The sequence below is a fragment of the Paramormyrops kingsleyae genome, chromosome 20 (assembly GCF_048594095.1).
Source record: "Paramormyrops kingsleyae isolate MSU_618 chromosome 20, PKINGS_0.4, whole genome shotgun sequence".
NCBI classification, from domain to species: Eukaryota; Metazoa; Chordata; class Actinopteri; order Osteoglossiformes; family Mormyridae; genus Paramormyrops; species Paramormyrops kingsleyae.
The window spans coordinates 6,323,776-6,395,864 of record NC_132816.1 but is presented as its reverse complement, the minus strand read 5'-3'; the positions used below and the strand labels follow the sequence as shown (position 1 = coordinate 6,395,864).

The 72,089-nt window shown below is 41.4% G+C and overlaps 1 protein-coding gene, 1 long non-coding RNA gene and 1 other non-coding gene across 3 annotated transcripts; 1 reads left to right on the top strand and 2 right to left on the bottom strand.

Moving 5' to 3' along the window:
• Positions 1-29,392: 29,392 nt before the first annotated feature.
• On the top strand, positions 29,393-36,035 carry etaa1a (ETAA1 activator of ATR kinase a). The gene is made up of 6 exons (XM_023825113.2): positions 29,393-29,738; positions 30,370-30,492; positions 30,692-30,762; positions 30,884-30,993; positions 32,257-33,929; positions 34,938-36,035. The coding sequence occupies exons 1-6, from the start codon at positions 29,564-29,566 to the stop codon at positions 35,060-35,062; spliced, it is 2,277 nt and encodes a 758-aa protein (XP_023680881.2). The 5' UTR covers positions 29,393-29,563; the 3' UTR covers positions 35,063-36,035.
• Positions 36,036-38,500: 2,465 nt separating this feature from the next.
• On the bottom strand, positions 38,501-44,274 carry LOC111850815 (uncharacterized). Its single transcript, XR_002839884.2, has 2 exons — positions 43,948-44,274; positions 38,501-39,614 (listed from the first exon to the last, which is right to left on the bottom strand). It is a non-coding gene; the product is annotated as an uncharacterized lncRNA (long non-coding RNA).
• A 5,267-nt stretch (positions 44,275-49,541) lies between these two features.
• trnat-cgu (transfer RNA threonine (anticodon CGU)) lies at positions 49,542-49,615 on the bottom strand. The gene has a single exon. It is a non-coding gene; the product is annotated as a tRNA-Thr (tRNA).
• Positions 49,616-72,089: the final 22,474 nt, after the last annotated feature.

The following is a 72,089-nucleotide window of genomic DNA, read 5'->3' as shown; positions in this document are numbered from 1 at the left end:
TTTAATTCAGTGGACCCTATTTCATTCCTTCTGCAAACTTTAAAAAATCACCCTTTTTTCCTTTTAATAGTTTGTAAAATATGGCTCCAGGACAACTCAGCAGAAAGGGTAATATCAAATAAGCTCAAGGAAATGAAGGAATATTGGATTAACTGTAGCGTTTTTGTAGTGAACAGAACACTGAACATATTTTAATAAGTAGTAGCCGTTAAATACCTCAGTTACTAATGTCACCATTTTTTTTTTTATTGGGACACCGACTCTAGTGACGGAAGTTGAAAGGCACCATGTTGACCAACCAGCAGATTAAGAAGCGCCATTAATCCTGAGAATGTCTCACTCTCACCTCCGATTGTGGAATGACTGATTCTGTGAGGGCCGACCAGCAGCTGGAATGGGTTACTCGAACCCCAGTGCCTGCAGCCTGGAGTCGTCTCGCGTGAGGCCTCGCGGATGGTGCCTGAGAGCAGAGCAGCAACTGTGAAAGGAGAGCATGTCATTTTCACCCCCCTTCTGATGTTAAAAACAGGTAGGCTCCTTTTTTTAACCTCTGAAGGAAAAGTGATGGATTATTTTTTGCTCCTCAGAAACATATTGTTTTCCTTAGAGCAGCAGGATATTCTATTTACAGAGACTTCCCTTGAAATATTACGCATATCAATCTTTGGTGGGATGCCAGCAGCATGGACTTCCCAACATGGGGGAATGTTTAAGCATTTTCTCCCATTTTATAGATGCTGAAACATTTACTAAACAGTCCCAAAAAGCAGATGTTATACTGTATTAACGCAAAACATGTTTACACTGGAGTGAGAAAAGGTGCTCTTTTTTTACTGTGTAAAACTTTTACAATGGTTTTACTTACAGTAAATGGACCATCCAAGGATGTGAGAAAGCAAAATAAAATGTTATATACAATTTTAAAGGAAAATATTTCTAAGGTATGATGTATTCATTTGATTACAAGTCATAATACTGGAATTGTACCAAGTGTTTAATTTTTAGCATTGATATGCTATTATATAAGCGGTAACAATATGGAGGATCTCAAGAAAACCATTGCGTGTGCGTGTGTGTGTGTGTGTATGGCCATGTATATATTATATTGTGGGGACCAGATTTCCCCAGATGTGATTAAAACGTGTTATTTTGACCTTTTTCAGTCCCCACAAGGGAAAACTCAATTTTATAAAAATTTGTGACTGCAACCAAAGAACTAAAAATGATGAAAAGTCTCGTATTTTGTTTGGTTACTTATGGTCAAGGATAGGGCTGGGTGGGGTTAAGGGTTCTTGAGGTTTGGGTTTTACCCATAGAAATGAATGCCAGGTCCCCACATTCTGTAGATATAAATATAAATGTCTTAACGTCTGCCTGTGTTTATGTGTGTGTGGCGGGGGGGGGGGTTATTTAGCCCACTGAAGCCAAGCAGGACAGCGTTAACAGGGGATGGCATTGGCGAGGCACGGGTGAACGTATAAATCAAGTCAGAGTCACGAGGATGGCCATAAAATCGGAGAAATATAAAAAACAGCCAATGAAATAATATCCAGGAATTAGTGGCAGAGATGGGCAGAAGCGGCACAGTGTCAGGGCTGAGATCAGCACACCTGCCAACAGGGCTTAATGAGTGGAACGTCCCTCACTGGGCCCGGTGGAGGTGGAGGTGCGAGGGAAAGGCCTCATACCTGCACCTCCGGCTCCCATATGCAGTTTAACACCTGAGCTCTCCAGCCGCGACGGCTCACCTGCCAGTGCCGTGATTAAGGGCCTAATGGCTGAAAGCTGATGGGTCTGGAGAGAGCGCCTACCTCCAGCTGCAGGGAGGACAGCAGGGGGCGGAGCCTCCGCGCTTAACGAGGGAGCCGGCAGCCCCTCAAGGAAGGAATCTTCCTGAACCGCTCAAAATCCACAAAAAAAGGTACAGTGCATATATAGCACAAAGAAAACAGCTCTCCAATATCAGAAAATGACAAGAATGATTATGAGCACAATAAAATTTAATGAATAAAAGGGAAATACCATCTTGTATTAAGCAGGAGAAACTATACGTATCTAACATTTCACAATGTTATTCTAAATAACAAAGGACATAACAGATGAGAGTTACCCTTAATGCATCTGGGATTTATTTCATTATGTCACGGACAAATGGTCTAGAACTGTCTGTGTTCTTCCTGACCTGTGATGGACTGGCCTCCCCTCTCCTGTTGGGAGATGGATGGATTGATTTTTACAAAGGTAGTCGTGTTTCTGAAATTCATTTGAGCTCTGTTGACTAATTGCCTTGTAAAATAAGTAAGCAAAGCTATCATTTATTGCAGGTAAAACCATTCGTTGGAAAAAAAAAATGAGTCTGAAAGATGCAGATGATCTAAGACGCCTCTAGAGAAAAGAAGTAGGAAATATACACAGGTTTTGGTATGTTTTACACGCCTTTGTCGGTGGAATAAAAAATGTAAACCTCGGTCGGCTGAATTGTGATACTACTTGTTGCTTTTCCCGAAATAAATCAGAGACAATCTGAAGTACGGTTATGACAGATGACCCGCAGAGCAAAAGTAAGACCATCCTTTCCAGGAAACTTTCATTTTTGAGTTGAGAGAACCTGAATCCTCATCTGAGTCCTCCTCCTACCTAGTGTGAAATACAACATTCTATATAATTCATATAATAATACATTTAATAAAATTATAATAATTTTATCATGTCTGCTCTATTCTTTTTATTAAAACGTAGTGTTGACTTTGCTTTCCATGTAAGGAAACGTATGAAACACTGCTATGATTATATATCTGTCCTATAATTTAAGTTTATGAATTTGCAGATACATTATTTGTAACTGATATGTAACTAAGCTGACAAAAATCCTCCATATTAATGTGCCTCCTATATATAATTAAAATGTGTATTGCATGTATTTTTGCAGATATTTAGTTGTAATAACAAATGCTCATTTAAAAAAAGACAACTTTTTAAGAGGCTTAAAAGGATTAGTTTGCTATGGAGGATATTTTTTTAAAACAGGCTATTCATCTTTAAAAGAGGATTACACAAACTGGCTATATCATACGATTCTCACTGAGCATTTCACCGTTACTGAGAATAGTCTGTACTGTTTCGTAGTCTCAAGAGTTAATGGGAAAGATTAGACTTTAGAAATCAGTAGAGGGTCTATGTCTTGTAATCTATATATCACATATTTGGATGTATTATTTTAAGCAGTCTAACATATTGTTTGACACGATGCAATTCGACAAGTGGACAGAATATAGTGGCCATGGCTTTAACTGTGTTTAAACATAAATGCAAAAATGCATTATTTGTGTTACGGGAAGCTGACTTATTTTAGAAAACAAAAAGCTCGTTCTTTGTTTGAGGAGAACGAAATACTGTCTACTTTCAATATGTAGCTCGTTGTCTGTTAATTCCCCAAATTAACCTAATGCCATTAGAACCTGACACCACTCCCAGTCAGATATGCCTGAGCCCAGTACAGATTTCACCACCATCCTTTTGACTCCGGATGACACCATATCTGAATAATTTAAACGGGTCTCTGTGTTAGTCCCGGCTCCTTTGTGTACGCGTCCCGCACGTGGGCCAGCTGACCCACGGTTCTGGTGCACTGCATAAGAGACAAGGATCTTAACTGCTCCCTGCGTGCCAGGGCCCATGCTCTACCGGCAAGCTAGAACCCCCAAATGCTAACGTCGCCCCTGCCTCACTACACGTCGGCAAGCAGGATCAAACTACCCGGTGCTTAGCCCCTCCCACCGCTGGACACCTCCTTCCTAAACTGGATGCCACAAGCTTGCTGACTTTTGGCTGCTCTGCATTCACACTACTAAATTCACATACAAGTAGTTCTTTATAAACATGCAGATCCCAAGTAGGCCTTATCAGCAGGCAGAACATGCTATTCTTTCATCCCACGATTATTTATTTTGGAGTCAAAAAGCCACTGCTGATTTGAGGTATTTAACAGCGTTTAATATATGTACCACTGTGGCGAAAAGAGCCGCTAGGACCTGCATCTATCTGCTGAGACGTGTGCTAGGTCTCGCTGAGGAGCTGGATCTGTGTGTCTCCACCAAAACAGAGGAGAAGGTCCTGGAAGGGAGAGAAGAGCAGCGGCTGGCCAGAGTGTCAGCACCCCCTGCTGGCTTTGTCGGCCTGAGGCCTCAGATACCTGCTCCTCCTGACCTCTCCCCTTTGTATGTATGAGATTTCCAGAAACTTCTCATGAGTACAAAGCACCGCGGAGCAGTTTTCTTGCTTATTTGCAACGCACATCTTTCACTGGGCTCCCAGATACGGCAGATATCGCTTTGCATCGATTACTGGGTCCCCTGGGGTAGAAAGAGAGTGATACCAGACCACAGAAACACTCGTCAGTAGGATTCGCCGATTCTGACATCGCTGAGGTTTTCTTTTCTAGTCTGCTGTCATCATCCACCTGTTTTAATGAGCCTATGCTGTCACAAAGGTCAAGCAATTAGCATAAAATATGGCACGCCAAGAAGGGCTGGTGCGACACTAACATGAAATTAATTTCGCAGAAATCTTTCAGCATGTAGCTTATTGATTCTTGCGTATAAAGTGGGCATTTCTGCGCCTATTGTGTTACTTTTAGTCTGTGCTGAGACACTGCCAGTTCTCATTAAAAGGTTACAAATCAGCCGACCTTTTCCTCATGTCATCCTTGCATTATTTACGTTCGCAATGCGCAATCTGGGCTGGGTCTTCGTGAAACTGAACAGCCCTAAAAACTTCAGCTGAAACCTGTAACCATCGAGCTCAGAAGCACGAGCCTTCAGCAATTTTGTTAATTTATTTACCCAAAGTGACAAAGCAGGGTCATCCAGTCCCAATGGTGAAAACTTTCTGTTGACCAGGGGATTTGAACCAGCAACCTTCCAATCATGGGCATAGTGTCCTAACCCAGTGAGGCACACACCACCTCAGCATTAGTTTGCATTAACGTTGCCATGCTGGCATATTTGTATTTTCATTACCTCACTTCCTGTCTGCCCCGGAATTTTGTCGCTGGTACCACAAATTAGCAGGGGCCAGGGGTATATGCTCTCACTTTCTCGACACATTTCTCTCCTGGCCTGTATAGGTCAGGTACACATCCATGACCTGTCGCACCTGTGGAACGCATGTTTCAAACTGAACCACGACGTGAAAAGGAGAAGCCCGACTATTCGACAGACACTGGCCCGTTTCATACGTTTCCTATCTCTGGGACGTTTGCAGAAGGAGACGACTGTCCCTCCGATAAGAAGAATCGCCAGAATCCCCACCCTTTCAAGAAAACCAAAGCTAACATTCATTAGCATTGTCAAAGACATATTCAATATAAAAGTGCGAAAACATGTGATGTTTTACGAAACATTAAATTCCAGGCAGAAGGGCAGAAAATCAGGGGGAGTCTCCGGAGTGCTGGAGTCTGGGGAAGAGGGCAGAGCGACAGGCACACGTCATTTATAAAGGCGCTGGATACACACAGACAGCTTTATGCCGCGCGTATCGCCCCGCCTAATGGTTACTGTATTTTCACTGCGGGATTAATGGGGTAGCACACTGGGCAATAAATTGGAAATATAACTCCAGAGCGTACTTACTGGGACAATTAAGATAATACAGCTGGAAAAAGAAGACCCATGAATCCTGGGCTAAAGAGCGTGGATTTTCACACACTGCTTTCTGGTGCCGCCACACATGCCAGTCGGGGCTCCCACGAGAATTTAACAGCTACGTGTCCGTGATTAAAATCGCCACGGCGACTAGAAGGCCCCAGAGGTGCCTGGGAGGTGAAATAAGGCAAAGTTCAGGCCGGCCAAACTTAGTCCCAGGGATCTCCTTGATCATATGAAGCACCTCGGACCTCCTGTCTCCACTGCAGCAGCGTACCTTAGTGGCAAGCCAACCTCAGGCTCCGGGAAAGTTCTAAAGTCAAACCTCATTACTGGGGTTCTGTCTGCTTTGGGGCAAGCAGAGGTTTGTGTCATTCTCTGAATGTTACTCTAAATGTCACGTTTAATAGCTCATTGTGTGAGGACACTTTAAATCGCTGAATATTATAAGATCTCAATACCAGGTTCTTTCAAATGTTTTTTAATTGTATTACCATAAATCTGTATTACTGGTCAGTGAAATATACCACCAGTACTTCCAATGCTAACACTGTTGATGAAAGGCATTAAGTAATATATATAGTATCATAATATTTCCATATTACGAATTTTTGCATGATGTTAAAGTATTGAACTGGGAATAACCCTGGTCTCATTTAGGGCTAGTTATTGCGAGAATTAGCTTGCATTCTGTGGTTATGAGCATAAATAATTAGGGGTGTTTCTGCATAGCTTATGAAGGTGTCATAAAAAGGTATTACAAAGATCTAATTCAGAGCTCATTATGTAAAGTCTCTCCTTTCTTTGATTCATCACTCACCCTTCCTTAGCTGGTGGATAATTGGGTGCGAAACCTATTCGCCGCTGCGTCTGATCACTGGTTACGTATTTAATCATCGAACGTATGATATTTGTAAACATTCTTTGATTGTTTATAAACGTTACTGCCAATATTGTGTGGCAATTTTTAAAGCGCAATGCCAAAAATGCTAGGTGTTTCCACACTTTTGGCCACTAGTGTACATGGAGAATCCAGTCACACCGCTTCATGTTCGTGAAAGAGAAGAACAGTCGTTCGACTCTGATAGGAGGAATTCACTGGATATCACTGGCGGCTCGTTGAGGCTACTTTAATAACTAATCACTGCTGAAGTAGCACAAGTAGTTTTGCGGATTTTCTCATTTAAATTAGGAAATTTGGGCCCTTTCTCAATAAGGCACTAACAAGGAGGGAGAGTGATTTGGGAGATACTCAATGCCACCTTGTTTTTAAATCCTTAAACTGCCCCTTAGCCAAATTACTGATCCACTGGCAACCGCCGCACCTCTCTATCCCCGCTGCTCACAAAGCAATGGATGCGGGGAGACAAAGACGCGCAACAAGAAAGAGAAAGATCACATCGAAAGTCTATAATTAAGATTAAAGGACTCATTGATAATTCATGGTGATACATGCCCACATTTCTCAAACACAATGCTAATTATAGACTAAAATGCCATTAATCTTTCATGAATTATTAAACTGCATTAGCTTACAAAGGCTGCAAAAAGATTGCTGAGGCATTCTGGAACAGGTGAAAAAAGACAGGTAATTTATATAATTCCGTTGAGCTAAATTAAATTAAAATTTGCACACAGATTGTTCTCGGCTGCAAATAAAACCTTTCTTTGTGTCGGTATCGTTCTGGTTTATAAGGAAAATGCAGGTTTAATTCAAAAGAAGTTTATATTTGGTGGAGTTCAGACTAAACTCTCACTTAGCATTTAACTGCTAGACTCAAATCAGTTTTAGCACAATATGATTTTGAAAGCGTGGGTGAATAAAATAGAAGCCATTTTGAACGATGATACAAAACTGATATCTGGGTGCCATCAAAACTATTGAAAGCAAATATTTATTATTATAATAATTTTGCAAATCTTGATTATAATTAAGTTAAATTATACTTCTTTATAAACCTTTTTAATTTTTGGCATACATTTTGGGATTCAGGTTTGGGATTTGGCCTTTGATCTAGAAGAATTCAGATCAATTATAGGTGAGTGTTAGATGTTTTCCAGGTCAGCCTCACGTGTTGTTGTCTGTCCTAACAAAAATCTGTATATTTTTCTGAAATGTCCTCTGTCAGCTTGATGTGGTTCAGTAAACAGAAAAGCTATTACATGCCCTTTATGAGAGAGGGGGCCCATATTTTCTGAGAAATGCCAGGTGTTTGTATAGTGGGCACTCACTGGAGAATCTGTCTGCAAACCTCGCCTGAAACGGAGGACCTGGGTGTATGAGTGCTAATACCCCCATATACATCTCTGTTTTCAGCTTATTAAATACCCATCTAGAGATGGATATCATCCATATCACATTTAGTTTATATATATATATATATATATATATACGCACACACATGCATATTTACATAATACATACACACACACATAATAAAATAGTTGTTTAACAACAAATGCAAATATTTAACACAGAACAAATATTTTATCCATTTGGTCTATTACTTTATGATTTATGTCTCATAACATGTTAAACCACATTCTGATTAATCTGTTGTCGCGCAAACTCCGTCTGCAGAATATTACTATGAATAACTATTGTGACATAATGCATTTCTGCATGGCTTGTTATCCTGCAGCACCTGTGAATAGGTGGGAATGAAACATCTCCGGTAAGAGGAGATGTGGAAGCGACACTGTGCCGGGCTGCCCTGTGCTTCTCTGAGCAAACACAGAAAAGTGGTTCTGGGATTTATATGCTGGTGACCCCCCTACCCTTTCCAAAGTCCTGAAGGGATTACGCTGTGAATTAAAGATATCAATCATTAATGCATGGTTGGTAACGATCCTTTATTGGTAAATCATAATGGATGACGCTTTGCAAATGTGTCCTGCTCTGGCCGAGGCTCAAAACAAGCAAATTAAGGCTGAAAGTCTCGCTGACCAAGGCCGGAACAACCAGAGGATTGATTTTTTTTCCTCCGTCATGCCTGCTACAAAGAACCAGTTTTCATTTTGTTTTCATTTTATTAAGCTTCTTGTTTAAGTGCATGAAAAAGGAAGATGCGATAGAGCCTGGCGTTCCTGCTGAATGGCATGTGTCACGGTGTGATAAATGATCCCCTCTCACCTACAATCCTCTGCACTGTCAGTCAGATGGGGGTCGTCCATCTTCATCGCCGTCTTGTCAGGTCGAGCAGCTTGTGTAATATACAGAGCGGGAGAGATGGGGGAGCGGGGCATCTTGTGCCACTAGATGCACTCCAAACAATAAAATTATATTTTTATTGTCACCATAAGGTCGAATTTGCATAATTTATTGCAACCTGCAAAAAAAACAAGCTCCCCCCCCCTCCGAACTGACAGATGGGGAGGGGGCCGGGACCGGCAATCGCCGAAACCCCCCGACTTGCCTAATGAGGAGCGGAGCATCCCCGCAAACCAATCAAAACGCTGGCAGTTCAATTACGGAATAATAAAGGGACATTTATCATTCAATTAGGCATCTGTCATGGATCCACAAAAGGGAAAACTTATTTCCTGACAAACTCCAGAGCCCATAGGAGGGAGAGAGGTTTACAGAGAGCCAGAAAGCCTGGATATTATATATAGAAGGTGCTTATCCTGCAGCCAGTGGAGATACCTTTGTTGACTTAACCCCCCCCCCCGCATCTCCCCGGCCGGTTCCTTTCCTCTAATAGCCTTGATTACAATGGCTGAATGACATTTCGCAGACTTACGACTGCCTGAGAGCTAAGACTCAAGAGCACCTTTATCGGCTGACCCTCTCGGTAACCTAAGCCTATAACCCAATTCTCTTAGACCATTAATAACTTGCTCTGTATACAGTGACATGTCAGCAGCACTCTGTTCCCTAACCGGCCGGCCCCGCATGCCCTTCCCGCTTCACTTTCTGAGCGCTGCTGAGGAGAACAATCGGCCCTTAGCGTTGCATTTTGTTTTTTTTTTAAACTTCCTGAAAATTGCTGAATCAATTTTTTTTATATATATTTTTGGGTTAGCATATAACTTTGTTCTACGTGTAGGTCAGGGTTCTTCAAATGTGGACCTCGATTCCAAATCCAGGCCTTGTTTTCAGTTCTCCCAGGTAGTTAGTTTAATAATTACTGATTCTGATTGGCTGGAGGCTTCTCACCCGGCTCACAGGTAAAGGAAGGCTGGAAATTCAGCAGGGCTCGGACGTGGAGGACCGTGAGTTGAGTAACCCTGGTATAGGTCATATTGCCTGTATATTTTATGCATTCCTTTGTCTTCAAAATGTATCACTGAAAAAGCAAACGTACTTCTTAATGCATCACGGGCACAATATTTCGCAGAAATCTTTCAGCATGTAGCTTATTGATTCTTGCGTAAAAAGTGGGCATGATAGATTTGCGACTGTGAGTTGTGCTGCAATAGTAATTGCGAATTTTAATTTTTAGGGTAACATGTTACTTGATGGGGTGCAGTGGTTAGCACTGTTGCCTCGCACCTCTGGGACCTGGATTTGAGTCTTCGCCTGGGTCACGTTTGTGGAGTTTGCATGTTCTCCCCATGTCATCGTGGGGTTTCCTCCGGGTACTCCGGTTTCCCCCCACAGTCCAAAGACATGCTGAGGCTAATTGGCGTTGCTAAATTGCCCTTAGGTGTGCACGTGTGAGTGAATGGTGTGCGAGTGTGCCCTGCGATGGGCTGGCCCCCCATCCAGGGTTGTTCCCTGCCTCGTGCCCGTTGCTTCCGGGATAGGCTCCAGACCCTCCGCGACCCAGTAGGATAAGCGGGTTGGACAATGGATGGATGATGGATGGATGTAACTTGACAGGGCACAAATACTTAATATTTCAGTTACTACTGAAGTACGAATTATGAACAAATATAGTTGCTATTTGAGATAAAAGATGAGTCACGGTTCATTAATGATAAACAATCATGAGATCAGCATGTAACTAAGACTTATTTTGGGGTTGATTAATACAGTAATAGTATAATACTGTATTATTTGTTCCCTATCAAGTGAAATGTTACCAATATGGGATATTTATAATATTATTCTTAAGTAAATTCTGTTACCTCTGTGTTAAATTTTTAATATTCAAGGCAGAATTAATTTCACAAATATTAAAACTGAAGATACGTTAATATAGAAACTGAAGATAAACAAAAATACGAACATGACGATGTTTTTCACTGGCAGAGTAGCAGTTGACACCCCTTTTTAAAATAAATGTTTAAGAATTATTCAGTGACGTCACTTGCATTTTCAGTCAGCTTTGATGAATGATGTCGCGCTTTCCTAACGCACCAATCTGCATAATCCCATCGCATATTTTATAGCCTCGAATCAAAATGCCCATAAATATATGCACGTCTAGTCTGGCAAGGAAGTAGCTGCAGTTCTCACAACGCAATGAATGCAAATACCATAATGGAGGTTTTGCATATATCCTTGGATGTTTAAGTGCACTCAGCGGTAATTGTCAAACGTTAAACCTCCCTCAAATACGTAACTAATCCTAGCTACATTTAGGCCCCTGCTGGCTTATCGAGGGTCTGCACTATTAGTGTCCTTTTTCTTAACTTGGACCTAAGCTGCTGAAAATATCTCCCACAAACTGTGTTCACAGGCTGCACACAGATACATTTAAGCTCCTCTGAGCAACGAAAGTTCTATGTAGGTTAAGGAATCGGCACAGTATTAGTGTAATCAAGAGTGAGCCAAGAAATGGGGGCATCTACATTATTTTATTACAGTATGAAGTTCAGAAAACTGGAAATGAAACATCACAAAGGCTTGGAGAATCTGAAAGAGTAATATTTGTTCCCATTTTTGTTTGTCCAATTTAAAATTATTCATGTCATCAATCCATGGGCGTAATTTCCAGGCGGGTTAGGGGGGTCATGACCCCCCCAATAATCAGATCCAGCCAATATAACCCCCCCAATAATCATGTTTCCCCTGTAATGGGTGGAGACCTCGACCCCCCCAATGTTCCAGCCAAAGTTACGCCCTTGCATCAATCCATCCATACATTTTCCATGTCCACGTGTCCTATGTAGGGTCATTGGGGTCTGGAGTCTATCCTGGAAGCTACAGGCGCAAGGCACCAACCCATCACAGGGCGCGTGCGCACACACACACACACGCACACACACACACACACACACAAACACAGGTTTGTAATTATATCTTTGTGGGGACTCTCCATTCATTTCTATGGGGAAAACTCTAATCCCAACAACCTTAACTGACCTTAACCCCTACCCAGTCCTAACCTTAACCATAAGTAACCAGACAAAATACGAGACTTTTGGCATCTTATCTTTTTAGATTTTATTACCTGATTTGCATCATATTTAATTTCAGTGTTATTTATTTCAGCAGGTTATGCAAAGTCTTTTAAATTTATGGCCAAAGAAAACACAAACCTTTCAGAACATCAATTTGGCCTACCCAAGTGTCCCCCCCCCCCCCCCAACAACACCAAGCCGTCAACACCAGCTCTATTGTTATTGTGTGCAGGGACAATGAAATGCTGCAGTAGTTTCTCTTAGTGCAAAAACACAAATAAAAGAATAAAATAAATATCAAAGCATTTATATGTTACTGCCCTGCAAAAGTTTTCATACAGCGGTGTCCTTATCGTACCTTATAACTGTGGCACTGAAGCTGCCGCATGAAAGATCGCTCATCAAAAACACCCCCGCGAGCCTGGCACCAGAAGCCACACCCCCTTCACGGTGTCCGTCCGGCCTTCTTGCGGCAGGTTGCCACACGCGCCCCCGAGCCTGTCGGCTTCTGTCTGCCGCGACGCCTCACTTGCCCTCCCAGCTCGCGCGCCAGGCAGTGCAAACAGGCCCGAGATGAAAGAGGCGGCGGGACGGAGGTGAAATCGAGAGGGAGTGCCTTGCCGCCGAGAAAAAAGAAAAGCAAAACAAAACAGACAAACGAGTGAAACAAATGGACGAAGAAAGCAAACTATTGGGAGTGGAGACGAGTAAATAATAGATGAGCTCAGCGGCCTAGTAAAGGCTGCTCATTAATATGGTCGCGCGGATTAATTAAGACGCCAAAGCGTCCTTTTCTTCTCTTCAGCGTTTCGCAGGCAGTGTTTCTGATGTCAGGACCTTGTCAGACACGGCAGCTGTCTTCTGGAGGCTCAGAGGTCCGGGGAGAGCCCGTCTTGTGGGTCCTTGCCTCGACTCCCTCCCCGTGCCCGGGGTGCCCGTAAAGAGCGAGCAGTCTGGTGAATAAACCATAAAGGCGAGCGATCACTGCCGAGCCTCCGCTAGCTTTAATTTTGAATGCGTCTAATAAATTATATATAAATACAACTAAATGTCAGGATTATACCATTATGGGGGTGGGAATAAAAACGTCAGCTTTAATAAATCAGGTGTCACATGCAAAGGTTTTTGGTGTATTTATACCAGTAAAAAGACATTCAACTAAAATCAGCACAAGCGTATCCAGATAGGAAAAACAACTGCAGAGTGCATGTTGTTTTCTTAAGGAAGCAAGACGACAGAAATGAAATGTTGCATTTTCTTAATGTGTGGTAACTAGCAATACAAAAAATACCTTAATGATAAATGACACGCGGATAATTTGTGAAGAGAACAGCACCTGTAACTGTTTTCAATGTTAAGTTAGTTTCGGTTATGCTAAAATAAATGTTTGCTATTAACAAGTTCAATGGCTTCAGATCTATTCTAATAATCCAGGCATGAACTATGGTAAAAATGTTAATTAGCAAACGCTAATGCTACCTGTGATCCACAAGGACCGAAGGACCAAAGCTATTTGGAGACTGAGCCAAGGTCTTGAGTCATTATGGGTCTGATTCCCACAGTACTAATCCTTATGTCTGGCTCTTTGACAACTGTATGCTTGTTACAGTAGGTATTATCTGCCTGACGTTGGACAAAAGGGTCTGCCAAATAAATAAGTGTAACAGTAAAGATAGAGAGAGTAAGAGCTGTTCAAATTAGAATTCAGGCCAAAAGACAGATATATGGTGATTTTTAAATATAGTGTATTAATATTGCCACTGTTGTCACCATTGTTATTACAACCGGGCATACAATGACATGGGCAGAAATGAAAAACCATATGAAATGAAATTATATTGTAAGTAATATGCTGTTTCCTTTCTGGCTTATCTAGTGTCACTGCACAGTGACAGCGATGCCTTAATGTCCTCTCCTTTGAAGGTGAGCCTCTAATCACACTTGCTATAATATTATATGTGTAGGGCAGATGGTTATAGATTTATACGACAGACTGTTAGAGTGTGACCCTACAGAATGGCAAAACAACAGCCCTGAGCTAAATTTTGTGTTGCCATGGCGAATGATGGCAAGTCTTGTGTCAGCAAATGCCATTATTAATGAGGCCCAGCCGGCCCTAATTGTACTGGCTATATTGCTATGAATAAGATGAGCCAGTTGGATGGATTCTGGGAGCTGCCATTTAATATCGAACAGTATAGCAGCACAATCTGACAGACTATGGCTGAGGACCAGTGAGGTGTTAGCCATAGTGTACTGGGAGAGTTGATTCACTCGTGATGTACTGTGGTCACAATTTAGTCACCACTGTTTACTTTGTCCATTAAGCTGGTACGTTAATAAGTGATGACCTCGCTCAAAACATTGAGTCAATTAATTAACCAGAGTTCACACTTTCGCATTGTTAAAAATTGCTTTTTTTAAGGATTTTAAATGGATCTATTTTGAATGCAAAAAGCTTTTACCAATTGTTTCTGGGATATATACAACTGTGGCAGAAGAATCTATTTTTACTACACCATGATTTTCCCCAGACTATTAAATTGACATGTCTTAAAATAGAATTGGAAAACAATATTAATTTTGAGTCAAATAAAGGCTAGTGAAGCATTATAGTCCTATCGAATTAAATCCCTCTACTGGGCTTTTTTCTCAGCGGTCAGGGCATCCTAGCTAACGCTAGCCACTAGGCTGCATGTAGCTACACAGGAAAATCTCCGTTTATGAAAGCGACGCCGCACACTTCCGTTTCCAGGACAGCGAGCCAAGCGACGAGTGCCTCTGAAGATGAAGGAGTTGGATGACACAGGTCTGGCAGAGATTCCTTTTCAGGGACTCCACTGTCACCTCTCGCGATGAGGGCTCTAAGTAACTCCTTAACATTCTTCTCACGCTGCTTTCCTGTCACAGGCATTATCTGCCTGGCTTACAAGCCAGCCATGTTAGGGACATGATAAACAGGCCTGCCTATAAGGCTGTACTTCCAGGGCAGACCAGCAGTTATTCGGTATCAGCTATTATCAGACTGCTTAATTTACACTTTGGCAGATTCATTTAAAATGGCAATAAGGGAAAAAGTTTCAAAATCAACGTCTGCTTTATATGACTATATTTATACTATCACGGTGTTTACCTGTCCATACTTGATTGGCACCCTGTCAACCAATCATAATCAAAAACTGAACAAAAGCATAGCATGGGACTGGCTTCCTCCTCATCCTGTGGGGCGGGTCTGTGGCTTTTACACATCCACGGCCACAATGAATGGCTATTCAGATAATTCATATCATTTCAATCAAAGACTTTTCTTAGTTCTGAGAGTTTTCTGAGGGGGTCATTAAATAGGCACAAAAATAACTATTGATGATGCCCTCAAAATGATCTAGAAAACATCAATTTGATAATAATAATAATTCTTCCAGTTCTTGCAGTTATCTTGCAATAATAGGCTCACCTTTGGAAAACTCAGGCCAGTTCAGTGAATACAATGTATACGTAGCATAATATTAGTTATATTTGCAGGAATAGACATTGTTATCCAGGGAAATTTCATCGTTCCCTCCTCTTGCTGAGCAACAGCACTGCCGCTGCTTTTTCTGTTCCCTGGGCAGTAAAAATTACTTCAGCGTTTTAAATCAAACCATCCATAGCTAACTAAGACCTGCGTTCACTGTGCCAGATTTCCAAGGCTTTGTTCAGCATATTTCCTGACTCACAAAAACCAGACAAGGAAAAAAAAGGTAACACATCATAAATTATTCTGTTTATGCTAATTGGCACATTAACACATTATTTAATTATGGCTCATAGCTCTCAAAGGTATATATTTAAACTTGAGACCACGGCGCTGTACTGTGACCCTCGATTGACTCCGATCCCAAAGTCAAACTGGTTGTGTTAAATTTAAAATATGTTAAATGAGATAAAAAGAAAAAATGCTATTAAATACAAAACAATCAGTGGTGCTGACTAAATCACATGCCTGGTGAAATTGCAGCTTTAATGAAACTTCACAAGGTAAAATAAATACACACCTCGCAACTCTGCTTTAAGTGATAAATTTATGTGTTTATATATAACATGCTCAGTTATATATAAACGTCATAGCTGTAAAAATATGCCATTCATTTAAGATGCAGTACAGTTTGATAGACTAGACGTGGCCATACTTTGAGAGTTTGTATGCATATCTGTCTTCCAGGTTTTCAATTTCCGTATAAAGTCAACAGCGTGAGTTTCTATTACAGCTGTGATTTTATAAATGTTTTGAAATATTTTTATTAAAACAGAACATTTTTATATCATAATATAGAACAACTGAACACAAAAATTAATACTTTGCCTGTGAAATTGGAATATTTTTCCCCATAGCTTGTACATAACACATACAATATTCCTTATGTAAGTTGAGGAGATTAACCCTGAATGATTTAAATTAACGCCATCTTTTGCTGTGTACTGTGCGGGACAATTCTCCAGGCATTTTCATGGCTGGCTTTTGTTCATTCCTGCACAGTTACTTTGATTAACATCCAAGCAATTTCCCCAAAATGACTGTATTTAAACAGAATTAAAAGTATTATTCTCCTTTAAAATCAAGGGCTGATTGCATGTGTAAGCAGGTGAACACCGTTACTAAACTGTCACTGTTCCTATCAGACTTCAAAGAGCCTTTTGGACAAAGGCTCCAGGGACACAACTGACTGATTTTTGGCAAGAAGGACTAACCAGCTGTTCAAAACAAAAGACATCTGCATATATCAGATTTGTTTTTCATAAATTAAAAAAGAAAGAAACAACCTGCCAGAAGGTGAGTGAGGTGGAACAAGTCGGTAAATAATTAGACAAAGTTTGCCAGCTTTGAAACTTGGGGATTGTCGTAATATTTTAGGAGCAAGCTCTGTTACAGCACAAGAGCTCTTTAAATACATCTGTTAGGATTCAACAGCTCCGTAAAAAATGTCACTCACTAAAATAATTCACCTTTCACTTTGACATTAAAACCAAATCATAGCAAAACACAGTCATTTAAACTGCAGCTTAAGGTACAGCATGATGGTAACAAGAATTATATCACATTACATCATTATATATACAACCAGAAAAAACAATGGAGCGCTGGAGCCCATTTTTAGATGTAAGTGTACATGTAATTGGTAGTTTTGGGATGTTTTGATAATGCAATCATTACGTTAATGCTTTTTCTCAAAAGTACATTACTTCTCTGTTCGTTACTAGTAGCATCTGCTCCGCTATAGCGCAGTAAAATGCTTTGTGAGTTTGTGTTAGCATTTAGCATTAGTATCTGTCACATTCAGGCCTTTAGCTAAAGAACAGGCTGATAAATGACACAACAGACAATTAGCCGTAATGTCTGAAGTCTGACTGAGGTCACATGCAACCCAGTAGCAGGGCTATTTTAAGTTGGTTACAGTCAGATATTTCATGGTGGGTTTTTCAGTGTCGTGGTTTGCAGAAGCAGAGCTGCCTCGGCCTTTTGTCAGGGTTTCGTGTCACCCTCCAGGTCCTCACGCTGTCAGGGCTCGTGTCACCCTCCAGGTCCTCACGCTGTCAGGGTTTCGTGTCACCCTCCAGGTCCTCACGCTGTCAGGGCTCGTGTCACCCTCCAGGTCCTCACGCTGTCAGGGCTCGTGTCACCCTGCAGGTCCTCACGATGTCAGGGCTTGTGTCACCCTCCAGGTCCTCACGCTGTCAGGGTTTCGTGTCACCATCCAGGTCCTCACGCTGTCAGGGCTCATGTCACCCTGCAGGTCCTCACGATGTCAGGGCTTGTGTCACCCTTCAGGTCCTCACGCTGTCAGGGTTTCGTGTCACCCTCCAGGTCCTCACGATGTCAGGGCTCGTGTCACCCTGCAGGTCCTCACGCTGTCAGGGCTTGTGTCACCCTCCAGGTCCTCACGCTGTCGGGGTTCGTGTCACCCTCCAGGTCCTCAAGCTGGCAGGGCTCGTGTCACCCTGCAGGTCCTCACGATGTCAGGGCTTGTGTCCCCCTCCAGGTCCTCACGCTGTCAGGGTTTCGTGTCACCCTGCAGGTCCTCACGCTGTCAGGGTTTCGTGTCACCCTGCAGGTCCTCACACTGTCAGGGTTCGTGTCACCCTGCAGGTCCTCACGCTGTCAGGGTTTCGTGTCACCCTGCAGGTCCTCACGCTGTCAGGGTTCGTGTCACCCTGCAGGTCCTCACGCTGTCAGGGTTTCGTGTCACCCTGCAGGTCCTCATGCTTACTTTGTTAGACATCTTCTTACGCTAGACAGCATGAAAGTGCTGTTTCAGGCCAGAGGTATCACTGCTCCCAAGATTCAAGAGGTTTATTCGTCACGTGCACAGTTGTACACATACAACACGTAGTGGAATGTAACCCTGGTCACTCCGGGCAGCTGTGCATGATGACAAAATATAAGGAAAAATAATAATATAACATTTAAAAAATATATGAAATGTTCAGCTGTACATAATCCCTGCTCGCTTTGCATGATGTCATTGTCATCCTGTCCTTTCACTCACCTTCCTCACAAGTCTATCCTCCTGAGACCCAAGGAAAAAAGTGTCCTTCAATTTTAGGTTATTTGTCTTTGGGGGAAATAAGACATCTTACAATTTAGATTTTTTTCAAATTTATTTTTATTTTTAATTTCACAGCATGTCCTCTTTAGTGCACAACAGGAATAAATATGTTTACTTACATCAGTGAAAAGATAGATGCAAAAACAAAATGTCCACTACAATGGACATAAATGAATGGGTGGGGTCTCGGGAGGTTACGATACCCGGTGAAAAACCCAGCACTTCCAAAGCTACCTTTTTTAGAAGCTTTGATTGGGCAACTGTACCAGAACTTACCATGAGGCTTTTAACAACATGGCCAAACCACGAGAGGAACCCACCACATGCTTCACACCCTCACTGCATTTCTGCTGCATGCACTGGAAGAATAGTTTTTTAAAATCTGTGTAGAGTGACGGTGCAATTTTTTAAAAAAGTTTTTAAACATTTTCATCTAGTTTCTATTGTTTCAGAAAATTAAACAAATCCTTCTTGCAGAAAGTAACCATACACATGCTCGCCAATAACCTGGTGAGCAGTATTGCAATATCACAACGTATTAATTAATTTATTAATGTTATGGAGGGTTGGGATTATTTGTTTTATGTGTGCTCATCCAGAGAGGGTGTTTTGTGCCAATTCTTTTCCCTGGATTCAACACTGAGACTCTCATGGTAGAAGTCACTGTGTTTTTGCAGCCAAACACTTGTGACTCATGAAACTCATGGATTTGAAAACAAAATCCCATCCAGCCAGGAACTTGCCATTCAACTTAATAAATCTCAACACATATATTGCATATTCTGAAAAATAACACATGTATATAACTGCTGAATAAATGTGGATCATATACAGGCAATCTTCCAGACTTCCTGTTATGAATCATTGTTACAGTGTGGAGATTGCATGTACGATTTTGTAATTTATTAGTGTGTATTATGATTTATAAGCGCTGTTAAACGTGACTATGATTTAACTTCAAAGCAGCAGTTCTAGACAGGATATCCCATATCAGACTGCTTGCCCATATTAGAGACATCCGGAATACATCCACTCCCCTTGAATCTAAACATTCCTTCCTAATATAAAACTCTCACTCTTGCCCATGTCTGGGGTCAATCTCACTCATTTTGAAAAATTTAAATCATTCCATTAGAATTTCGCCTAAAAATCCCGACGGTTTCTGGAAATGTCCTCTGCCCTAGTATAAGTATGTGTTAAAATTTGGATTGAATGTGACTTTGAATGCCTACATTTAAACAATCCCTATTTCAACGGTTTCAAGCCTGCTGTCATTTAATAAAGTTGTCGTAGCTGCCATTCCTCCATAATTCTTCCATTTGCTATGTTTCTCTCTCTGGCAGACAACACCATAATATATTCTTCCTTCTGATGTCACACTTTTCCACTTCTAGGCATATGATGCTGAAACATCTTAAGTCATTTTCTTGCGTGTTGTTTGAAGTTGCATCTACAGTTTCTATGGCACCATTGGAATAAACATTCAGTTATTAGTCAGGGAATCATTATCAGATTTCCCAGTAATAGGATTGCTAATATTTTTTACTATTACAGATGACTGTAAATTACTGAAAGTGCTTTTTCACTTATTGCTGATTATTATGATAATTTGTTGTCATTATTAGAGTAGATTATTATGATTTTTTCTATTATTTTCAGCATATACATATTCATAATGGTGAAAGCTAGTTGCCCCAGTAATAAACATTAGGTGACACTTCACTAAAGGCAAATTTATAAACAAATTCATAACAAATAATAATGAATTTGTAAAGCATTATAAACATGGCTATAAATATTTATTAAAAGGCATATTACATGATAGCTATGTTTATCATGCATTATGAATGCTTTATGAAGCTTTCATCAATAATGCATTATAGATACCTTTATAATGCAGTATAAAAGCATCCTTAATGCTTATACTGACCATTATAATGCATTATAAAGGTATCTATAGTGCTTTATAGATGAGTTTCATAAAGCATTAATAATGCATAATCCACATGGCTATAATGTGTTATGCCTTTTGATATTTATAGCCATGTTTATAATGTTTTACGAATGCATTATTGTTAGGAATATGTTTATAAATTACTAAAAACATGACCATATTACCAAACATTACTCAAAATATTTTTTTAATAAACAATAAACTTCACATAGGCTATGTTTATGCTCTAGATTATTTTATCTCATTGTAGGAAAACTTACGGTGACGTTTTTGGTGTGCAAGTAATTTAAGAGGAACATGGTGACCTTTGCACCGAAGCTGAACACATGTTAGTACCAAATACTTTTATGAGATGGAGGACACAAGTCTGTTTGGCTGTTTTCCTCCAACATTCATTAAAAATCACCTACAGTTCATACAAAACGTGAGATAAGCACCTTGCTCAAGGGTAATAGGCCTGGCAAACATGAAACCTGTACAGCCAGAGTATATACCCATCAGTATGACGGTTTATGCCTTGTGTGCAAGAACAAGAATTAATTACATATCATTTAAAGCATAAGTCCTTCACTGGCCATTAAGATTTGGTTGGCATAGATAGCTGGACATGCTTAACATACTCTAAAGCAGACAGGAAGTGAACAAACATACTGCGAGGATCGTTACTGCACTGTACAGTGCTGAAGTCATGGACGTTTCCATACCTTGTGCTCTGTACTTCCTAGGACAGGCATGGGAAATTATTGCCTATTAAGGGCCAATAGATTTGTTTGATTTTACTATATCAATTCAAAATTAAGATTTGTGGACAAAAATCTGTTCATAGACTCAAACAGAAAAATCTTTTTTAATAATATAGACAGACAGATATAAGATATATCAGCTGGTTCAGGTATAACCCAGATCTGCTCTAGGCTGACCATGTCCTTGTACTGGATAAGTGAAAATGGAAGATAGATGGCTGATATATATTTTTTACTGTATGTTCTACAAGCAATGCCGTAAATGTCGGAGAGTGAAGGCTTTATCACAGAAGTATAATTGCATTATTGTACTGCTGTGCTATGTTGAGTAAGTATGTAAAGCAGAGGGGTCCTGTACGTTTCAACCGAACCACTAACCATGAACATACAATTTCCATATTTATGGAATTACCTAAAGCTCAGTGGACCTGAACTATTAAATAACTATACATATAAATCATTCCAGTACAGCAATTCCCTAAAACTGCAGTCTTTGTTATCTAAACCTTAAACTTATCTAAGAGTTTAACTGATTTTTTAAACACTGAAAAAAAGAGTTTATATCCAGTATTTTTGTTCAACATATCTCAAATGTGAAAATATAAAGAATTGCAAACAAAATTTGAAATACAAAAGTCATTTGTGATTTAAATCCAGGACTATATTTGCTCAAAATGGACCTAGGATGGCATTAAGAAGAATGATTATTAAAGGTCATGAATCTGAAAGTGGCAATTCATGAAATATGAAGGTCATGTGACCGCTGCCAACCAGTTGGAACAAGCCTGATGCATGAAGAAGGTTTGTCAGACATAATGAGATTAATCTGCACGTTTTATTCATTGCATGCAGCTTTCAGCAGAGGTATTATGCAGGCTATAGTCCAGTCTTATGTTTCAAAAATTGTCAAATCCTGCAAAATAAACATGATCACCGGTGAACTCCAGCAAGTCATGTGACCACGGAATATGTCGTGTTTAGGCGTGTGTTCCTGGATGCTGGCCAGTGAATGAAATACACACTAAACATAGTCAATGCCACGCATATGTCGATATGTTCTCAGTACAGTACAGACGCTTCCTGGGTTACGATGGTCCTTGTTATGGTATTTCGACTTTGCAATGGGTAAATGTTTTTAACTTTCAGCGCATTATTCAATAAATTACATGAGATATTCTACATTTTATTATAAAATAGGATTTGTGTTAATGATTTTGTCCACCTGCAGGCTAAAGTAAATGTTCTAAGCATGTTTAAGGCTAGGCTAGGCTAGGCTATTGTGTTTGTTAGGTTAGGTGTTTTGTATTAAAATACATTTTTGCCTTGTGAGAGGTTTATCGGAACGTAAGCCCATCATAACCTGGGGAGAGGCTGTATCCTCACGTCTGACTCAGTTTGATGGTTTACAGGCTGAAATGCTGGTAAAGAGCAGCTTGTCCTATGCAAGGTCGTGGGGGTCCAGAGTCTATCCTGCAGGACAAGGGTGCGAGGAAGGGAATAACCCAGGATGGGACACCAAGCCATTGTATTCAACAAAAAATCATTCATAGCTACATAATATCAATACAAGATGTTTATTTCACCCGACTCAAGGAATATCTTTACAAATCACTCTCGGAACGTAATCTTACTCTGAGATCAGATTATTCTTCTTTAAAAACCCAGTGGGTGACTTCATTAACTGACTGAGAGCTCCCACAACACAAAGAAAGGAGATGCAGGGTTATGTGAACGTCACGCTAGCCCATATGGAGAATGCAAAGCATGTATAAGCAAAAGAGAGGTGGGGGTTAGGGATGGGGATCGGCAGCATCCAGGGATTTGGAAGAACCACTGATGACAGGATGCCGCAATTGGAGTCACGTCCCTCCTGTTTTCGGTGCGTCCGGGGGGGGGTTGCGGGGTGGAGTTGTGTGCCATATGCTCATTGTTTCCAAGGGGAATGGAATCAGCACATAAAAGTAGAGGCTGAAAGCACTCCCCCCCCCCCCCCCCCACACCCCCATCGAACGTGTTCAAAGCACAGATGAAAATCGATGCACACAAGACTTCAGCAGAGGTAAAGTTTACATCAAAGTTTTTTTCTCTCTCTCTCTCTCTCTCTCTCTCTATCTTGAGGGGTGAAAATAGATAGGTGTGTAGTTTACGGAGAATGTGATGTTGCTGGCTCCTCTCCAGCAGTTGTCCACTTAGCTGGCTAAGAATATTCCTGGCAGAAAAAAAAAAATTCCACACTCCAAGGAAAACTAGAGTTAACGGAAGGTAAACATGACAAATACTCATTTCATGTGGTTCAGAGGCGATCTAACACTAACAGAGGAAGATCGAGCTCATGGTGCAACTATAAATGCAGGTATGAGTTTGCAGTTACCGTAGAAATCCACCGAAATGCAGCTCGTCAGCTTAAAAGGCGCAGAAGACGAAAGCCCAGCAGGGCTGTGATTGCGTGGGGGACCTCGTGCTGCTCAGGGCTGCGGTCCCACGAGGGCCGGGTGGGTCTCTGACTTCTGTGCGGCCATCTGGCCTCGCCTCCGCCGCAGCTCCTCCGGTCGGGGACGACCCCTGAAGGGCAGGGGGAACGGGGCCGACAGGAGTGGCAGCCACTCCCCACATTCCTGCTGGGACGCAAAGCAGACACTGGCTCCGGAGGCGAGTGACGGTGAGATGTTTCTCAAACCAACATTCTGTAAATTATCCTTTTCCCCAAACTGCAACTCTAAACCTCATCGGATTTGGCGCAAAACTTGTAAATTGTGTCGAATTATCTCGCATGTTATCTCTATTACCCAGACACACCCAGCAAGACAAATTCCTGGTCAATTTAACAGACTTGGTCAATAAGAATCCTTCCGATTCTGAAATCCATTAATCCTGAGCGCTGTACTCTTTTTGGCAGGACTTGCATAATGTCCTTGTTGAATGTGTAATCTTCTTCAGGGAAAGCAAAAGATCACGTGCTTCCTATGCAAGATGGTTTGACAGCATTCATAGACGGTTCCAATGCCCTGTTAAAATTACTGGCATAATGGGCCCAATTTGTTGAACTAAATAAAACCACAGAACTCCAGCATGTGCCTGCTCTAAATTTATCAATGATTGCTACTACAAACATGTCGTGTAAACAGCCTGTCAGAGTGCTTACATGTGCTATAGCAGTCAATGTACAAGATTTACCTTAAAATGACAATCCTTCCACAGGAATATTGCACATGATGTGTATAGAGATGTGAATCAAGGTAAAGGACTGACAGCCCTGTGCCTTCTGGGACAGATTCCAAAGCTAGATAAGCAGTCATGGAAAACGTATGGATGTTGTGGCCATCTTTATGGCTTTCAGAATCATCAACCTCATTTCCAAGCTACTGCCCGCCTCGATGATTATCATAGTTATGATTCATTTTATATATATATATATATATATTTTTTTTTTTTTAAGCAGCGTTAATGACATGTCACATGCTATTAAATGTGTGTGTTAAAATTCTCATCTAATAAACAACATTGTATACAGTCATCAAAGACAATATTTATTGAAAAAAATGTTTTGAAATATTTAAAGAAATAATGCAAGTGGAAAATACTGAGGAAGAATTAATATAATGTGAACCTATTGTCCATATATGGCTGACACAGAGCCTGCTCCAGCTGTGAACATGTCAAGCTGTTTGACGTGTGCTCCGGCCACTTTGGTGCAGCTGGTGTTATGTGTGTCTTTTTTACATCCTTTTAAAGTCATGTGACTATTGTTTTTCCTGTGCAGTAATGTCAGAACTTTACCTGATTTATACATGCATTTTTAACACGTAATGGTTTATTCTGGTTGCCTTATCTCCACCACTCTCTATTTGTGTGTGTATATATAATATATAAAATAACATGATGTGACTGGGTTTTAATTTATTGGTTTTCTCTTTTTACAAATGAAGAGTTTGAGCTGATGAATATTTCAGCACATGTGCATTCTGTGGGACATTTATCACCGAGTTTGCCATTATAAACAAAATAAATGAGCAGTCAAACCGCCACACGGCCATTTCGGCGGGCAGATTAATGAGCGCGGGCCAGTCGCGTCACCATGGCTGCTCCGTCTGCCTTGCTAGAACTACAGCATCACCAGCCGTGGCCCAGCGATGACGCCTCCACCCACCCTTAAACGCAGACTAAACAGCAGCACAGACAGAATGAGCCGAAGAGTCATCACCATGCCCCAGGTGTCAGAAGCTGGATGTGAGGGAATATTTGTCCCTCTTTCTCTCTCCTTCTTGCTAATGCCTGCCATGTGGTAAGAGAGTCTGTAGCGACAGGCAGCATCCCAGCACAGGAGGACCGTACTGCCACACAAAGGCCGAACGCAATGACTATGCTGATGCTGAAAGTGAAGAAATGGGCTTGAGAGTTTTTTATATAGTAGGTAGGTATATGACAGTGTTTTCTTCAAAACTGATATTCTGTCACACGATAAATGAGAGCTCAAGAGACCCATTTTAGGTCATAATTTAGTTTTTATAAAATGTGCAGTTACGAGGTTTTGCCTTTGTGGGGCAGTGTAGAGTTCTGCAGCGCGCCACCTGCCAGCGGAGGACGCCGTTCTGAGAATGCATTCTGCTTCACAGTATGGCAGACGCTGGGCGCTCGGGCACCCACGCGAGGCCGGGAGGGTGTTTTCGTTCTCCCTCGCAGCCAGACGCGCTGACAGCAAGGTGTTTTCTTTCCTTTTTCTACACGCACGCCGCTTGCCTCCTTCCCCGGTGCTCTGGCGCACTGCCTTCTGGATGCAGTCCACCACACGGAAACCTGCCGCATGCTAGCTGTCACACACGCCGGGCGCCACCCGGCTGAGGGGGCCCTCCGATAAAAAAACAAAACAAACGAAACGAAAAGCCCTCTGAGGTGATAATTACCTCCCCTAACGACGCTCACCGTGTCTGTGTAGGGGTCCATGTAGCAGAGTTGGCTGGGCACACCCTGTGGGCAGACACGGGATCGGAGAAAAACACCGTCAGTCCCCAGCATCGCCGGCCACTGGGATCTCCATAAACGCCAGCAGCCGCTGTCGTAATTAGCGACGCATTAGCTACTTTTACGATGCTCCGCGATCTCTACGGCTAGCTCCTTAATTGGAACTAATAAACGATGGTGGCATCACAGGGACTATCTACCCACTGATGGCATTGATGTCCTGCGTCTGGGTGGCATTTGGCATTTTCACCGAGGGATGACAGAAATTCAGACATGACCCCCGCAGAACACCAGCGCCCAGCGTGGGTGGCTACTGACCTCCTCCCTTAGACTACACCTTGCTTGACAGAGCCGGGAAGCACAACAGTGATAAAATCATTCAATATTTTTTCATTTGGCAGCAAATAGAAATTTGAAGAGGTGTCACCAGCACTATTACTGCTGTAAATATTTGTATAAACAGTGCATTACCAAATAATACTATACATTACTGAATAATACTACACATTACTGAATACTATACTGAATAATGCTATATATTATAGAATAATACTAAATATTACTGAATAATACTATACATTACTGAAGAATACTATACTGAATAATACTATATATTACAGAATAATACTATAACAAAATGACAAATAATCACGATGTTCGTCCTCTAATCAGCTCTTAATGGGTCTGCCTTTGGGTTCCTCTGATTATAACCATGGAGGACTGCATACTTCATCATACTCTTTCCTGCTCGCATCTCTGTTCCTTCACCACCTGCAGATAGACGGTTTTGACATCAGTTCACACTGCACTCCCAGTTTCTGAACAAAAGAGGAATGTAGGCACCATCTAGTGCTTTGTTCAGGCAAAGCTCGCAGGCGTGGGGAAATGCGCCCAATCTCCCCCCTCTAAACGTCTGCTCTGCTCCGCCACGGCAAATCGGGTATCCGTGCCAGAGCAGCCACTCAGCCACTCTCAGCTGCCTCAGCACTTTCTGCTATTTGTCATGTAGATTTTTCAAATCCATTTTTTTTACATGACTCTGGGAATTTATGCACGCCAGGACCAGATTTGTTCACATTACATTTTTGACACATTATATTAAAAAAAATGTCAGAGGCAGATGGATACTTTATGAAACATATTGTACTGTTTTTGCTGATATAAAAAAAAATCATCAAAACTTATATAACCATTTTCAATGCTTACGTGTTCATTATATTCTCATTTTCAATCAAATAATAGTGAAGAAGGGTAAGGATGCTTATAGCTTTTGGGTAGTGCATCGCTCTTGATTGCTTTAAGGTGATCCACCCATGTTCCATAACTACTCATCCAGTACAGTTTCACATAGAGCCAGCTGGATCTCCCAGTAAGCACGACACAAGCAGGGCACACTCTGGACGGGAGGCCAGTCCATCACAGAGGACAAGGCAGGGGACACTCTGGACGGGATGCCAGTCCATCACAGGGGACAAGGCAAGGGACACTCTGGACGGGAGGCCAGTCCATCACAGGGGACAAGGCAGGGGACACTCTGGACGGGATGCCAGTCCATCACAGGGGACAAGGCAGGGGACACTCTGGACGGGATGCCTGTCATTCTCAAGGCTCACACACACAAAGGGCAACTAAAGGACATCAATTTGCTTAACCAGGAAGCAGAGTGGCACCATGGGTGAAGATGTAAATCCCAGCCCAGCTCTGTGTCTATGGAGCTTTCATGTTTTCCCCATGTTTTTGAGCAGGTTTCATGAGGGTGTAGCCCTGCCTTAAGCCCTAGGCAGGGGCGCAATAGGGACATGGATGCCCTGGCAGGTTCAGGGGGCCCAGCACTTGACAGAGGCACTTGAATAGATGAAATTGGTTGGAAGTGCCCAAGGTGACATTTTGTTGGGGGGGCCCAGAATTTCTAGGTATACCCCTGGCTGTAGGCAGGAACCTACTAGACCCTCTACTGGATAAGCAGCTGGAAAATGGATGGAGGAATGGGTGGGACTTGCCAGACCACTATTTCTGGATGGTGGGAGGAAACTGGAGTACCTGGGTTAGCCCATATGAACATGGCATGGCTAAACCAAAACCGTGGAGGTTTACCGCAAGGCCACAGGGCTGCCCAGCATAGCACCAGGTCAGCCCCATTTAGCTGTCTTTCACACAGTAAAGTTCTGAAATAGAAGATCTCCTGAAGTGTGTTTTTACTGGGCATGATTAGAGAAACCACATTAAAAGTGGCTGATTGCACGACTTGGGAATTAACTCTGATCCCGCTCTGATCCTCCAAATCTGCCACACTTAGTTTTTGGTTTAGTCTCACGACACTCAGTACAGCAGATGGAAAAGACCGAACGCCATCAAACGTAAACAGAGGCTGCTGCGCTCCCTCAACAAACAGAAGAGTGCTTCCCAGCACAGGTTTTTGAAAAAAAGAAAAATGTAAAATGTGGCTAAACAAGCATTTTTAAATCTTTTTAAATTTTTCCAGTGAGGATTGTGGCTTAAATTATTATACTATTTCAGAGTATTATGGGCTATATTAACACTATCGACAGGCTTACCAATATTGCTGTTTTGACTGTAATGAGAATTGTCTTAAAAGGAATTCTAAGAATTAAAAATATACAAATAAATATTTTGAACCTGCGATGGGTTGGCTCCCCGTCCTGGGTTGTTCCCTGCCTGTGCCCGTAGCCTCCAGGATGGGCTCCCGACCTCCTGTGACCCTGAATAGGACAAGTGATTTCCAAAAATGGATGGATGGATGGATGGAAATATTTTGAACTCCAGCTGCATTGTGGGTTGGTCCATAGAACACCTTAAAAATAATTTTAATTTCAAATTAACTATATTATTATTATATTATATTATAAATTAACGTAAATTATGCTAATATGTATTATTAAAATGAATTGTTTGACCAATAAAATAATACTATGACGTATCATTATTAATATTTTTGCTATTTTTGCATTTGACAATATAGGTGCTGTTTTTAAATTTACTATCACCAGTTATATGTTATACTTGGATTACTTTATAACAGTCACATAGCAGTTGTGTTTAATCTTAAGGAGAAACACACAATTTCATACAATTATAACTATCGGCTATAGCACCCACCATGACAACTGAAAAAAAATACGCTAATACGTCGCGTCGTGACCAGAGAGACCGCGAGATAATTCGTGATTTACAGCAACCAATCAGAGTCGCCGAGCCGGCAGTTCAACTAATGAGATACAGAGGAAACGTTGCAGCAACATGGCGGACATTCAAACGGCGGCAGTAGAATTCGGATTTTACTCTAAGGTTATTAACTGCGTCTTTTAGTGACACAGTGGGGAAATCAACTTTAACCATAATGTTGTGGTTTGAAATTATAAAGGAATAGCTATGAGTGGAAGGAGAAAGCACTGTGCCTCTCCAAGTCGCCCCCGTTTAGACGAACGTGAAACGCAGCGGATGTCCAGGCTCTCTCAAAATAAAGCAAAAAGCAACAAGTTGAGCAGGTCTCTGAGACAAACACAGCAGTCACCCTCCCTCGAATCGTCATTTAACTATAAAAACGGTAAGAGCAAGAGGCATCCAAGTTCCAGCTAACGGTAAACTTCTGACAGCAGTTCACAGTAACAGCCAGGTGCACTGACCCATTGTATTGCTATCCAGCCGGTTATTTAAAAGCGGTCGATGAACGTTATTCCTTTTATACACCCGAAAGTTATTATTATTTTTTTTAGATGTGTAGAGTTGCCAGCCTGTATGATACTTTCTAATCTTCGAAGTAATCCCATATTTAGCAGATTTTGCGTTCAGGTAATGTATGTACAATGCACAATTCACTGTCCCCGTTAGACGTTCCCCGCGTATATTTTCAGTCAGCTTTCTATCTCGCCTTCAACTCATGCATGTTGATTTGATGGTCTTCACTTGTTTTGTAACTGAACCCTGGTGACGCATTATACTTTTCAATTCCAGTCAGTTTTACTGGTCTTAGATGGGTCGGCTTTATGGACTGGGACCCTATATGCAGAGCCCACTGAAGCAAATCTCCAAGGTTCATCCCATGGCTGCCTTGCCTATCACAGCAGCCTGACAAAATTTAAGTTCATGGAAGTTCTTGTCGCAGCCCTGTACATAGCATGGCCCTTTCTGCTTCTGTCTGGCTCCAGATGCTAAAGTTACTTCTTGTCCCTTGTCAGACTTGAAGACTCCGAAAAGACGCACACAAATCAGGCTTAACGGTTTGAGCAGTGCAGACTCTCCAAATCATGACATAGAGGATATCATATGGGATGCCACCTCACCTACACCTGTCCGGAATGGTCAGTATTTATGTTTGTATTTGTGTTATAATACAGTCTTAAACATGACTTCTCATACTTCAATATGTATTTGATCCACCTTTTTTTTGATGCACTTTGACTTTCCCAGTTCTTTAAAAAATGAATGCTGTTGATTAATTATTTTTTCCTTCACAGTGCCTGTTTAATTTGGTAAGCTTGTTTTTTTTTATCCATACAGGTAAACGGGCTGCTAAATCATCCAGAAAGGTTGTGGACATTTCAGAAATCGTCAGTCGGATAGCTCCCGTGGTTTGTAACAATATTTCAATTGACTTTGAATGGTGTGTTCCTAGTGTCCCAGTTTCATTTTATATGACATTTTTGTCTTTGTTGCACTGCATTTGGACGCTAACCTGGATGTTTTCTTTAGGGTGAGAGGCCGAGCGCTTCTGAATGTAACTTACTCCAGTGGATTGGAGACAGTGCTATTCCATGTACTCCTGATGTCAGGTACCAGCGGACCCGGAAGAAATCCACAAGGTCATTTCATTCTTATGTCTTGAATTTCATATTGTATGTTTGAGGGCGGCACGGTGGCACAGTGGTTAGCGCTGCTGCCTCACAGCAAGAAGGTCCCGGGTTCGATTCCGGGGTTGGGCGTAGGACCTTTCTGTGTGGCGTTTGCATGCTCTCCCCGTGTTCGCGTGGGTTTCCTCCCACGGTCCAAAAGCGTGCAGAAGAAGATGGCCTGTAATTGTGTGAGTGTGTGTGCCCTGCGGTGTGTTGTGACTGCCCGGGGTTGGTTCCGCCTGCGCCCGTGATTCCTGGGATAGGCTCCGATTCTCTCCCCCCCCGCAACCCCAGTTGGGATTAAGTGGTTACGGTGATGGATGGCACATAATTAATCTTTAAAACCACATTGGCCTCAGTGCTGCATTTTGTAGACGACGTTTCCAGTGTCTACTATAGTTAATAGATAAAACATTCAGAAAGCATCTCTCCATTTTCAGAAATGTCTTATCCACTTAGGATCACAGTGATACTGAGCCCACTTTAAACAGCGCAAGGTGTAATACTATTTCACAGAAACCCAAAGACACACTTTATGCTCATTCCCCAAACTACCCGAATTCTTCTGTCTTCAGACTGTTCATGCAAACAAAGGGGTGGAGCCTGATTTCACTCCACAGATGTGAGCCAAAGTACCTGCTAATTGTAAATATTTCAAAATATTTCTCTGTTGTTTCCTCCATTAGTGTTACATTTTTATAATTTTCCCAAGTGATATTTTATTTAACAAGCTTCAGATTGTCCTGGGAGTACGGGTGTAACGATGCAATCTACGTGATTTGGTTTTCTAGACAATTTGGGACGCATGGCTTAATACATTTACAATATATTCTACAAAATGTAGTAGAAAACAAACCTGGATCTCAAAAGTCTTATTTGTTCCTTTTTAGACATGTACATTTACAGAAAAGTTGTTGTCAAACCATTTTGTTTTCTTGTTTTTTTTTTTTCCTTATTCTCCAGACTCCAGTGCAAAATGCAAAACTAAAATTGGAAGTTATGCCTATTGCACCCTGTTGCATTAACATTAATAAATGATTTGTGTCACAGCGAAGTGCCACGGTGCATTGTTAGACCCCTACAGTGTATATCGTCATATGTTTTCATTGTGATATATCCTGCTACATTGTTAAACTCTGCTTGGGAATGTAGTATTCCAGTCCTTAGGTATCTTTTGTTATTTTTAAGGTAAATGTTTAGACTTGACTTCACACATCCATGTTTCTCCTACAGGCAGAATGGTGTGGAGGACCTTAGGAAGCTAGCCAAGCAGTTTGACATTAATATGATTCAGCAAGAAAAGGAGCAGGCAAAAGAGGTTGATCCACGGGCCGCGGAGACAGACACGGGCGACGCCGGGACTCTGAGAGACGGTGAAATCGACCCACCCATCTTGCTGAATAAACCGGGGAGCACCGGCGAGGGGACGGCCCCCAGGAACACTAACATTGCCCAACAGATGCCTCAGGAGCACGAAGAGCCCAGACTGGAATCCGAGGAGAGCCTGGACGTGCTTTTTGATAGGTCAACTCAGCCCCTCAGTGAGGTGCTGACCCCGAACACACCCGTCCAATCACAGGAGATGATACTGACCCCTCCCGGGCCATCTGTTGAAAAGGCGGTTAATTCTGTTACCAGTAACCTTCCCTTAGTGTCTGCTGATAATACAAACAAGGTTCCCAAGGTGAGTCAGGACTTCGATGATGACTGGGATGACGATTTACTCAACGACTCGTTTGTGCTTGAGATGACACTAAACCCGCCGCTTGCCGTAGCTCCCAAGCAGTGCTCGACGCAGACAGACCAGAGTGAGAAAAAGGGTGAGCAGGTTAAATCGGTCCAGTCATCCACTGCTGACCGCATTGCAGACTCTGACAAGCCTAACCCTAACCCTAAGCCTAACCCGGGAGGAGATGTCAGCAGCATTGGCTCCGCTCTGATTTTTCCAGGGAAGAATGTAAAGGTCAGAAACAGAATAACTTTCAAATTGGAGGGGAACCCCCATTTCCAGCCACAAGGAACACTTTCTGGAACATTCATGAAGGGCCGTTCCACCAGTGGTGGGGTACCTGAGGTAGAGACTCAAAGCAGTTTTTGTCCAAGCCATGTTTCCATGGCAACCAGGCACCAAGGTGACAAAATGACCCAGCACATTCCTGATAAGCAGCAGGAGAGGGCACCACTGAGGTCGTTTGGTGTCAGAGAGACCTTGGCGACCTTGAACAGCTCCCGCCCCATGCCGTCAGTCCGGGCCGGAGACCAGACGCTGGTAGGCCAAAGCTGCTTGACCTCAGAAAGGCCAGCCAGTATGGGCCTGGGCTGTGCCCAGGAGGTCCCAGATGAAGATCTGGATTCATTTTTCACGTCTGACTCGCTTTGGGATGACGCCGAAGATGATGACTTGCTGTATGAACTCTGTAACGATGTGGAAAAGACTTTGCAAAGTGCCGGAATCCCCTCCCTACCACGTGCTGAACAGTGCAGAGTTAATCCCATCCCCCTCCTGGGCAGTGAGGATGGTCAGCTGACCCGAGTCACACATAGGCAGCCGAAGTCCCCCTGTGCCTTCACCTGTTCCTTCTCAGTACCAGCAAGCAACGCCTCTGTTCCATTGGCCCCTCCCATTGCTTCCCACAGCAACCAATCCCAGGGCAAGGCAGTTGGGTCAGCCTCTAGGAGTTACACCACCTCGAACACAGGTCCTTCAGGCAACGGGAACAGGCCGTACAAGTTCACGCAAGTGAGAAGCGCTACGGTGGGAGGTTCGACCCGTGGGCCTGCAGGTGGCGTTCAGGAGGGCGGGAAAAAGACGTCATTGCCAGCGTCCACGGGAAGCGTGGCAGAACCCCCCCGGGCGAGCTCCTTCAAGCGGCACCTGTCTGAGCCCATAGCCCTCTCTACCAAGGGTAGGTCTAATCCCTAACCTTTGGGGACACGGGGTAGGGAACACACATTCACTGACTGAGGCATGGTCACACATTTCTTTCATAAACTTAATTCATGGTAAATAAATTATTTCTTATATATTTGTTTTGCCATTACACTCATCTTTATTTTAATGTACTTTGTAAATATGTCAGATTTATGTGAAGTTTGTAATTTGACATCAAAGTATAGACATTGCAAAATGCAGTTTGGAACACTTGCAGAAACATTATAAAAGTACATAGTAAGCAATGCTGGCAGTTTGTTTTGATCCCAGATATCTGATCACCAAAGTCTTGGCTACATGAAGATGACTAAATGGTGTAGATGCAACATTAATTTGGATAAATAAATAAGAAAAACCTAACTCATGTAACTATTTCTGGCTCCTTTCATTGAATATGTAGCAACTTTCATGTGTATGAATGAGCCATTGTCACCTGGCCACGTCCCCAACCCCCTTTTATGGCGCTGAAGGGGATGTATCTGGATCGCGTTTCACCGCTGCGTTGTTCCTCAAATTACCATGCGAATGCGATCTGAATACGCAGTAATGCGGCTATTTAGAATGTGAATAGCGATCTTCGGGTGAGAGCGGTACTACACGCCTCCGATGCAGGTAAAAACAAAGTAAGGTGACATGGTTTACTTTTTTGCCGATTTAACCTCATTTTAAAAACTTTAATGCTTCAGTTATGAACTGAAATACAAGAGAATGATACGCAGCATCGCCGACGATGCCGTCGACCCCAGAGGGTTAATAAGTGGCTTCATTAAATCTCTGTTAGCAGCCTTCGTTAAACAAGACAATTGTCTGCTATGTAGAGCAGAGCCATCAACCTAAGTGGAATGAATACACCTACAAGCTAGAAGAAGTCAAGAATTTGAAGTTTGGTGTGAAGGCTGTCGCACACCATGCCATCATCTCATTTTGCATTACTTTTTCCTCCCAACTGAATTTGTCTTTATTAATGTCCTTATTTCCGCAGTGTTCGTTTCCAGCCAGGTAGCTGTGAAATGTACCAAGGAGGAAATCGAAAGGAAGAAGCAGCAGGCTCTGGCTCGGCGACGTCTGCGGTTGCAGGCCTCTCAGAGGCCCCGGGCCCCGACCTGAGGGGCCCGCTCTCCAGACCTGCTGTCCTTATTTTACCTGGGACCTGAGAAGGACCCTCTGTCAGAGGTCCACCCTTTACCCTCCAGATCAGCACTGGCTTTCAAAGCTGAGTGCTAGTAGTGAAGAGATGCATGGTGGGCTCGGGGAACGTGGGATGAACCCCCCGGCTCTTTTATAGAGGGAGGCCGTTCCATTTCAACAAGGAGAGAGACCTAAAAATGAGCATTTTTCAAGCTTTAAGTAGAGCAGTTAAACAGAGGCGTCCCAGGGTTTTGAAGAAGCTCAGCCCGCGTTGGTGTGAAATGAAATATTAAGTGCACTTCTGAAGACCAAATGGCGCCTTCTGTGGCCACCAGCTGTCATTGCAACAGCAATGCAGTCTTTATAAATAAGTTAATGTGGTCCCCGTTGTTTTTATCTGTGGAGCTGAGCCGCACAGCCTCACTCAAGGATAAGGAAGATGTCTCTCCATCTTTCTCTCTGAGCATGCCAGCTCCTGATCACCTCATTACAATCACTAATCGTTTGTTTTCCTTCGACGGAGAAGGAAAATAAGCAAGGTGTTAAGCAACCGGTCCGTTTTGGCAGATTGGCAGCCCCTGCACCTGCCATCTCGTCTGTCAGAAGTCTCCTCTGGGTTCAGATGCCTTTCCACCTCCTTGCTAATGCCCTCAGCAAAGCTAATAACTGTAACGTGATAGTCTCGCCCCTTTAATAATGGATAAGCTTTGCATAAGTGTGAGATTCCCAATCAGTCCTCTGTTTAACTGCCTTCACATAAACAGTATTGTGGTCTTCTGTGTTGGTTTTGTGATGTTTTTTTGTTGTGTAAAAGTTTTGCACAGAAGTGAGTGTTAATCACAGTGGTGGAGGGAGTGTGATTTTGTTTGAGCAGATGAGTGTGTCGATTACGCAGCGAATGGCTCTCACAGTCCTCTAATACATTCTTTATTAAACAATGGTAATGCTTTTTTACTTGAATTGCAACATTTATTTGAAGCGAATGCGGTCAGCAACATTCACTGTGGATCCATAATATCTGATTGACACTATACATCAGAAGGATGCAGGATTGCGAAGGAGCAAATACAGTTAAACCCAGTTGCCTCACTGATGCTTTTATTCAGAGCAACTTAATGTATTTTATTTATATAGCTGGAGCATTTATGGGAGTTTAGGGAGAACCTAACATAAGGGCCTCACAGAGGAGCTCTTCCCAGGGCTCCAACCTGCAGTCGATAGACTATAACAAACATAATAGTCTTCTTTTTCTCAGAAATCCATTCGTGCACAGCTGTAACTTGCCCTTGCTGTATGACTGTGTCTGCATGCATTAGCCTGCAGTGCCTTATCCTGACTGCATGCACTTGACCTGTTTCCCTGTGTATAACGTGATGGGTTCTGGACTCTGAAGTAATTGCTTGAAGTACGCCGTGTACGCCTATATATAACACCTTAAATAAAAGACCGTGGAGATGTTGTGATCAGGCCGGTGACGGCCCCCGGTCACCAGAGCCTTAGTAAGCTCCAGTTAGGATCTTCTCAGGTCTGATATATTAACAGCAGAAGGCATGACAGTTTCATCTAAACTGACATCACAGCGCTGTAGCTTTTACAGAAATTAACCGGGTGATGTTTATGGTTACGTACAGATGTCACGGAGGGCTGAATATAATGCAGTGTATACAGTACGTGATGTCCGACGTATTTATGTGAAAATGTGTAACGTGCCTGGCCACAACACGGTCTTTTCACGTGCAAAGCTTCCTTTTTTATTTTTAGCTGATGATGTTTTGTAGTAATATGTGTAGTATTTTTTTTCTTGTAATCCTGTAAGCTGTTGAAATGAACTCATGTTATACATACCAAGTTAATTTCTTCATGTTTTTCGAGTTTCTTCTATATGACTTGAGGTAACCCTGAAAAGTTTGTTTAATGAAAATCAGACACACTTTGGATAATGATTACATTATTCATTTTGTTTAATACTTAGACTTTGATATCAAAGTATTGATAAGAATGATTCTGTTTGATAGTCATTGCCATTGCATGGTTTGTTAATACATCTGCAGGTTGCCGTCAAAACAGCAATGATAATGACACTGCTTTTTTCGTTAGTGGCAGTTGTCCATTTGTTTATGTAAATTGTCTTTGGCTTGTCCAGTGAAGTGTCTTTTGCCAGATCTCATTAGATGGGACAGTATGGCAAATGTGGTACTAAAATGTTTGATTTGTTTCCCCTGCCTATACAGAATGTCAGTCACGTTAAGTCAATGTTTCTCAAACCAGTCCTCAAATACCCCCAGACCGTCCACGTCTTTGCTCCCAGCTCTATGCCACAGTCCACGTCTTTGCTCCCAGCTCTATGCCGCAGTCCACGTCTTTGCTCCCAGCTCTATGCCGCAGTCCACGTCTTTGCTCCCAGCTCTATGCCGCAGTCCACGTCTTTGCTCCCAGCTCTATGCCGCAGTCCACGTCTTTGCTCCCTGCTCTATGCCGCAGTCCACGTCTTTGCTCCCTGCTCTATGCCGCAGTCCACGTCTTTGCTCCCAGCTCTATGCCGCAGTCCACGTCTTTGCTCCCAGCTCTATGCCGCAGTCCACGTCCTTGCTCCCAGCTCTATGCCGCAGTCCACGTCTTTGCTCCCTGCTCTATGCCGCAGTCCACGTCTTTGCTCCCAGCTCTATGCCGCAGTCCACGTCTTTGCTCCCAGCTTTATGCCGCAGTCCACGTCTTTGCTCCCAGCTCTATGCCGCAGTCCACGTCTTTGCTCCCAGCTCTATGCCGCAGTCCACGTCTTTGCTCCCAGCTCTATGCCACAGTCCACGTCTTTGCTCCCAGCTCTATGCCGCAGTCCACGTCTTTGCTCCCTGCTCTATGCCGCAGTCCACGTCTTTGCTCCCAGCTCTATGCCGCAGTCCACGTCTTTGCTCCCAGCTCTATGCCGCAGTCCACGTCTTTGCTCCCAGCTCTATGCCTCAGTCCACGTCTGGGGGTCCCCGGGGACCAGGTTAAGAAACGCTGCCTTAAATGAAAACTAATTTCTGTTAATAGATGAAGTAATAACAAAGCATAGCAAACAAATATCACCAATGACACAGCAAAGCATAGAGGGTCGCAGAAGAATCTACAATGTTTCAGAGCCGGCATGAAGATTGTCAGGCTTACCGAAGGCCCCAGAGCACTGTGACTTGGCTGTAGACGATGGCTGCTAGTCTCAGTGAGGTTGCCAGGCATGTGATCATGTTGGAATTCATAACATTTCAATTACAGCAAACTGCAATTTCACTTTTTCTTGATTTAAGTGATGTACAATAAATTATACCTTAACTAGTGACATTATATACTGTTTGTGCTAAAGATTATGTTTGCAGAAAGGGTAGGAACGTCTGGAGGAATATTATAAAAGTCCTTTTTTAGTTTCATTTTCTCCACAAGTAACTATTATCTTGTGTCCAGTACTGATTGCACAAATGACTATGTGAATATGTTAGTAGGCTGGTGTCTCTAAATTTGTCCAAGTTTGTAGTGTCTCCATGGGTATGTCAGCGTGTGTGTGCCCTGTGGTGAACTGGTTTCCTGTCATAAGTGTCCGTCTGCCTTGTGAACTGGGCTTCCTCTGATAGACTCCAGGTTCACCACAACCTTGCACTGGAAATGTGGTTATAAAAAAAGCATAATCAGATCCCCAATACGGCAGAGCATCCGTGCTGTAAAAGTTTATAAATACATAGGCCTGTTCCAGTCCACACAAACAACGTTTCACTTGAACACTCTGGTTGACATTTTGCAGACGTCGGGCAATAGATCCACTTAGGGGCAAAGGAAGTGATCCGGACAGGCAGAATCATCCGGAATGCGATTGAGCTTCCATACACAAATTAACATGAGAAGGGGCTCAAACGTCCATGAAACACACCTCTGAAGAAGATGATGTGCAGTTGTGGGTTGTTGTCTTTCTGGAAATAGTTTGCTGTTATGTTTCAGAAAGGAATAGGGCACAGGGAACTGATTGTTCTCTACATTCAGATCCACGGACAATGTTCTCGAGAAGTTTCATGCGAATGCACTTGGAAAGGAACGTAATGAGAAAGGGGGACATGAAGCGAAAGTAAGTTAGGCCAAATATGTTGCTGATAAAAGCCACCATATTGGCAAAGTCTCTGGTAGTGAGACACAAGGTGGGGCATGAGGGGAGAGGAGAAATTCGAGGCTTTTTGGGGGGGGGCTGGTTAGCAACAGTTCTGGGTTTGTTTTGGAAGACTGTCGCCTTGAGGAGGACTTGCTATGCTGTCAGCTGGGTCTTAGTCATGCACTTGCACCATTTCCGCTCCGTTTCGGGTAATTTAGCTCAGCCAGCATACGGTGTGTCTTGGAGCTAAGGTCTGGATGATGGTCACCTAGACGTCAAGGAGATTGAGCTGCTGATAGGTCGTTGGTGGGGCTTGCCTTCCACTCCCCTCCTCATCATCTATATGCCACTGTCAGTAATGTAGGGACTCTTGGGTCCTCCTCCACTGGGTGACCAGAATAGGCAGGTAGTTTCTGGTCTCTGGAACACAGACGTTATTATCCACGGACAGAAATGATAGCTTGTGTACACATATACTATTAGCTTTATTGGTAAGCTTTATAGAGTAGTCAATGAAATGTAGCGTAAGTGCAAACATGCTCAGGAGACAATCTTATCCCTGAAATGATGCTGGTAAACCTCTGTTTTAGCCATCACACTGTATACACTATATGTGAAATAAAAATGCACAGGAAATAGGGAGTGGGCTGCCTGTTTTAAAGGAAAGCCCATCATTGGCTGCTTTTGCCGTTAGCGTTGCTCTACGCCTCACGGAGGTCTTGTGGACCTTCCCAAGAATTCTCACCTGCAGACATTATACTCATGTCTAATTATGCAGCAGGATCCAGATGCAGCTTTGAATCACATATTTGTGGTCTAGGAAACCTGTAGTGATTGTTACCCATGATTATTAGTGCTACTTGTAGCTTTCTTTATCATTCTTAAAAATAAATGTGGCAAAATTTTATTGACTAATCAGAGAGAAAGGTGTTAATTTTCAATTCATTAAATATTCGACTATGGTTAAATCGGTTGAACAGCAACTGAAAAAAATGTAATTTGCCCTTAAACAAATGTATTTGTTTTCTTGCCCACATCAAAAGTAATTTTATCTTGTACATCTGCACCCATTCTTTTTAGATAAATTTATTAATGCCATGAAATGTTGTGCATGTAGTTACGTAAGCTTAAAGCCAGCTGAAGCTGATGTTGGTTTAAACTTGTTTTTATTTTGTGTGATTAGCACAGTGGTTTTGTTTGATTCTGTTATTTTGTGCAACTGAACAGGGAAGGTTAAGCCGTTTAAAATGCTTAGCTATGCTGTCGAACAAAAGTAAGCAAACTCAGTCAAGCAGCAGGAGTGAATTTAGAATAATATATTCTTAATAAACAAGCAGAACCTTGTACCTCAAAAAAAGAAAAAAAAATGTATTTAATGTATTTTCATTTACAGAGGTACAAAAAACTAATGTTTCGGTTCATATAAATACCCCATGACTCAATACTACGTAAGTGGTTGGAAGATAAATGTAATATTCAGCATATCATATAACAGTATATTTGTATATTATTGTGTAAAATTATACATAGTAGTTTTTATATCCCCACAATCCTATAAAATATAATATTTTCCAATGGAGGAACATAATCTCTGAGTTGGAGCAGAGTTAATTATACTGTTAAATCACAATGCCTCTTTAATGTCACAATACTGCAATTTCTTATTTTTTTTTTTACAATTTGTATTTTTGTGAAGACATAGCAATGATTAATTTTCTTTATCTCAATTAGATGTTTGTTGATTTTAAATTTGACATTTGCTTTTGTTTGTTTTATACTATTATTGTAATAGTGTTTTGTCTATTATTAAATTGTCTGTCACTTTTATAGGATGTACTACAGTGACAGATGCACATACCGTTTACTTACTGTGATTTGCCCACATCTCTGTTTTTTGATCTATGTTGGCTTGTAGGGGTTGTCACAGAAAACAAGGGACACACGCTTTAATTTTGTCCCTTCTCTCTTTCACTACACACTCACATACACACATGCATACAGTGTTTACTCTGCCCCTTGGCTATTATGGAAATAGCATGAGTTTAATTGGCAGCTGTGAATGATAGCACCTGCAAACAACTCCGGGCTTGTTCCTGCGGTGTGGCAGCATTCCTGCTCCCCTTTAAATAAAGGCTGCTCATTGACTGGAAGAGGGAGCCTGACAGGAGATGATTGATGATTGGCCATCACACCGAGCCTGACACTTACCACTCAGTCGCTACGTTTACAGCCGTCACGACACCACAACACCACCTATAACATATCTAATCAGCGGGGTCAGGCGCTACGCTGCAGCCCCTCTTTGGCAGGCCGCACAGGGGACAAAATGGCGGGCCTTTTAGCGAGGATTGAACCCCAGCCACAGCCCTGGTAATTGTGTCCCAGAGAAAAATCCTATCCCCTCACCGTGTTACCTTGGCGAAGGACAGGCGTGGTCAAAAAAAATTTGTTAGGCGCTTTTTCGAACATGACGTTCACTAAAATTGAAAGGTATTCATTAAACATGGTGTGCAATGTGTTTGATATTTTCGCAATAATATACTAATATAATATAATATTTGATATGATTCATGGAACGGGCCTACTATTACCACTCTTTACAGTGGTTGTTCTGTTATATATATATTTGTATATTTGTTATATATTTAAGTGTGTGTGTAAGTTTCACGCAGCAGGGAAAATGCCCGTTAATTTTTGCCATATTCAATGTTTTCTGATTTCTGGGTTTTTACTTTAGCTGCCAGTGTTACCCAGACTGACCATGTGTCCATTATGGCAAGACAATGGAGGCGTAGAAGAAAAAAAACATGCAGCCCATCGTTTCATTAGACTCTTCCACTGCTGTTAAATTAATAACTCAGAGTAACAACTGCAACTGAAAAACACTTGCCAATTTATATATGAGCGGTCACTTCTACTCTGCCTCTGAGGAATAATTATGAAAATCAAATGCAACGCACATGCAGTTTTTTGTTTTAATTTTTTTATGCAATGAGGCAAGTGTATATTCTGTGATATTTAACTTTTTTTGTTATTCTGATCAAATTAGCAAAGTTCCAGCAAAGCAAGACCTGGCTGCAGTTTGTAATGGAGCTTAAGGAAAACAGAGTGAGGTATATAGCCTATTTCAGGGTACATATGGCAACTAGTAGTATTTTAAAAGAAGTACGGAACCTTGTATTTATTTTGTGGCATTATGTCTAAATGACGGTATATTTTTACCGCATCTATGGTTTCTGTGATTGTGTTGATGACATTTTTTTAAAAATATTTTTGTTCTGATTTAAAAAACATCCAGAACATTAATATGTAAATTGAATGAAATGTATACAGGTTAAAGTACATAAATTATATTAGAATGTAAATCACTGATATGTTTTGTTCTTATTTTGTTCGTACTTCTATCTTGTGGTAAGAAAATCGTCTCAATCAAGCAGCACTAGTGACATCTAGTGTGTCGTTTGTTTCTACTTTGGATGAGGAGATGTGGTCTGTCCTCTTAGGGAATGGCTGCAAACCTAATACACGGGGCTAACAGTAGGAATATGGCGAGTCTGCTGCAGCGTATGAATAATTTATTATGGATGACAGATATAATTATTCTAAGTGTGACCATAAAACTGGGAAAATAAACAATGGGAAGAGGTCATTGTTACATCTGTGGTGGTTTTGTGGTGTGCATTTAAAGTTCAGAATAATATATAATAGTTCATATATATATATATATATATACAGTTCATTTTCAATTCAGTTTAGTTTTTGTTACATCTACCTACATTGTAACATTTTCAGTTTTGATGCAGAAAACTCCCAATATGCTATTAAACATTAGTGGCTAAATGACTCGACCTCTGCCTGGAGATTTGAACATGTGACAAAGGTCACTTACATGTCTTCTATTTTATGCAATAACTATAAATGCAACTGCATGTTTATTCAAGTGATTGAAGTTCTTTTTTCCTTCCTGGGGCGCCTAATCAGGGTCTCGCACCGGACTGAAAGCCACAAATCCTCTGGGTCCTAGCGTAGTTCCCTGATATATGCCAAATGCTGTTTCGCACATATTTAAGAGTCGTAAGCAATACCTCCCATTGACTTACATGTTTGTCTTTCTCTGGGAAAATTTCAGAAGTAATATACCTGAAAGTAACGTATCAGAGAGTCCATTGTTTGCTTATGACCTCAGACCACAAGCGCGAGTCCTCCTAGCAGCCTGGCTTGGCTACCGTGCTACAGCGCAACGAAAGTGACACAACGGCCTTGTGATGTAATTTTACGGACAGAAAAGGCCGTTGGGTCCTGATTTTATACGAGTATGTGTGTGTGTTTGCTGGAAAGAGTGAGCCCAGTGTGATGAACCATTTTTATAATGGAGTTCTCATGGAACTGTAAATAATTAATGTTCTAGAAAAGCTTCGGACATTTTCATACATTAGCCTCCCACCTAATGGCGAGAAAGGCCTCTGGGATGATCGATGTAGAGAGGACTTCATTACTACATGGCTCCTGATACAATCCCAGCGCTTTTACGGCTCTACATCATAAATCCTGGCTTTACTATAGTAAGTTTTATTTATGTATTTACGTTCTTTCATTTATGTAGCTATGGAATTATTATGACAATTGCCTTGTATTGGAATATTTAATAATGCAACAAACTTACATTCTTTTAATAGAGCAGCAAGCAATGGGCCTGGCTGATTTCAAGGCGCACTTCTAAAAGGGGGATTCCACGCATACCTCCCGAACTCACCAAGTGGGCGATGACGGCTTCTTTCCTCAGCAATGTCCTCTCTTCATCTGAAGATAAAGTTAATCTGTCCTGACGGCAAATCTCAGGGCTCTTCGTCAGGGCTACCCTATCTTGCGTGCGCGAAAATGCCACACGGAGCCATTACGTGGCGAGTCAGACATCCACGGTGAACCAGCTTCCAGCACCGAGGCCGCCTCAAATAAAGCTACCAGCGCAAATCCACCTTCTTTCTGCTGCATTTAAGGGTGAAGTGAGAGGAGAAGTGAAAGTATGGGGGCAAAAAAAAAGCCCAGCACTGGGGATTGGAGCGATATCTGTTCTAGAGGGCAAGGTGGGGTAGGGATGTAGCTATCTGTTGAAAAGCGGGCCTTTTGAACGGTTGACATTGGCTTTGTAAAGGAGTACAGTATGTGCTTCGGGAATGACAACAAAGGTAGCTTTCATAGGAGGCTGTGTGATATGCCAACAATATCTCATCTATTATAAAGAACCCTGGATGATGCAGGCTAATGAATAAGAGAGCAGAGTCTGTACGGTGGGATCTCTTCCCAGCTACACTGGGATTATAAAGACTCCTCAGAACGACGGTAAAATATATAGTGCATATAATAATGGGCTGTTTACGTCGTCATTGCACATCATACGTTCTAAAAATGTGCGCAAAATGAGTATTTTATCTGATATTATTATGTTTGTTTAATATGCTTTCGGTATGATTAATCGAATTAATATAACAAAGAGTGTAATTAACGGATCTTGATGTAACGCATAACGCAAATCAAGTGGTTTAATATGATTACAACAGGGCCCAGTTGTCATGGGAGTCCTGCTGCAGTTATGCTGTAAAAATGAACTAAAACCGGAACTTGCGAGGAAAGAGAGAGAAAAAAGCATTAATATTTCAGCAAGTGTTTGTTACGGGCTGGTTTTAGCTGCACTTAATGGCACCCTTTACCAGGCAGATTCTTCATCCATTAGTAAACAGGAGTTCTGGGAATTGTGAGGGGGGGGGTTGATTTACCTGAGACTGCAAAGTTTCAGACTATATTAAATGCACAGAATGTCATTTGTAACCCTGACACCTTCTCTTGCACAGAGAAAAATGACTCACTCAGGAGTAGGGAGAGTGCAATTGCTGTTTGGAGAAACATCGGATTCCATCTGACAAACAGGACTTTTTCGATCAAAGCCGCGGGATAAACGTCAAGCAAACAATGAGTGCGCGTGAAAAACCCTGTAATGGATTCTCAGCATCTGACTATTACCTGTTTAAGGGCTGATCAGAATCTCTCAGTTTCAGAGATCCGTATCATACAGAGGCGCCTTTCAGGTAGGCTGTGCAGTCAGCAGAACATACGGATATGTGTGCATCAATGAATCATTGATCCAAGCGGCTCTCAATTGAAGTCATACCCAAAGGAGTCATTGTGTAGTAGCCTATAAATATATCAAGGCTCCTAGCCGAACTACTAAAGCTGCTTTTACGCGCGTGTGTGTGTGTGTATGTGTGTGTGTGGCCATGTATGTATTACATTGTCGGGACCAAATGACAGAAACCTGTTATTTTGACCTTGTGGGGATCATTTTTCAGTCCACACGTGGGGAAACTTAATTGTGTAAAAATCTGTGACTGTTATAAAAAAACTTAACATGGCAAAAGTCTTGTTACTTATGGTTAAGATTGGGTTGAGTATATATATATATATACACACACACATTATTTAGCATGACAAGCAAATACCACTTGAGAGATTAAATTCTGGGTATTTGTGAGTTAACATCACCAGTAAAGAATTTAACTGTTAAAAATACATTTGTCAACAATGGAAATAGCTGCAGGCAATCTATATCAGAGTAACTGCATTTCAGTGTTTCCAGTTTAAAATTATCATTATTATTATTATAATTGTTGTTTTTGTTGTTGTTGTTAAGAATAATAATGCTTATCATCATCATATAGTATTCAATTAGGATTCCAAAATCTTCTGCATGTTGTCACGTCATCATTCATATCATCTATTTTTACTGTTAACTATGCACTTTTCACACAAAAGTTTGTGGATAGGCACCATTGCAACAAAGATATCCTGAGGAACTTTATAACCTTGTTTGTGCCAGATTTTCATTTTAACTGAAAATAAAGCAAAGACGATGCGATGAGTGAAACTGGCAAGTTTCATTAATCATGCTTGATAGACGGCTGACTATTGTGTCGTGCCTGTCAGGAACGATGTGCCGATATGCAAGGCAAACCGGGCGTGATTGCCGGTGTATGGCGTTAAATGAATCGCTGAGCTGATTGCGTTGCTAAGTTACATTTAACATAAATTATTACGGAGAGCTGTAAACCACACAATTAGAACAATGTGTCCTTACAGAATAGTTATGTCTGGAACTAATTCCAAAGTAAACATGGGTCACTTTTGTACACCTAGCTGTATTCAAAAGGCTATGTGGCAGGTAGCTATCACATTTTGGTGTAAAGTGGATTATTTTAGTGTTGCCATAAGCGCTGCGATTTTCATACATTAATGTTAATGAGCTGTGCAGGATGTTGGTCCGACCACAGTAATAATCCTCAGTAACGGCAACACTGAAACTCTTAAACCTGGTTCACATTTCCACCCCATTCTGATGCAGTACGCACTTTTTCAGGTTCAAAGAAATGACTTGGAGAGCGGCAATATTACAGAAAGAATGGAAACCTTCCTAAACAAATAAGTCAGTTTGTAATTAGCTTCATTGATGGTGAAAAGTGAGCAGCTTTTGCATCCATAGCAGATCAGCCGTAGAGAGTAAATTGGGCCTTTACCAGAGGACACTTGGTAAATATTCCAAAACAGCCGGTTCTTATTTCCAGTGACTACCAGCATTATTTAGTGCTAATGGACTTTTTTGTTGTTTACGTTTGAATTTGGCGCAAAACGATGGCCTCCTTGGATGTGAAAAAGTATGCCAAATAGGAGAAAACGTTCAATAATGAAGTATAATTTAGCTTGAAGTGGGTTACTTGTTTATAGTGTAAATAAAGGTTTTTGTTAGTATGTTGTGAATAACAACATTTTATTTCAGTTAATAATGTATAACACTTTATCGGGCATTGTACAGGTACATAGGAAATTTTCATGTTTTTCCCATCATGCTCTCCTGTGAGGCACACACACACACACACACACGGGGGCAAAAGCAAGGCCTGGGGTCATGGTCTGCCATTTGCTCAAAGGCCCTGCAATGATACGGCTTACTCCCCTGGCCATGGGATTCGAGCTGGTGCCAATCCGAACACAGGCACAGACTCCTGACCTGCAGAGACACGCAAGCCACCATCCCCCCCCGCTTTCCCCCTCTAAAACTTATACACGGAAAGAAAATTAAGCCTTGAAGATCAAACTGCTCAAAGTAATCAGTGAAGGCAACTCGTGGGATAAGCAATGATTCATCAGGATGCATGCGGGAATAGTGGTGTGAGACTCATAAAAGATTAAAGCAAACTGAGAATGGGGTGCCGAGCTCCGCAGTATGAGAGCCGTTATGTCCAGAAACGGTCAGAGGGGCTTGTTAATTTGGCCAGCATGGCGGCTTAGTGGGTGGCTCTGTAATCTCACGCCTACAGGGTTGGATATGTGTGTCCTGCCCCCCCAACTCTGTATGCATTGGGAGTCTGCATGTTGCGTTTACAAACGTACCCCGTTGGGTGACTTGGTATAGATTCAAGTGGGTGTGTGTGCCCTACTATGGAGTGCTGTCCCTTTGGGCTGTGTCCCTCCCTAGGCTTCCTGGCATGGCTTCCGGCTGCCAACGTGACCCTGTTCTGCCTTTGTCTCCAAAGAGGTGGACCCTGACCCCGATTGTATCCTCAGGAATATTCCTCCAAATTTAATTTAAAGGACGGCCGGGCCGAAGGTCATCGCTAAGGATCTTTATTTAGCTATAGCAGGTTATGAAAGTTTTTCTTTCTTTTTTTTTTTTCATAAGGGGTGTCATGGGGGGGTGGGGGCAGCCGCACATCTGTTATCGGGCTTAACGGGGTTTATCTGAAGTACTTGGCCACTGATACAGGTCTAAAGCCGTGAGCTGCCATTTAACCGGTTTCAGCCAGTGAAGGAAGAGCGATTAATCACGGAGGTGTGGAAATGGCTGGAAGGCGTCATGGAGGAGAGGGAGTGTGGGGCTGCCGTGGTCCGCGTTCAGCACATGCCAGCCAGGGAAATGTCGAAATTACTCTAATAATAATAATAATAATTATTATTATTAGTAGTAGTAGTAGTAGTAGTAGTAGTAACATCAACAACAACAATAATAATAATAATAAAATTGCCAGGCTCTGGACCCCGTGACTCTGTATAGACAAGTTGTATGAAAGATGAATCGATGAATAATAATACAGTTTTTTTGTTACTTTCTGGTTCCAATTTAGAAGCTTTTTCAGCTAAGTACACTTACAGTACCAATTTGCAAAAACAATAGAAAACACAGCTATTCCCATTAAATGTGAAGAGACCCCTTTTTCCAGCACAAACACAACAGACAATTAAAAATTCCGCACTGCAATTCACTGCTGTATGTGCCGGATGGGACCGCATATGTCTCAGCCAATAAAAGTGTTTATTCTGAGCCCTAGATCTTGGGTTGAGGTTCAGACCCAGGGAATGAGTGTCGTTCAGTGATTGTGATGGATGAGGTTCTCTTGTGGGGGAATCAAAGAAGGGAGGGCTTTAGTCAGCCAGGCAACCTCAGCTAATCTTCTTTTGGCACCGCCGCCTTGCCAGCGGGCCTCCTACTCCCTGTATCTCCTGCACCATGATGAAAAATAAGTCCCTTAGCTGATTGGACCATGAATTGGAGGAAGGTGTGGCCTCTCTGTCTAAGAAAGTTTTTCCCAACCCGATCCTCGGAGACCCAAACAGTCCACATTTTCGCTTTTTTATATATGTAATACAATATTATATATTTATATATTGATTATTGTTTAGCAGACATATTTATCTAAAACAATGTACATTTTTTTCAGGAGAGCAGGGTCAGGTAGACTCTGGAACAATTCAGGGTTACAGGCTTTGCTTAAGAGCCCAGTAGTGCAGGGCTATTCAAATCACAGTCCTCATGGTTCTAGCACTGCTGACTTTCCAGCCCTCCTTCACCTGTGAGCTGTGGCTAGCTGTACTACGAAGCAGGGTTACTGGCTTATTGGGGAAATTTGTCGGATTTAAGGTAGCCTGGGCGAAATGTAAGTGAACGAATATGAAGTCCATTTAAACTGTGGTACCTCAAATCCGAGAAGTTACCCCAATAGGCCAGTAACCCCGATTCGTAGTACAGACCACTGGTGTAAAGCCTTTGTGGCCAATCAGAATCAGTAATTATTAAACTGGCTACCTGGAAGAATATAAAACAAGGACTGGATTTGGAATCAAGGTCCAAACTTGGAGAGCCCTACAGTAGTGAAGTCATTCCAGTGAGCTTTGGATTTGAACTGATAACCTTCTGATTGCTAACAGGGCAGCCTAGCCTGTTAAGCCACAATCCCTTCAACCAAGTGCTTTTTTTAACATTAATAGATAATATACTTATTTCAGCCAGGAGAAATTCATTAAAGGCACCACTGGGACTTGAACCCAGGATCTCCTGTTTACGAGACAGGCGCTTTAACCATCTAAACCACGGTGCCATTCGGGGTTTGTGCTGTTTAAGGCATGAAGTAATACAGCTTAATGTTATTGTATGATAAACATGAAATTGATGTTTCATAGTGGCTCCTGTGGGTAGGGATCCAACCTCTCTCCACCTTGCATGGGTTTCCTTGGATATTCCAGAGACATGCAGTTAGACTAATTGGTGTCTCTCCATTGCCCGTGGTGTGTGATTATGAGCATGTGCATGCATGTCCATTGCGATGAATGTAATCTGTTGATTGGAAATGGTTCCTGCATTTAATGCAATTGTACTGTAATGAATCCTTTGATTTTGTTAAAATTGACCAGTCAGGTTCAGTTACTGATATTGAGAAGATCCTTGATACTCTGGAAGGGGACTGAGGTATCTGGTCTCGCCTGAATAGCTGGGGATGGGCAAGGAGCACTTGGCACTGACTTGATTTCCATCATTTCCATTTCATGGAGCCCAGCTTATGGTTTCAGATGCTTTGTCTACATGACAATGACGTTTTTCTTCTTGGGGCAGCACAATATGACAGCGGCAAAGCAGTGAAAGCGAATCTGAGGAATTCAGAAACTTGAACTGCATTCTCAGAAGCTCAATTGGAAACTCTCTCATCATTTTTACCACTATTTTCTGCGTTATGTCCTTTTTTGATGCCCTACTGCAAATGTTGTGCGTGAGGCTGAAATACAAGAACACGAAAACACTAAAAACCTAATAAAAGTGTAACTCATTCAGGTTCCAGGTAACCAAGACCTCAAACCCAGAAGCAAGATGTTAGTTAACCAAAGTCGCATACCGGGAAACTCAACGCCAGCTAACCAAAACCACAAACCCGGAGTCAAGACCTCAGGTAACCAAAACCACAAACCAAGAAACACGATACTGGTGAACAAGACAAAAACATGGAAATGAAACAGTAACATATCAACACCAGCCCCACAAACCTGGAAACTAGCCTCTCATATCAGCCTACAAGAACCAAACACTGAACATAGTGCTTCTCAATCCAAACAGAACACAGACCTTGCTCAGTCCCATAGTAGATGCAGGCCGTACTGGAGTACACATCTAATGTTAAGTTGATCTTGCCCTTCAACCTTTCTTGATTTTTCAGAGGTGACCCTCCGAAATATGATCCTGTATGGATTTTCTGTACAGCCAGATTTGAGAGAAATCAGTGTCGGATTTTGATGGCACTCATGGGCGGATCTCCATGTCTCTGAGGCTCGGGATCAGTGTCAGCAATCAGAAGGTGGCTGGTTTGAATCCCGAGAACGCCTGCAGTGATCCTCCTCTGTTGGGCCCTTGATGCTGTAGCCACTGGGGAAAAAAATTCACACTGGTACATTTGGAGTAGTGTGGTGCTGAGGTATCACCCACTGCATGGCTGCACTCTGGCTTTCATCCCTGAGGTGGTTTGTCATGTGTTGGGTGTGGCAACGTGCTGTAATCAGTGTGCCCCCCATACCTACTTCTAAAAGGGCAGTGTGATCAGAACAGAGCATGACGCTGGAACACGCGGGCATGAATTCTTCATAGGGGTATGAGCTTATATTTTTCTCACAGCCATCTACTTCTCTGTTTTATACTGTGTCTGATCTCAGAATTATCAAAATAATTATCACCTTAAAGTGCAAAGATCCCAGCGACATGGTTTCTAAAATTAAACTTCCCTGTCACACCCTGTGTGCAATTGAATAACAGCTAGTTTAGCCTTTTATTTCATATATATTTAAAATTTTACATGTATGCGAGTGACTTCTCGTTATCTTGACATTCACCTCCTCACCAGGTTAATCATGGCCATGGTGTTTTGCTTGATGAATAAAGAGGTCCTATGTGGATTGTCTGCCATGAATGTATGCGGTTACAACTCTTGTATTGGACACTATTGGTTGGCCATGCATCTGCTGTGCAGCTTTAGACCGTTTTATAATTCCATCGACTCTCCATATCTTTACTTGCCAGATCCCTTCTTCTGACAGTCGTTGTGTTATCCCTTAATTTTCATCAGACGAAGACCAAGTATGGTGGACTCCTCTTCTTCATCATCATCATCATCATCACAATCATTAAGAAAACACAGCCATACTAGACCATCGGCATCAGTGATGTCTTCTTTCTCTGAAATGTCCTTTGTATTTGAAATCCCCTCCTCTAGGTCACTGTCACCACTCAGATCCCGAGATAACGGCTCCCAGGCTGTTATCTTTAGGTCTGTTAGCCGTACACGGATGCACCAATGGCTAAGAGAGATCTGAGTAAGCAGATATTTAGAGAAAGGCAATTAAAACAAATAATAAATTCACTAACAGCAACAATGCATCAAGGATACTTGTTTATTTTGGATCTTTGAAAGTTCCTACACACATTAAAGGCCATATTACAGAATAACCCGCAGAATCATCTTTGTATATAAAATCTGCACAGATATTCGAAAACATTTCAAAGTCCAAACACTGTCTGAGTTCATGGCCTCAATGGCAGAAAAGTTGTAAAATTTTGCTGAAAAACAAAGAGATTAATGCGTCACGTTAAACATTTCAAATGGGTCAAACTGACCTGCAACTTAATAGGAGGGTTGAAATAAACTGACGTAAACACAAGCGTCCTCAGATTTTTTCCGAAGTGCAGTCTAATTTCTAATATATCAGTTTTATTTCTTTGGCATGGCAACACTGAGGATGCTTGGGATTCGTGACTCATCTGAAAAAGATTTGTGGTAGGATGTGCAAACACCAGTTGTGGAAAGACTGAAATCCCTTTCAGAATGTAAACAGATTAATTTTATTCGATAAATACAGATGTCTATGGATGTCAACAAATGTCTGTATTCCTTCCCAGCAACATTTCTTTGTTTTTAGTTTATTCTGTTATTATAATTCTGCTTGAATCCATGCTGGTTCCATTAAAAACGACTTCTTTAAAATGATGACTTCAAAACATTTTGAAATAATTTTCTTTGGCATTCTACATCGGCATTTCAATTTATGCTTTGACTATAATGTCTTTTTATTTACACTTGGTACTCTGGTTATTTCTGTGGAAACTACACTTACATGTAAAGTATTGTTTAAAAAGTTTAAAGTGCAGTGAAGTTACTGGCGGATTCCTCATTATGTTAAATGGTCTCGATTGGTCCTTTAAAACGTGGAGCGCCGATAAGTGGAAAATAAAGAGTAACGACGCACGGTGGGAGGGATGGATTTTGTGGAATGCAAACTCCCAAACTGTCTGCAGCCTCTATTCATCATGTCAGACTTATTTGCCCATTCTTCATTCCAAGGCCACTGTCATGCACTGGCCAGTCTATACATGAAAAGGCTTTTTTGTACTCATCAGAACACAAGATCCGACACATAACTCAAGGGATTATCTATTTTATATTTGCTTTGCCTAAAGCAGTCACATAAATGTATTATATACCTTCATAATGCATGACAATGTATTCATAAGGTATTATAAACATGGCTATAACTATTTATAAAAAGGCATAACACATTATAGACGTGTTTATTATGCATTATGAATGCTCTATGAAGCTCTCATCTATAATGCACAATAAATACATTATAATTCATAATTCAGTACAAAGCATCCTTATTTTTTATACTGACCATTATAATGCATTATGAATGCATTTATATGACTGCTTTAAATAAAGTGCTACCCATATTTAATTTTAGAACAAGAATAGTTCATCGCACTTTAAAATAATGCATTAAGGGTTTTGTATTGTGAAAACATTGTGTGTATACACCCTGGGATATTACTTTATGCTTCGCTTGGATGTGCTACGAAATAGAATCGACACCCAGTCTGGAGAAGCCCACAGAAGCCCCTGCAGAGAAGCTGATCCCTGTTCTCACTTTGTTTTTGCAAGTAGAGAGTAACATTGACCTTCATGCATTGTTTCTCCCATCTCTGATGACACATCCTTTATTCAACAGGACAGGAGATATAACACCGGCAATATAACACTATCACTATTGCAGGTCACACTACATGAAATGTTTTATAAGTCTTAAGTACATTTTGAGTATTATGGGCTATGACTGGGCGGTACCCTGCACATGCAGCGTTTCATTCCTTCTAGGCGGCTCAGGCCCTGTGCAGTGTATGATCAAATGTCCAGAGTGCATTTCCCAGGACACTTCATGCTGTTCATGTTGTTCTTTGACGTATGCAGTTATGATTTGAACTGGAAAGGTTTCTGAGGACTTGCTCGGAATGATCCATGTGATATCTCCCTTGTTGTATAACATTATGCCAGATCTATCTATCTATCTATCTATCTGTAACACTTTACTTAAAGCAGTCATGTACAACGCATCGTAGATACCTCAATAATGCATTATAATGCAGTCATAGTCAAGTACTGCAAACATGGCTATGACTATTTATAAAAAGGCATAACACATTACAGCCAATTACAATGCAGTACATAGCACCCTTAATTCCTGATAATTATAATGTATTATAAAGGCATCTATAGTGCATTATAGATGAGAGCTTCATAGAGCATTCATGATGCACAATAAACATGGCTATAATGTGTTATGCCTTTTTATAAATAGCGATAGCAGTGTTTATAATACTTTATAAATGCGTTACAATGCATTATGGAGGAATCTATAATGCATTATGATGACTGCTTTACGAAAGTAATCTAGTCTCTGTCCTAGCTCTATGTACAGTATGTGAAGTTTGCACATTCTCCCAGTGTTGTTGTGAGCTGTTCTGGTTTCCAAAAACACAGTATGGTGAATTGTAGTTGTCAAATTACCCCTAGGTGTGAATGGGTGTGTGCACCCTGAGATGGGTTTGTGCCCCTCTTGGGTTGGTGCCCCTCCTGGGTTGTTCCGTGTCTTGTGCCCGTAGCATGCGTGATGGGCTCTGGACCCTCGTATCCCAAACAAGCAGACATAGAAAATGCATGGTTTGATGTGTCAGGTACATTCTCAGGATTTTTATTTGCTGTAAATATTAATCTAGTGAATCTTCAAATTAAAGAGTTACATCCATCCGTCTTCTTATTGCACGGTGTTTATCAAGGAAACCCTGAATAGGAGTGGAATACCAAACCATCACAGGGCACACACTCAATCACACACTACTGCTGATTTACAGATACCAGTGCATACGAACCACATCTGTTTGGACTGTGGGAGGAAATTCACACACATCCACACACCCACACACAGGCAGGACAGGATCTGGACACAGTCCTGGAGGTGTGATGCTTCAGTGATATCAACTTAGCCAACAGAATTTAATGATGATTTCATTAATTTTAGACACTACTGCTTACAGCCTTTGCTATATTGTTATAATGAGGGATGCACATAACTGGTATGCAAGTACTCATTCGCTGTATAAAACAATACATGCAACAATTTCTTGTTGTAACAGCACAAATGCAGACTTACATGCATTTCCGCTACTATGACAAGAAATTACCATGCATTTTAACCTATATACCGTGAATGAAGCAAGAATTAGTCATGCATTTTAACCTTTATACAGCTAATTCTTACTTCATTCACGGTATATAGGCGAAAAATGCATGGTAATTTCTTGTCATAGCAGCATAGCATAGCATGCATTTGTGCTGCTACAACAAGAAGCTGTCGCACATACCACTTTATATAGCAATTGTGCATTTCTATCGCAGTTACTGTATGTGCATCACTCATTATGATGTTATTATTACTGAAAATAAGTATCTCATTCAGATAGGAACATAAATGCAACCTGTATTTTATCTATCTGACATTATTATATACTGTAGTACTAATAAGTAATTAGATGAAGTGGTACCTGGGGCTGATGCTGTATTATACCTGCAGTTTGTTAACTTTTCATATAACTATAGCTGTGGGATAGAGTTACATGTAGCCAACAGTGACATTTTATTTGCTTGGAGTGACTTATAAGTGGAAAGCAAAACACAGGGTAGCGAATGGGAATTTAAATAAGCAAATTCCCAGTTCATGCCCTGCGGCAGACTGGCAGCACTTACAGGGTGCCCCCTCCTTGTGTTTCCAGGAATACGCTCCATCCATATGTTATATAAGTGGTTAGAAGATGTGCATCTGTCCATCCATCCATCCATCCATCAATCCATCCATCCATCCATCCATCCATCCAACTGCTTATTCAATGGGGAAAGGGGGACTGGAACCTATTCCATACAGCATAGGATACAAGGAAGGGGCAGACTCTAGAGGGGTCTGTGACAGGGCACACACATTCACACTGAGGGTTATTTAGAGCTCCCGGGTCACCTGACTGCATGGCCTCAGACTGAGGGAGGAAACGCGGGCAAGGCAGGAAGAGCAAATGCCACTGACAGCAACCCCCAACCCTGCAGATCTCAGGTAACAGTGCTACCTAATGCACTACTGGGCCACGGATGGATGGATGGATGGATGGATCGACAAAACTGTCATTACATCTCTCAGATTGCAACATTTACTTCAAGATTCAAGATTCTTTATTCATCACATGTAGTTATAGCTGGTACAACATACAGTGAAATGTGTTTCCCTGGCTGAAAAACTTTATCCCAATACCAGAAAGATTCAAACACATATTTTTTTTTGTTACGACTTTGAAATCCACTATGCTGTATCTAGTGAAGATCTCTCCTGAATTTATGCTGCAAAGCACAGTATCACTAAGAACACTGTCCAGTTAAAGTATGTTAAGGTCAAATAATGATTCAGCTTTGGCTCTGGACTATTTGTAATATTCTGCACTACACTTTATACATCCAAAGCTCAGATTCCCATGTATTTCGCAAGTATAGCTTATTAATATAAATATTTTAAAATATCTCATTTAAACTAAGAAGACCGTGCCTTTAAATAAACTATAACAGCACTCCCAAAAGGCTGAATTTTAATGGCCCACCTGGCCCATTCAATAGGATGTCGGAATGTGTTGAGGATATTGTTTCCTATAAACATTTCGGTTTAACAATAACAATTGCATCAGGCAAAATCAAGTTATCCGAGAATAGAATTAAACTCCAAAGGACCTCTTGCTCCTCTTCTTAGACATCCATCAATAACTCCTAATCTCATCAGGGAGAATGCATGAACTCTCTCCAGTCACATCGGGCAGCTTGCCAGATAGCAAGCATTTGCACAAAACTGCTCTTTTTCCGATAAAGATAGAGCACATGTATTTTCAAAGGGTACCCAGTCCCAAATCTCCTTTTTGTTATCTGTCGCTGGGCATAGTAATATTCTTGTAAATGTATTTCGTAGGTAGCTGGAGAAGCACTGATAATCAGAAGAGGTGGAGGGAAGGGAGTGGTTTGACAAACACTGTTCATCACTCAGCCAGCAATGACTTCCCCAGCGCCCGTGCATCAGCCATGAAGGAACTTCTATGACATCTCATTCTAAATCCATTGGCATCAATATGGAGTTGGTCCCCCCTTTGCAGATATAACAGGTGCAATTCTTTTGGCTTTCCACAAGATCTTGGATTGTGTCTATGGAAATTTTTGGTCATTCATCCAGAAGAGCATTTGTGAGGTCCGGCACTGATGTTGGACATGAAGGCCTGGCTCGCAATCTCCATTCTAGTTCATCCCAAAGGTGTTCGATGGGGTTGAGGTCAGGGCTCAGTCAAGCTCTTCCACACCTAGCTCACCCAACCATGTCTTTATGGACCTTGCTTTGTGCACTGGGGCACAGTCATGCTGGAACAGAGAAGGGCCTTCCCCAGACTGATCCCACAAAGTTGGAAGCATAGAGCTGTCCAAAATGTCTTGGTATGCTGAAGCATTAAGTGTTTCCTTCACTGGAGCTAAGAGGCCAAGCCCAACCTCTGAAAAACAACCCCATACCATTATCCCTGCTTATTAAGTCAATAAAGTGTTGGCAAATTTTACACATTATGCATATCATACTTTACGTGGTCTGCCACTTTGTGGGTGAGTTTCTGTTGTTCCTAAACACTTCTACTTTTGCAATAATACCAGTTACAGTTTGACTGAGGAGTATCTAGCAGGGAAGAAATTTCATGAACTGACTTATGGGAAAGGTGGCATCCTATAACAGTACCACACATGGATTCACTGAGCTCTTCAGAAGGACCCATTTGTCACAATTGTTTGTAAGCCTGACTGTGTAGCTAGGTGCTTGATTTTATACACCTGCGACAATGGGTCTGAATGAAACACCGGAATTCAATGATCAAGAGGCGTGTTCCAATGCTTTTGTCCATATACTTTGTATATATAGTGCTCACGGACTCTTGGGACGCTTGCTTAATTCAGTAAAAATATTGCTAATTTATTCATTTTCTAACTAAATCATTAATTTATTCTTTTTCTTTTTTTTTTTTTTTTACAAATAACTTATATTAGAAACAATCAGTAGCTTTAAGTAAAACATTCATCTCAAGTAGTAATAAATTGAAAACCAAATTATAGTTCTAAAAGAGGTTTCTGAGTTAAAAAGCTCATTGCCAAGCAGTCTCATTGGGTGCTTTTTGATTAGTAATACCTTTGCAATGACATAAAAGGCCCCTTAGCATAGTATCCGAAGCGATACTGAAGTATCCCTTTCTTCTTTGGCAAGAAAAGAACTGAATGAGTCAGTCAAAAATTAAAGAAAATGTTTATTGTCACATGGATTATTGTACATGTTTATATAATGCCTGAGTTGACTTGATTGGACACACTGTAAAACAGCAAAACAGCTCCCAATGAGATGAATTGAGCAATCAAAGCCAACAGTTTAAAATCATTAGAATTTCTACAAGTGTCAGATTTCGCCCTCTTCTGTTTTCTAGACACGACTTCACATTTTTTTTAAAATGTGATTTAAAAACTTAAAAACCCCTCCAAATCATTGAATTCAGGTGTTCCAATCACTTCCATGGTCACAGGTATATAAAATCAAGCACCAAGGCATGCAGACTGCTTCTACAGTACAAACATTTGTGAAAGAATGGGTCACTCACAGGAGCTCAGTGGTACCGTCATAGGATACCACCTATGCAATAAGTCCATTTGTGAAATTTCCTTGCTGCTAAATGTTCCACAGTCAACTGTTAGTGGTATTATAACAAAGTGGAAGCAATTGGGAACAACAATAACTCAGCCACGAAGTCATAGGTCACGTAAAACCACAGAGCGGGGACAACGCATGCTGGGGCACACAGCGTGCAGAAGTCAACAACTGTCTGCAGAGTCAATAGCTACAGATCCCCAAACTTCGTGTGGCCTTCAGATTAGCTCGAGAACAGTGCGTAGAGAACTTCATGGAATGAGTTTCCATGGCCGAGCAGCTGCATCCAAGCCTTACGTCACCAAGTGCAATGCAAAGCAGCGGATGCAGTGGTTTAAAGCCGCCACTGGACTCTAGAGCAGTGGAGACATGTTCTCTGGAGTGATGAATAACACTTCTCTGTCTGGCAATCTGATGGATGAGTCTGGGTTTGTCGGTTGCCAGGACAACGGTACTTGCTTGACTGCATTGTGCCAAGTGTATAGTTTTGGAGGGGGGATTATGGTTTGGGGTTGTTTCCAGAGGTTGGCCTTGCAGTGAAAGGAACGTTTAATGCTGCAGCATTCTAAGCCATTTTGTACAACTTCATGCTCCCAACTTTGTGGGAACAGTTTGGGGACGGCCCCTTCCTGTTCTAACGTGACTGCACACCAGTGCACAAGGGTCCATAAGGACATGGATGAGTGAGTCTGGTGTGGAGGAACTTGACTGGCCTGCACAGAGCCCTGACCTCAACCCTATAGAACATCCCTTTGGGATGAATTAGAGTAGAGACTGCGAGCCAGGCCTTCTCATCCAACATCAGTGCCTGACCTCACAAATGCTCTTCTGGAAGAATGGTCAAAAATTCCCATAAACACACACCTAAACCTTGTGGACAGCCTTCCCAGAAGAGTTGAAGCTGTCATAGCTGCAAAGGGCGGGTCAACTCCATATTAAAGACTATTTATTAAGAATAGAATGTCATTAAAGTTCATGTATGTGTAAAGGCAAGTGTCCCAATACTTTTGGTAATATATTGTATCTTTGAAATATTGTTTAACATTAGAATTTCATTCTAATGTAACATTAGACTTCATATCTGATGGGGCTGACCCTGTTGTTAGGACCTGCCTAAACGTAGACGTACCACAGGGGTTAAAAAGGATGTAATTTCCACTTCATTGTAAACGCACTTCCCAGTTGTTTAAAGGTCCTGATTGGTGGGGATCTGACTACTGCCCCCCCCCCCCCCTTGGTTTATGGTTTTAAATTAGAGAATGAGCAATAACCATTGAATCCAGTGTAAAGTTTTGTTTGCAGTGGGTTTCATTTTATTGGTTTGCATTTCTTGTCCTGTTTCCTTCTTCTTTTTTCTTTTCCTTTGCTCAGTTTGGTGTTGGTTTTGTTGATCCTGTGTTGGTATATCGGATTGATAGCTTCTGGTCCTCTATTTATACATTTATTTGAATAGTCTTTAGGATTACCTTATCACCTTGTCTCTTGCCTAGACTGGGTTGGGGATCTCCAACCCCAACAACAGAAAAAAGAGTGACGTGGTCGTCCTGCAGTCTATAGTGCCCCTTATCACACATGTTTTAAAGTCACATGTATTTTATTTTAAAAATGGAAGACTTCTGTCCAGCAAACTATTCTTCCAGCCCAGCACAGGAACAAAATACAATAGTGTCTCTCCTCTGGACACACCTGCTTTGTTGACTCCCCATCTGGTACTATGTCTGTCAAATGCCACCAGGGTCCTTGTAGGTCAGCTAACATTTATTGAACAGTTGAGTGAGAGCAATAAAATGAGGCAGGGAAGCAGTCAGCCACAATATTTTAATGATGGTTTTGCTTCCATTATTAATATATATATATATAATGGAAGCAAAACCATTATATATATATATATATATATATATATATATAGACTCACACACACACACACACACACACACAGTCACATGTTGTGACCTCCGAGGGAATTGACCCCCATTGCATTTTTGCAGAAAGCCACAGTATACCAATTTCACATTCCTCTCTGTTCTGTAGTGACACTCATAAAAACCGCACTCTTTTCATTTTTCTGAAAAATGAAATGAGTGGGAAAGCCAAACAACACACAAATAGCCATTTTGCTCTCTAACCAAAAATGAACAAACCACAAATCTCTAAGTGCTGGACCATTGTTTCTCACTCTCTCTCTCTCTCTCTCTCTCTCTCTCACACACACACACACACACACACAAACACTGAAAGCACCAACTTACTTTAAACCCTTAAAAAATCTAAGTGAGTGAGGGGAGGGGTCCTCTGATCTTGCCCCTCCCTCAAAAGGTCCATGTCCTACTTACAGTCTAAAGTGTTGCAGTAGTCCTACTTAAAACTAAAGATCAGCACCACTAACAAGCTAAAACCAATGTGTCTGCAGAATAGCCTGACGTGATAATGGTTCAGTAGACACATGGATGTCAGTAAGAGCTGTGCTTTGCCAATGGCCTCATTCACACAATAATATTCTAAGATTTTTATCTACTTACATGTATTTCAAAGTACACAGTATAGAACATCAGTCTGTGAACTGCAAAATTATGCTTACATGAACAGCACAACTATTAATACACAAGCTGACTTTCTTTTTCCGTAAAAGACATTAAAACTTGGATTACCTTGTCAATTTACTCTGAATATCAATTTTTTTCAATCTAATTTTCGTTATAAAAACCTCTTGCATTTCTGCATGGAAAAAAAATTACTTCCACAGCCTCCTGAGACCCCACCCATTCATTTATTAAAGAGGACATGCTGTGAAATTAAAACCTGAACCTGAAGGACACTTTTTTCCTTGGGTTTCAGGAGGATAGATACGTTTGAAAACAAACAAATGAATGCAGGATTTCACTGCTCACTTACAGCCGCAAGATCTCATCCATAATAGAGTCTTTACATATTTTGACAGTTAATCAAAGACACTGCTGGAGAAAACAGCATCCATCCATTTGATCTTCCAGCCTAGTGCAACATGGATGTCATAATGTCAACAAATGAATCCTAGAGTTTATAAAGATACATAGTCTGAAAACGTGTTACAATTATCCAGTGTTTTCATAAGAAGCATCTTATCGATTCAATCTACAAATGCATAGCAATGTAACATTCTTTTGAGCAGCAATGTAAAATGATGTGCTTAACAAGGCTTTCCGTTGTCCATTTGCTTGGAGGCAGGCCAGTCTGTGGGCTGCTGTTGGTCGCTTATAATAACAGACAGTATCTGCAGTCTGAGTAGAATGTCTAATGAAAGAATTTGAAGACGGAAGATAAGTAAGCTCACACGGTCAAAATCCCTTCAATATCCTCCCTTTCCTGATAAAGATTGGAGGCTTTTTTTTGCAACGTCTCTCACTTTTATTATCCGCGGCCTTTTGCTGGTTATCTGGAAACTTGAGTGTTTACATGTCCCGTTTATCTCACGCTGTCATATACCCCTGTTACAGTCTAACGACTCTTAGGCTGAAATCACTATCAGAGAGCCGAACGGCTTTCGGTTGTGTCTGGGATGTGCTGGGACTCCTCCAGCCCATTAGATTCCAATCAGTGAAGCTCAGCTGGCTCCAATCACAGAGGAGTACAGAGGAGGACTGTTTAAAAGGGCAACGGCGGCGAGTGGGAGGTATAAAGAGCGAGATGTGGCCTCCTGAGCTTCATTCTGCCTGTACCTCCTAACAGTGCGTCTCTCCGGACACCTCCTCCCGCTCCGGGGTTTCCTTACAAATGAAATGCAACAGCGGATGTATTTCAGCAATCTGAAGCATTAAACGTGAAAAAAATATACGGTGACGCTTTACGTCAAGTGCACCTTCATAATGCATTCATTATGCATTCATAGAACATTCAGTGCACCTTCATAATGCATTCATTATGCATTCATAGAACATTCAGTGCACCTTCATAATGCATTCATAATACATTCATAGAACATTCATATGCAGCATGCAAGTACGCCTTAACATCGTAACATCCCTTAACAGCTTAAATATACATTAATAACAAACATTACATGATTATACAATTATGTTTGTTATTATTATATAATGTTTGTATTCATGTATATTACAGCTGGTAAGGAATGTTAGGATGTTAAGGTATACATACATGATGTTTATGAATGTTTTATGAATACTTAATGAATACATTATGAAGGTGTACTGAACATTTTATGAGTGCAATATAAAAGCATTATGAAGATACAGTTAATGTAAAGCATTACCAAATATACATATGTACAGTAAATGCATATATAAATGTGTAGAATTTGCACCTATTTTCCATGATAGGATCCAGACACCTGCAACCCTGTATAGAACAAGCAGGTACAAAAAAACCGATGGATGGATGGATGGAATTGTGCTTCTTGGAATAGGTTGTAGGATCAACGTACGACCTTGTATAGGTTAATCCATTGAGAAGCTGAGTGGATGCATGCAGAATCATTATGGCCAGACAACTGAGTCAGAGCATCTCTGAAAAGGCAAGGCTTGTGGGGTGGTGATCCCCTCCTGGGAGAAGCAGGTCCTCACTGCAGCAGGCCACGAGCACCCAAAAGGCCTTGCCGTTTGGTCTGGCCATAATTATTTGGCCCTTGTCAAAGTCACTCAGATATTTACCCCTGCCCATCTCTTCTGCATTCAACACATCAAATATGAGTATGGAATGTTGGCTTACCACTTAATATATCCTAGACCTTGGGCCGTCTTTAACAGACAGTCAACATTATACACCTCATATGGGCATGGTCATAATGTTTTGTCTTTACATCAATTTACAAGCAATAAATTCTCTGAATTGTCATTGCCTCGATATTCACCTTTTGAAGAAGATATCTATCTATCTATCTATCTATCTATCTATTTCAACAAATGTCATCATTGTTCATTGACATTAAACTCACAATAAATGTGTTTAATTCAGATTACCAGCTATAAATACTGAGTTGTCATTGCCTCGATATTCATCCTTTGGAGGAAGGTAAGTATAGATCTCTGGCTTACAGCATAAAGAACATTTCATAGTATTAGAAGTATTTTTACTACCTTGTCATTTCTTCAGCATTTCAATTTGGGTTTAATGGAGAATTCATTAAAGAAAAACACATATATCATCATTATTCAAATTTCTCAATCATTCGTCTAAATTTAGTCATTCAGTTACCATAGATAAAATTATACATAGACCGTAGACAACAGTGTTTATGTTTCTAGGCACTAATCAGTCTCAGCTGGACTCAGATGGGCATATACTGTATGTGGGCATATATGTGTTATATGCCCAAATGCCAGACAACAATGACCATTTGTGAGCTACTGATGACAGGCAAACTGCCATAAAATAACATCATAGGCTTACGTGTCTCACAAGTGCAGTGCCTTCCAGGCCCCGAAATACCGTAATAAACAAAGGCAATTTCATAACTGATTTGGCTAGACACCTGACTAGTAAACTAGCTAATTAATCATTCAGTCTGCCTGCCGGTTGAACCACAAACCAAATAAAAACTAGCCTTAACATTTTATTATTTTTGAAAGAAAAAAAATATTATTATGTCAGTCTTGTAGTGCAATTGTTAAGAGAACCTTTTCCTTCTTAGGTTAAAAAATGTATTGTATTTTTTTTGTGTGCTTCAAAATTTAAAAACAAATGCAACTGATAGACACTTAACAACAAATTATTAGCGATTTTTATTTCCCTGGTGCATGATAAACTTACAGTATCCACATGTGTATCATAATTGCATGTTATTTTAATTTAGAAGCAAGAACAATCCTGTCGTTAAATGATAAAAGGATTGTGTCTCCTGTTTCTACACCAGTCCTTTGGGCTTCTTTTATAACAGAAATTTTAAAAACTCACTCTTCATAAATGGGACAATTCAGGTAATGCAAAATTATTTTATTTTGGCAGCAAGGGAATACGTTACACAAGCATGGAATTCGGTTGTGACAGTTTTTCATGTTGCTGAATCAAGAATCCAATTTTGACTATGTATGTATATTAAAGCAAATTAAGGTGGGATAATTCCTTCATTTACATCCTTCCTGCCCTCACATTCTAATTACAGTAATTGGTCCATATTCTGTTATGTGATGTTTCCAATATCCTGATTTCTTTCAAATATATACAGTAATTTAGTAAATGTATTATAAATAAAGAAAAATAACAAGATAAAATAAAGGACTAAAAAAACCTTAACACTGGCCACAATACAAAAAAAGATACTTAATTACTTATCATGTTATTTGCTTTTGTATACTTGTTTGTCTTAGACTTTAACACCGTGGTTGACGGTCAACAATGAAGCCTGATCCGTGGTGTGTAACATTGCACCAATTGTACATTTCATAGCACATAGTACATTTCATTGTTTGATGTTTCAAATTGCATTTGACAGAGAGGTGAATGAGCATGTAGGGAAGGAACCAAATTCCCTGCTCATGATGCGGGAAGCAGCTTCTGTCTGTGCACCTTGTGACTGCCCATTAATATAATTAAATTCCACTTAAAACTTTCCCTTTGAAACAAATAAATTAAGATGCTATTAGTTAGTCATTGAGAGGTTAATGACTGTCATTAGAAACAAAAGCAACATTCAGTATCATTAGCCAAATTTGGTTATTTCATCAATTCTGGTTATTTACTGGGTAGAAGATTAATGATGCCTGATGCCGTCTAGGACGTGAATTAGCTCAGATAAACCATAACACAATCAATCACCGTTTGTGATTGTAATACAGTAGCTATGAGATGCAATTCCCATTGAGAGGACTACTTGGGAGGAACGATGAGGGCTGTCAAATAGGAGCAGGATCAGGTTATCTGGCAGAAACACTGTCTGAATTTAGCTAATTCACTGAATTTACTGAATGTTTTACATTCACTGTATCTAAGAATGTGGTGCCCATATTGGTGTACAGGTAGGACAGTGTCAATAAATGTAATGATGATCAGAAAAAAGGCAATTAGATAATCAGAAGATGCACTGAGTTTGAAAACAGGAACAGCTTGGCTTGTTGGGAGACATCGAGGGAGGGTGTTTGACTGATATTCTCCGAAACGGGCCCGCGGCGAGCCTGTTGACAAAAGCGAGGGTCTCCGGCGATAGCGCCTTGATGAGTCTACAGCTGTTTATGCGAAACCAGCTGCCCAAATCCTTGCACAACAGACCTTGTGCTCATTCTGATATAATCACATCGAACACTATGTCACTTAGAGGCACAACAGAGAAGTCTGCCTGTTTCTTGCGGCAGTTAAATATCAAGAAATAAAAAAAATCTGTAAAATACAGTCCATAAAAATTGTTAAGCATGTAAATTTGACTAATTGTTTTGATGTATCAAGAAAATGTTCAAGTTGTGAAATTATTTTGAGTATAACATGCAATTGCATAAGTTATGTTGTACATTTCTTTGATCTCCTTGAAATCACCCACTTAAATTAATGTTAAATTAATTTCTTTGATTTTTTTTTAAGTTGCACGCACCAACATTCATCTTCATACTTCTTATCCCGGAATAATAATTCTAACAATTATTAACATTTATAGAATGCATTAAATTCACTGCTATATTTACTTCTATTGTTATATCTGTTTATTGGTCTGGTGCCTTAATTTTTATCTTTAAAAAATGCTGAATAGCAATCAGTAATTTGGTGAATGTGTATCATAACAGAATGTCACCGATTACTGCAGTGACCTGTATTGCTACATTGTACTCTAGTTATTTTAGCACAAGCTATAATCAATATTCAGGTCATTTTACTCGTAATTTTTTACAGTTTCATCTGTTTGTAGTGCTTTCAATTTCATGCTGCATCAATGGAGCATAAGCTGATGCAGGAGAAGATTGGTCAGTAGGGAAATATTAGTCTGGCCGTCTTGTATTATTCTGCAAATGGCTGAAAATAGCTTTGTTTGGTTCACAATTTGAATAATTGCAACCAAACATTTAAGATTTATAAAATGTATTTCTGGATATATGTAAAACTTAAAGTTTTAAAATTAAATTCACAAAACTGAGCAGATTTTCAGTAACCCAAACATCACCTTTCATCAGCTGGAATTTAGCATTATTAATTAATTGCTGGCAAAGATTGAAGCATTTTTACTGTCAGGCACAGCAACTGAATGTCTGCCATCACGCTATCAGGAAAAACCTTTTAAAACTGATATTGTTGTGTTATTTTCTGCAGGCTGTCTGTCCTCCACATTAAATCACGATTTGCCCTTTAGAGTGTGGGCCAAGCACTGTGATTTGTAGCATCAGTTGCGTAACTTGAAGAAATAATTACTTTGCAGGCCTCCGGACTATGTGGGGGGGCTTAAAATAAACAGAGATATGGCTGGTGAACGAGGCCAGTACAGGGAGGAGCTGCTTGGGGGGGGGGGGGGGGGGCCGGAATCCACAGTGTCTCTCAATGTCAGGGTGCAGGTTCAGCAGAGAATCTCACCCCCCCCCAGCTGTCTGATTCCACCTGTGAGCATAAACTCTGTCTGACATTCGACCCTCATGGATGGTGAGCCCCATACAAGCAGTACTAACACTCTCAGGCTAATTCTCCCAGTAGAATGTAGAACGTTTACTGCCACAGCAGCTTTTAGAGTAATAATGATGACTGTGAGCTTTTTGTTGATACATTTAAATTCACAGTACTTTTATTATTGCTGATTAGGTTCGTTATTTGTATTCAGGTGTTCAGGTGTTTTTTCCCCCTACGTGGGCCCACGATAGACTGTTATGTGGATTGAACATGGGTGTTCATTGAAGAGAAGTTTGTTAAAGTTGTCGTTGTATTGAGTAACACCGATTTTTTTTGTTTTTTACTTTATCATTTTCAGCAAGAACAAAATCTTTTTAGTTAGCTAAACGTGTTCAATTTCTTCACTTAAACCTTTTAACTTTATTTCTGTCTCTTCTTGAATTAATTACTTGACATGTCAAAAAAGTCACTTGCCACTGTCACGATACCACTGGTTTGTAAAGCATTTTTGGATCTCAGTAACAAGCAGGCAGCCTTAAGTGAGACGTCTATCGCAGCCTTATCTCCTTACACAACCCAAATTACTCCATTTTAGTAGACTAACTTTGATCCTGTGTAGGGCTCAGTGAAATATAAGGTCTTCTCTCAATGCATCATAAAACCCCTTCTAAGCCACACTACCTTGAGGCAGCAACATAAATTTACAAATGAATCCAAAACAATTCCCTCAGCTTTACTGCAGGACAGGAAGCCCAAGAACAGTGTGCATTCATTTCTAGAACAGCAGATTCCCAGTTGGGTGCCATTTCCAGTGCTCACTTCCACTCTGACTATTATTATTCTGAAAACAGATACGAGTCAGCAGTTGAAGCCTCAGAAGATTCCCTATTGCGGTGTCCTTAAGCAAAGGGTTTCTCCTTTAAAATATCAAGTTGTACATATCAGTAGGAATAGCAATTCATCCTGCATAGTCAGCTAAGCTCATAATATCCCGATTTCCGGGGATGGCCAGGGAAATCGGCAGCGTTCTCGGAGCTCCAGGTGAGCCGGAGCCGGCTTGTACCGCGTCAGCTCATCCAGTGGGAATTCCGTCATCGGCGGACTCAGTTCTCTCTTTGTAACAGCACATCACGCGCCCATTGCTGTGAATCCGAGATGTGCTGTGCATTTACCAGATATCGTGCTCAGTGAACCAATGAGCTGTTTCCTTCAAGCAAAGAGGCATATCAGCTGATGGCCCAGGCTATGTAAAGATTTAGTGAAGGAGTTTTGGAGTTCAGCTAATTACAGAGCCAGCTAAAGCTCTCATAAAATGTTATTAGCCCTAAGTATTCAGACTGGCCTGGACCTGCATTGGAATTTTGCACATTTTGTCCAAAATATTGTGCTTTGCACACTCTCCTGCTTAGCCTTACACATTTGTTATTGCTTTTTTGATTTTTGTAATATTTTTATATTTGGTATATTTTATTATATTCTGTATACTTTTAGATATATTATATTATTTATTCCCTAATTTGATATAACACAGTTGGGGAGCCTGTGGGAACAAGCATTGCACTGTATGTTGTTTGAGTAAGACTTTGGCATACACAGTATAAAGCTGTTGTTTGTGTGTCAGTTTTAAACATTCTGTGTGTTTTTTCACCAAGTCTCTGTGGTGCTCATTCAGACCAGATTGCTGGTACAGTTTTGTCTGTTTTCTAGGCACAGGTGACAGCTCTTCCCAAAAAGGCAGCAGCTGTTGTTAATGGAACGCTTCTACGCTTGATCATTTTATGCTTATAACATTTTCTTAAGTAAAAAAAAAAAATGTATATCTGTATAAATGGATAATTTGCTATAAGGTCTGCTAATTTTTTTGGGCAAAATGACCTGTAATGGTGCTATGTAATTAAATCAGAATCTTTATTGCCACACAACCAAGGCCAGTGGAAATAGCCAAGGAGCAATGCATTAACACACTGTAAAAGCACCCAAGAATGATGACTACTGCGGTGCCATGTTTGGTTACCCTTAGCCAACGCTGCGCTTACACAACATGTTCGTGACATTTAGGACGCACGTGGAAGCGATCAGGCACGCCCTCGGATGCACGCTATTGTCTGCTCGGGGGCTGCCTCTGTGGGATTTTTTGGTGGAAAGAACAGAGTCTCTCTGGCTTGCCGGTGGCTGGGACCCAGGTAGAGCAGTAAACAATGGCATTATTTGTTTGAAAAAGGACGGCAGCTTCACTCGGGCACCGCGGCCTCCGCGGCCAGGCAGATGGCTCCCAGGATTAGGGTTTGCGTGACCGCTGGAATCCAGCGCTGACAGACCTGCCTTATTAACCGGAGCATGCCGGCACGTCTGGCTCGATGTCATCGCGGGCCACGCCCGCCGAAGGCCCCAGGCTCTTGAATGGGCCGACTGTAGCATCAGGTTGGGACGATGGGCATGGGGGACCTGTTTAATTTGACGGACCTGTATCTTATTCCAAAGAACAAAGCGGCAGGAAGAAGCGCAGCCATAATTGTTCTTTTATTCATGCTCCTCGGCCAGGGTCAGGTGAAGTCATGGTTCTTTCTCCCAGAGCAGCCATAATGTAACCTGAGGCCACAGTCCGTCTCACTCCCTTCCATCTCCTATATATGAATCGAGAGTACAGGCGCTGCTTTGTTTAACTTTGCCGTAATAATTAGTTCCAATACTAGCCCAATATGGCCCCTTACTTGCCCGTCTTCTCCATTTGCATCTGGTGAGCAGATTACGTTGGGCTGAGTCGCTTCTCGACCTTTTACCCCGGAGTAACAAATACCAGCGTAAAGGTGCCTCAGATTCCAGTTCCGAGGGAATCTTGATGAGTCCGGCGTGATCCGATCGACAGGCACACCTTCCTCTTTACGGGAATGAGTAGAAGGGGTGAAAATTTAGCTTGGCTGAAAGAAGCGGGTTGTCGCTTTCAAAAGCATAAGGTGTGAGAATAAATATAGAATCTGCTCTTGAAGCTGTTAACTTCTGTGCAGGAACCAAGAGATAAAATTTGAAACTACACATCACAGTTCTTTTAAATTGCTTTATTTTACTTCCACAAAAGAAATAAAATGATATTTCCTGTAAAATTTAGGTAAAATTGTTAATTTTAGTAATTCTCTATATTAAATATTAATAATACTTGATAATTAATAATAATCAATAAGGCCATTGCTTAATTAAGGGACCCCTTTCAGTTTAATGCTGAAATTCACAGTACTTAATTTAAGTCGAATTTAAGTTCTTTTTCGTGACATTCCAAATTCATATTTCCAAAGTAAAGCATTTCTTGGCTAATAAGGTGGAAAGAACACGCGTAACACAAACTGCTTCTGGAAGGAACGCACCAAAATAGGGGGATGGGGGAAATGGTCCAAAATGTATATTTACCACTAGGGAAGAAATGTGAGACAACACCCTCAGCCCTCAGCACACTTTACGCATCAAGCTGCAATTAATAGGATGTAAACAAATGGCTCGGCCTCCACAGGTGCCAGCTGCTCGTCTCTGCCTTTCAGCACCTTCCGCGACTGTTACTCCTCTTTCTCGGCAGGTCTCCGTGTGCCTCGCACGCTGTAAGCTGATACGACGGCAACGGCGACATCAAAGGGCTCATCCCCGGAGATCTTCACGCGACACCGTAAATAAGCACGCGCCGCTACGATAAAGGTTTTTCCGGTGATTCGTCCGGCGTCCCCTCATTGCTACTCGACAAAGGTCATTGTGGCATCCGTGCAGGCGCGTGCGTGCACATCTGCGTCTGAACACGCAAGGGAAAAAAGAGGAGATCAGATGAGGCGATTTGTTAAGCTATCGGTAGCCGGAGGGCATATTGTTTCGTTTAAGTTTGGGATGTCGGAGAACAGCGTCCTTAACAAATGTCTCAGCCTTCCAGACCTGACATGCTTAAAATATTACAGTTAATCATCCCTCCAGGTCGAGTCTGGATGGCAGAAGCACAGAGCTTCAGGGTCACGTGCATCTCTCTTCTGCCTTCCTGAAAAAAAACATGCATTTTTCAATTAGGTGAATATGGTTCCGATGATTAATTATGGTTGCATTCCAGGCATGTTTCTACAGGCACGCAAAACTCCACACAATTCATAAATATGGCCTTAATTACTAATACCTTACTTTACAAAAGAGAGCAGACCTGGTTTTGTTTTCAGCATCCTTCCTTATTTGCCCCCTCAACACACACACACTTTTTCCAGCCTAATCATTCTCATTATAAGAAACCACATCATAGATACAACATGCAAGCAGCTAGTTGCTTGGTGTCATATTTTATGAGAATTACTTTCACGAAACGCCTCGAGACCCATCTGTTCCAGAAGCACCTTTACTACTCTGACACCGTCTACTATCTTCCTTGAATGTATTACAGTATTACATTTTGCCTGTTGATTTGAATAGCTGTCCTGTTCAGTTCCTGCTGTGTCTGAAAGGTGCTGTTTAGCTCCTGCTCCAGTATTGCTCACACTTGTACCTGTGCATCCATTGGAAGCTCAGTCAAACCTCGCTTATGTCTATTCATGACAGGATGTTTGTTTGCGATGTGCTATTTGCCTGTCCTGTATGTCACTTTGGACAAAAGAATCGACAAAATAAAATAAATGTAAAACGTAAATAAATCGATGAATGACAGAGCTCTCGGTAACATGTGCTCTCCGCTGAAGATCACAGTCAAACTGAGGTAAGGGACCAGGGGTAAGACTGCAACTGGTTACACCAAGTAAAACACAACTGTGCTTTGTGGCTTTCTGCTGTAAAGCCCCCTGAATGATGCCCAGTATAACCCCCGCCACTGGGGGCCAGGGGCCATTAACCATTAGCTAGAAAAACTCATTTGTGATACTGTACACCAAACTGAATTCACCCCTTTATCGCCAAACCCTTATCTGTTCCAAAATCACTGCACTGAGCAGA

Bases quoted from the DNA above. Each gene is read 5' to 3' on its own strand.
- etaa1a (XM_023825113.2), top strand. From the start codon at position 29,564: ATGAGTGGAAGGAGAAAGCACTGTGCCTCTCCAAGTCGCCCCCGTTTA. The intron at 29,739-30,369 runs GTAAGAGCAAGA...GTCCCTTGTCAG, and splicing joins GTCATTTAACTATAAAAACG to ACTTGAAGACTCCGAAAAGA. The intron at 30,763-30,883 runs GTTTGTAACAAT...TGTTTTCTTTAG, and splicing joins TCAGTCGGATAGCTCCCGTG to GGTGAGAGGCCGAGCGCTTC.